Genomic DNA, 72,089 nt, shown 5'->3' on the forward strand with positions numbered 1-72,089 from the left:
GCAGTCCATCGGGTTGCTAAGAGTTGGACATGACTAAGCAACTTCACTTTCACTTTTCACTTTCATGCATTGGAGAAGGAAATGGCAACCCACTCCAGTGTTCTTGCCTGGAGAATCCCCGGGATAGGGGAGCCAGGTGGGCTCCCGTCTATGGGGTTGCACAGAGTCGGACACGACTGAAGCGACTTAGCAGCAGCAGCAGCAACATACTATAAGATATTAGGTTGGTGCCCACATTCTATTAGGTATTCGATAGGCCATGAAATACATTTACCTGGTCCACCAGTTGAACTTTTACATTTGTTACAAAAGCTAACAAATTTAAAAGAATAAAAAATATACACTGTCTACTCAGACTACAATGGAATAAAGTGAGAAATCTATAATAGATAACTGGGAAATCCCCAAATATGTGGAGATTAAACATACTTCTACATAGGACATGGGTCAAAGAAGAAATCTCAGGATAACTAGATAAAAATAAAACACAACTTATCAAAATTTGTGGAATGCAGCAAAAGCAGTGTTTAGAGGGAAATTTATAGCATTGAATGAAAATGAAACTTATAGCATATATTAGTAAAAAAAAGATCTAAAATCAATCATTAAATTTCCACTTTAGGAAACTAGGAAAAGAAGAGTAAATTCAATCCAAAGCAAGGTAAAGAAAACAAATAATATATAAAACTAGAGCAGATATCAATAAAATTAAGAACAGGAACTCAATAGAGAAAATCTATGAAACCAAAAGCTGGTTCTTTGAAAAGATTAATAAAATCAATGAAGCCTCTAGCCAGGCTAAGATGAAAAAGAGAGAGGATGCAAATAACTAGTAGCAGAAATTAAGGGGGGACATCACTACAAATCTCATGGACATTAAAAGGGTAATAAAGGAATACTATAAATAACTCTATGCTCACAAATTTGATAACTTAAAATAATAAAACAGACCAGTTCCTCGAAAGACACAATCTGCCAAAACTCACACAAGAAAGAGACTTACACAAGAAAAAGCCAACAAACCACGGCAATGGTGGTAGGATGTCTCTCTCATAATTATGTTACCTGATATGGCAAAGGTGAAGGACATTTGCAGATGTCATTAAAGTCCCTAATCAGTTTGACTTTCAGTTAATCAAAAGGGAGAGTACTCTGGGTGGGCCTAGTCTAATCAAATTAGTTTTATTATAAGAGAGCTTAGGCTTTCCCCAAGATCAGAAACTTGAAGCAGCAGAACCTCCCTTTTTCTTTCTGGTCTTGAAGAAATAACTTATACAGTCACAAGGAAATGAATTCTTCCAACAACTATGTGAGCTGAGAAGAGAAGATGAGCCTAGATGAGAATACAAGGCCTGGCCAACAGACTTGTGAGACCCTAGGCAGAGGATGCTAAACCATGTCTAGACTCCTGACTGGCGAAATGGAGATAATATCCTTGGGTCAGGAAGATTCCCCTGCAGAAGGAAAATGGCAACCCACTCCAGCATTCCTGCCTGAAAAACCCCAGGGACAGAGGAGCCTGGTAGGCTACAGTCTGTGGGGTCGCAAAGAGTTGAAGATAACTGATGCGTGCTTAGAAGAGGAGCAAAAATTCCCACCCACTCTGACCTCAGAACATGTGCTTTAAATACTGGATCTCAGATTCTTGCTGACACCAACTGGGAGACTTTTTTCCCCCCAAAGAAACAAATTCTCTGTTTCTCCAACACCACCTAAGTGTTCTACAGTTGAAATACCAAGTATTTTAGGAATTCTTTGGACAAAGACCAAATATATTTCCTATCATACCACATTGGTCTTTAAGACCTTTCAGAGCAGGACTATGATCCAACAGGAGTGTCTAAGTGACCAACCAAAGACCACATGCCCACTGGTGGAGGGACCAATGCCCCAGTCTTCATGCTTGAGCGCTTTTGACTTCTCATTGTATCCCTAGCCTGTGCTACCACCTGTAAAATGCATAAAGGTAAGAAAAAGTAAAACTTTTAAAGGAGAATTTTTAATATATAAGAGGCAAGAAAACATTGATAAAAGGTTAAGAATTTTCACATAAGTCATATTCATTATGATTCTTTGAGTCAAAGGAGACTAAGAAAGTGAAGCTCATAGAAATGAAGTAACTTCTCCAAGGTTAAGGTCACAAGGGAGGCTCTAGCATTTGACCTTGGGCCTGACACTCTCTTTCTCTTCCTTACCACACCACCAAGGAACAAAAGGGGGAATATATCAGCTATCTTCTAGTTTCCAGGCCTTAAGGAAGGACTTAATCAAAAAATTTCTATCTCCACAGAAAGAAGAACTAAAGAAAATGAAAGATTAAACCGCAAAGGATTTAACTTAATCCTAAGGAAGAGCTTTCCATGGGTAAGGTTAATTGAAACACTTAACAAGATTTTATTTAAGAAAAAACACCAAAAGGCAGTCAAATTCTCCTTCCAGATTTCTATATATAAAGCCTCCTATGAAAACAGCAAGAAGAAAAGTTGGGGATCATTTTGCAAGCTGGTCAAAACACTTGCAAGCACCAAGTTTTTCAGATTTGACCGTAAGGATGAACTGGGTAACACTATAAAGATCAATCATAGTTTGCTTAGAAACTACAGCAAATAGTAATAACATTAAGTGTTCACATGTTAATTTCCAAGTTTGGAATAAAAGCTAGTTTTTCTCATGAAATCATTGGAATTATCATTCAAAATTATCAACAAAGAAAGCAAATGGATTCAGGCACAAGTTTCTGTACTTACATAGTGTATTTCCTTTATGGGCAAACGATTTCAGGCCCTCCACCATCCTCCCTAACCCCCTGACTCACTGCAGTGTTGCAAAACTTCCCTCCTCTCCCACAACCCTGCTTTGTACTCAACTTTTGCTGCTCTGCATCCACTGCTGTGTGAGACCTTGTATTCAGGCAGGATGCTTTGATACACCACAGGCAGTCTAGGGAGATTTAGGTGACTTCACATGGCATGTGGCGGGAACAAAGGTATTAAAAAGTGAGGGGGACAACCCTAAATTCTACATATTTCTACACCCCTCTCCCACCTTATCTCTCCAGATCTGGCTCAGTTCAGTTCAGTTCAGTTCAGTCACTCAGTCATGTCCGACTCTTTGCGACCCCATGAATCGCAGCACACCAGGCCTCCCTGTCTATCACCAGCTCCCGGAGTTCACTCAGACTCAAGTCCATCGAGTCAGTGATGCCATCCAGCCATCTCATCCTCTGTCGTCCCCTTCTTCTCCTGCCCCCAATCCCTCCTAGCATCAAAGTCTTTTCCAATGAGTCAACTCTTCGCATGAGGTGGCCAAAGTACTGGAGTTTCAGCTTTAGCATCATTCCTTCCAAAGAAATCCCAGGGTTGATCTCCTTCAGAATGGACTGGTTGGATCTCAAGATCCCCCAATTCCATCTTTTCTTTTCACCCTAATTCTTATACCCAAGCTCCTGTTCTAAGTTCTTTGACAAAATGCCCGAGAGACTGCCTTCCTCTGAATATAGCTAAATCACATTCTTAACTCCTGATGTCATCTACAGACCAGTCTTTTCCATTCTAGAACATTTATCAACATCTAACTGCAAAGAAAGATAAAAGAATTAAAGACAGCACTTTCTTGATTGAAAAGAATGGGACCACAAATTCCAATTTAGGAATACAAGGAACAAGAGGGACTGGGCAAGGGATGCTCACAAACAATGGTAAAACTTGGCATTATGTAGCAAAAGTCTTTAAATAACCATATCATTTGGTTCAGGCACTCTACTTTTTAGGATTAAACAAGATAAATAAGACCTGTGTAAGTAAGTGATATCGGAGAAGGCAATGGCACCCCACTCCAGTACTCTTGCCTGGAAAATCCCATGGATGGAGGAGCCTGGTAGGCTGTAGTCCATGGGGTCGCTAAGAGTCGGACACGACTGAGCGACTTCACTTTCACTTTTCACTTTCATGCATTGGAGAAGGAAATGGTAACCCACTCCAGTGTTCTTGCCTGGAGAATCCCAGGGACAGGGGATCCTGGTGGGCTACTTTCTATGGGGTTGCACAGAGTTGGACACGACTGAAGCGACTTAGCAGCAGCAGCAGCAGCAAGTAAGTGATATACCATTTTCATAGATATGCAACTATTCCCATTTTACAGATGAATAAACTGGCTGCAGAAAGACTAAATAACTAGTCCAAGGCCATACAGCTAGCAAGAGGTGAAAACATGATTCAAAACAATGGGGGCCCAGAGGCCATGCTCTTTACCACTCTGCTCTCCTACCTGTCCCCTGCATTCTCATAGTTCCAAGCCACCATTAAAACTATAAAGGAGGAAATGAAAAAGAATTTCTTTATGCCTCTTACGTTTACAACAAAAATACTGAACCCAAAGGAAGTTTATGAGACGTCTGAATATTAAATGGTTAAAACAATCACTAAAAGTTAGTTTAAGAAAACTGAAGGTAGAGCATCCTCAAGCAAAAGTGGTTGATGTGGTATCTTGCTGCATTTCCATAAACAATCAGTCCCCTCAGCTCTGACCCTCACTCTAGTCATAATAAATCCACATAGCCTCTTTGCTTTGACCTCTTAGTCTTCCCAAGATTTTACAAACCTTATAATCAGAAATGTCATAGAGAAAGTGACCTCCTGCTTAAGAGGTTCAATTTCAAACAGAAAAGATAGGAATCTTTTTCTGATAACCAGTATTTGTTTTTGATTGGGAAAAAAAAAAAAACCCACTGTATTTCTCAGCATTCTCCAGAAAAACAGAACCAACAGGATATAAGAATCTCTCTCTTTCAATTTGTATACACATATATATTGGTCAGGGCTTCCCTGTTGGCTCAGACGGTAAAGAATCTGCCTACAATGTGGGAGACCCAGGTTCTATCCTTGGGTCAGGAAGATCCCCTGGAAAGGGAATAGCAACCCAGTCCAGTATTCTTACCTGGAGAATTCCATGAACAGAAGAGCCTGGCAGGCTACAGTCCATAGGGTTGCAAAGAGTTGGACATAACTGAGTGACTAACACTTTCATGTATATTGGCTGCACGAATGTGGGGACTGACAAGTCTAAAATATGCTGGGCAGGCTGGCATACTGGGGGTCCAGGAAGAGGCTGACACTGCAAGTTCAAGTCTGAAGGCTGTTTACAGGCTGACTTCCCTTCTATTGTTGGGGATCTTGGTCTTTTCTCTTAATGTCTTCAACTGATAGGAAAAGGCCCACACACATTATGAAAGATAATCTCCTTCACTCAAAATCTACTATTTAAATGTTCAGTTCAGTAGCCCGGTGATGACCAACTCTTTGCGACTCCATGGACTGCAGCATGGCAGGCCTCCCTGTCCATCACCAACTCCCAGAGCTTACTCAAAATCATGTCCATTGAGTTGGTGATGGCATCCAACCATCTCATCCTCTGTTGTCCCCTTTTCCTCCTGTCTTCAATCTTTCCCAGCATCAGGGTCTTTTCAAAGGAGTCAGTTTTTCGCATCAGGTGGCCAAAATATTGGAGTTTCAGCTTCAGCATCAGTCCTTCCAATGAATATTCAGGACTGATTTCCTTTAGGATGGACTGGTTGGATCTCCTTGCAGTCCAAGGGACTCTCAAGGGTCTTTCCAACATCACAGTTCAAAAGCATCCGTTCTTTGGTGCTCAGCTTTCTTTATAGTCCAACTCTCACATCCATACATGACCACTGGAAAAACCATAACTTTGACTAGATGACAAAGCATGGTTTTGTCTGCAAGGTAATGTCTCTGCTTTTTAATATGCTGTCTAGGTTGGTCATAACTTTTCTTCCAAAGAGCAAGAGTCTTTTAATTTCATGCCTGCAGTCACCTTCTGCAGTAATTTTGGAGCCCAAGAAAATAAATTCTCTCACTGTTTCCATTGTTTCTCCATCTATTTGCCATGAAGTGATGGGATCAGATGCCATGATCTTAGTTTTTTGAATGTTGAGTTTTAAGCTACCTTTTTCACTCTCCTCTTTCATTTTCATCAAGAGGCTCTTCAGTTCCTTTTTGCTTTCTGCCATAAGGGTGGTGTCATCTGCATATCTGAGGTTACTGATATTTCTCCCAATAATCTTGATTCCAGTTTGTGCTTCATCCAGCCTGGCATTTTGCGTGATGTACATTGCATATAAGTTAAATAAACAACATACAGCCTTGACATACTCCTTTCCCAATTTGGAAACAGTACACTGTTCCAATCTGGTTCTAACTATCGCTCCTTGACCTGCATACAGCTTTCTCAGGAAGCAGGTAAGGTGGTCTGGTATTCCCATCTCTTGAAGAATTTTCCACAGTTTGTTGTGATCCACACAGTCAAAGGCTTTGGTGTAGTCAATAATAAAGCTAGGTACCATAGCCTAACAAGTTAGGTGCATTAAATTAACCATCACAACCAACAACATTCTTCATTATGCCAGTTATTAAAGCTACAATTCATTCAGCTAATAGGAAGAGACATACTTTAAAACTTATCCCAGAAAGAAATCAAACCAGTCCTTCTTCAAATTGTATAAGGTTTCTGTGTGCTAAAATCCATATCAAGTTGGCCTTGATATGGCCAGTTTCTTCCTCAGCCTACACTTTACCCAATAGTAGTTGATACTGTTTTTCAATATCATCATGATGGCTTTTAGTCTCTTTGACTACACAGTTCCAAGGAGGCAACACAGCATAAGGTGCTATCACATTCCACTAACATGATATCTCTCATCAATTAAATTATCCCAGTTGCTTTGATACAGATAAGTAATTGCAGTCCTTTTGTTTATAAATCTGTGTCTTGGATTAAACATTCATGGTATCCATACAGTGAAGAAAAACAGAGAAGTATTCCACCCCTAATGAAAGTTTAATCATGATCTGATAGCAAGGTCTTACAAAAAGCCCAGAGCTGCAACTGTGTGGCGTGATCTCCTCATTGGTCGAAAGGTAGGGACTGCACACACATCACCTGGGCATCTTTGCCAGCCAACTCTTTTCACTGCCAGTCCGCTCTCTCTCCCATTTGAACAACTTCCTTCTTCCAATTCTTTACATTATCTAACAGTTATGGAGCCCTCAGATGAGCCACAAAACTCCCAAGGGCTGGATTTAGAGGAGATAACTAGAAAGATTTTATTTCTTGACAAATGGAGGGAAATCTTTAGTTATCACCGGTAAGATGTTTTCATTTTCTCAATCCTCTAGAACCAGAGGGATTTCTTTTTTTTTAATTTCATATATTTATTTTTGGTCTTTTGGGGGTCTTCCTTGGTACACTGGCTACTCTCTTATTGTGGTGCGCAGGCTTCTGATTGCAGTGACTTCACTTGTTGCAGAGCATGGGCTGTATGGCTCCTGGGCTTCAGAGCAGAGGCTCAACAGTTTGGGCGCACAGCTCCAAGGCATGTGGGATCTTCCTGGCTCAGGGATGGAACCCCCGTCTCCTGCATTGGCAGGTGGATTCTTTACCACTGAGCCACCAGGGAAGCCCCCCTAGAACCAGGGGGATTTTATGTGGCTAAACAACCAGCTTTTACGCTCTCTATGTGAGAAGTCTCCATTACAGATTTACATTTAAAATGCTTCAGGTATAACTGTTTGCAGAAAAAGCATCCCAAGCAAAGTGGAGGTTTGAGGGAATAAGGGTTGAATAGACTGAGTAATTTTCTTGATGTTTTCTCTTTCATTTATAGGTTGGGAACCAATAATACAACTTCTCAGGTAATTACTTTTCTCAAAGCCAGAGTGTTTTCCTCTAGTTGCTTCTTCAAACAATCACATTAACAGCATAATCTCCATTTCTTCTGTGCATGTAATGTCACTCGGGCACTTGGCATTTACTGTGTGAAAACACAAAACTGGAAACCCTGTTGGAGATCTTTTCTTGTGCTTTCTTTTTTCATAAAAATCTCTTCTTACTTTTACTAGCTACTTTGCCCATATGGTTATTATTTTCAAAAATAAAAATCATATGAGAATCTAGAGTTCCTACACTTGTGAAATAGCACTAGATTCTGACTTCCAAGAGCTTCAGTGATCCTGAAGAAAAGTAGTTCTGAAAATAGTTATCATATAGATTCAGCTCCTGAAAAATTGTTTTCCTTCACCATCTTCAAATACGGAAAAGATGACTGAATTCAGATGTTAAAAGGTATTTTAAAATCTGTTATACAATATAAGATGAAAGACGTTTTCCTCTCCTGTCACCTGAAAAGGTTAGAAGGTAACAGGCTTTGTATTTCAGATATTAATTCAATCACTGAACAAACTCTGCACAAAATATTAAGGTGATTTTCCTGGCACTAATGTATAATACAGTCAAACAACTGAATTATTAATATTTTAACTATAGCACTAAAGCGCCTTGCTCCAAGTAACATATGATCAAAAACCTTATTATTTCTGCTGAAACTCTCTTAGCCAGTCTACATTACAGTGAGAGAGAGAATACTTCTATTTCAGTCCTAGAAGTATTAAATGGAGCTAGCTATCATTTGGGGGAAGAGAATAGTCAAAAGATAAAACAATCTTTGCAAGGAAAAAAATAAATAAATGTTGAGTTAAGCTTTCCACAAGGTGGGGGAGACCCCCTGCTACAAATGTAAAGATTTTCCATGTGATTTACAAAATGCATCTTATCCCATTAGTAGTCTATGACTGGGATGCTGTGTTTCTGAGATAAAGAATCTTAGCCTCTAGGAATCCAGCAAACAAGGAAGGCAGTTTCCTTCATGTTTCAGCTACCAATTGGTCAGACATGTTTCATGACATTAGGATAGAAGTCTAAACCAAGTGGAAGAAGAACTGATGCTATCTTATATTTAAATGCTGTAAGAATCAGTTAAGAAAAGTAAAAATGGATTTTTTTTTCCTTTAAGATAGGGAGTGGTTTTTTTAAGGAAGAAAATCATTGCACTCACTTGCTAGGGATCAGGAATCTGAGAGACGAATTAAAAGAAGGTAACCTGACTTTGTTTACTGGCCAGTTAACAATATAATGAGAAATACTTTGTATAGACTAGAAAGATTCATTCTTGTTTATAAAATGTTGTCTCCTCAAAACAAGAGACAGTAACATTTACAACTGTCTATAAACATAACTTCAAGTCAAGGTCTTGAAAGCATTAATTATGTTTCCATAGTTACACTTAACCTCATCGAGTCACATAAAACTTGGGAGAACCCCTTTGACACAGACACTGGGATTTTTCTGCCTCTTTTATATCTATTTATGATCATTTTCAGACATCTCTAAAAGGGAGACAACATTTTATGAACACTGATATTTCAGGGAGAAAGAGAAAAGAAGGAAAGCAAAGTAAAAGGTCATCACCAGCTGTTTGCTTTGTTTTTTGGTGGTGGTGGCATTTTACACAGAATCATGAAGGTGACCGTGTATCTGCTGGTGAAACTGAAGACGGAACAGGAAGGCCTCAGCCAAAAGGACAAGGACATTTGCCATCAAGTAGCCTTTGTTCTGTTCCCAAACCCTCTATCATCTCTTCAAAATCGGGCGGCTTTCCTGTCTCCCTAGCAATGGCCACAGTAAGTACAGCTTGTCAATTAAACATGAGACGAAACGTAATCTTCCCCAAACAACAAGGCTGGGGGAATCTAATCGGCTGTCATGTGAGAGTATTATGGAAGATAAGACGACGGACAGTTGTTATTGCTAAAGGAGAATATAATGAACATGACTTATGCATGGTATTTTTCAAGGACACTGGTGATGTTACAGTCTTTCCTTCCCAAACACTGAGAGTCTCTCTTTATTGACTGCCTCAATTTGACAGCTAAATGTGAAGGCATGAAGGTGTTAAACTCAAATAATTGACCATATGAGGTAGGATGGGGTAGATGATAAAGACGACAAAGGTGGAAAAACGAGGTAGATGTGGGAGACAGGACCCCTGTGCTGTGTGGACAGGAGGAAGATGGGGACCCTTCCCTGGCTCAGTCCTGCAGCAAGCACGCGATCCCAAGGAGGAAACACTTTCTGGGGTGCCAACTAATAGTCAGATTTGAAGCGAACCCAAAAGTTTGAGAATCCAAGTGGATCTGGAAGCTGCTGTTGCCAGGGACCATTTGCTCCATTCAAACCTTGACCAAGGTGGGGGTGAGGGCCTGAGGGCAGAGACCCAGCCACATCTCCTTGTGTGGGCTGGGGGCAATGTCTTGGCAAGTGGCCAAAGAACCAGCTGTTATGGTCAATGAGGCATGGTTGGGACCTGGGGAAGCAAAGCTAGGGATCGAGGAAAGGAAAAAAAGCACCAGTGAGGCTGAGCGATCCTTCCGACAGGAGTGTCCTCCAATATCACCCTTTCAATCACAGTGAACATCAGGGATCATTTCTCCACATTCAGCCCATCCCCTCAGACTATATTCTAGAGACATAGGCAGAGGCCTCTCCTTGAGGCCCTAAGAACAAAAGTAGGAAGAGGTGCTTTCTTCCTGAGGACACGCTGCCCTGCACACCTGGATGTACTCTGAGAACACACCCAGGACCAGCCTGACCATCCAGGCAAAGACCAGCAAGGCTGCAGTCAGGCCACCATGGACAGAAAGTTCCGCAGTCTGTGCCCACAGGCAGGATCCCTGCTGGGAGGATGGGGTGGGGGCCGGATCCCTTTCTGGGGGAACCTCACAGTCTCCACCTGCCTTGTGAGCCCCCAGAGGCCAAGCTGGCCCTTACTGCAGTATTTCCAACCTCAACATAACCCATAACTGTTCCTCAGACTCCCAGATGGGACATCATCACACACAGACTATAGCCCCCATGTTTTTCATCTTCACGCACATCCTCACAGGCTTCACGGAGCAACTCTCTCCACTGCCGGAATTGTGGTACAAACCTGCTGGGAGGCACGCATGCTCTTTCCCATCATCATAGACCTTTCTGCCTCAACCCACCTTCCCCCTTATGCTTGAATGCCGGATGCCCCAGGCAGACAGGCTGGCAGGGCCCTCAGAGATGCGGTACTCGGCTCATTGGTGGCCCAGCCCCTGGATGGTGCTTTAATTTGTATCTCAGGCATCTAGCTCATCACTCTCCTTTTGAAAAATTAAGACAGGTAGTGTCATCCTGTTAGAGTCTCCAGCCTCCACGGTTATTCTGCCTACGATGTGCTATAGGAACAGTAGTTAGGGCAACTGAAGTCATCCCTCAGTATCCTGGGGGATGGGTTTCAGGCACCCCCAGAGGAAACCAACCTCCACCACACTCAAGTCCCCTATATAAAATTGCCTAGTACCATTGGTCCCCCAGTATCCTCAGAGACAGAGGGCTGAGTGTATCTGTATTTTACTGTACAAGGTCTTTAATGAACAGTCTTTGTTGTTGTTCAATCACTCAGTCATGTCCAACTCTGTGACCCCATGAACTGCAGCATGCCAGGCTTCCCTGCCCTTCACCATCACCTTGCTCAAACTCATGTCCATTGAGTTGGTGATGCCATCCAATCATCTTGTTGTCTGTTGTCCCTTTCTCCTCCTGCCTTCAATCTTTCCCAGCATCAGGGTCTTTTCCAATGAGGCAGTTCTTCACATTAGGTGGCCAAAGTATTGGAGCTTCAGCTTCTGCATTAGTCCTTCCAATGAATATTCAGGGTTGATTTCCTTCAGGACTGACTGATTTGATCTTGCTGTTCAAGGGACTCTCAAGAGTCTTCTCCAACATCACAGTTCAAAAGCATCAATTCTTTGGCACTCAGCCTCCTTCTGTATGGATGGTCCAACTCTCACAAGCATACATGACTACTGGAAAAACCATAGCTTTGACTAGATGGACTTTTGTTAGCAAAGTAACATCTCTGCTTTTTTTTTTTTCTGCCTAGGTTTGTCATAGCTTTTCTTCCAAGGAGCAAGCATCTTTTAATTTCAGTCTTTAATAAACAAGTATTACTAGCCACCAACGAATTTCTGTGGAGAAGGTCATTTTAAAATTTACACATATCAGGAAACAGGAAATAGACTACTTTTTATATGCAAAACAGAGAAAACTATGATTCTATACTAGTACTGTATTTGCCTGCAAATGCACACAGAATTTTCCAGAAGATTTCCTAAAATGTGACAGTAGTGGCAGGGGGGAGGTGGGGGTGGAGGGACAAAAGAGAAGTCTCAGCATAGCTTTTTGTGCTCTCTGGATTTTGAATCATGTGTATGGACAATCTGTTTTTTAAAACGCCATTATAGGACTTATCTGGAGGTCCAGTGGTAAGGACTCTGCGCTTCCAAGGTGGGGCATGTGTGTTCCACCCCTGGTCAGGGAACTGAGATCCCACACGCTGTGTGGCACAGTGCACTGTCCCTCCCACCCCGAAAAACAAAAACTACATTTTAAAAAATGCCTTTATGCATTTTAAAAACAGGAAAAGGAAAAAAAAAAAAAGAGGCAGTCACCAATGTTTCCAAAGTCTTCTAGTTTCTCTCTATACTGTGGAGGCCAGTAAGCCTGGGTCTGAATTCTCCCACTCGTCTATAAACACAGACGTGATGCAATTGGAGACCTCCTCAGTGACTTTTCCAAGATAATTCTCTCCCTTTGGAAGAGGCTTGGAGACAAAAGAATCAGACTTGATGGAGTGTTAAGGAAGTCCCAGAAGAGAGAATTGATTTTTCTTCAAAAAAGCTGAATTTGGACGAATTCCAATTATCAGGACCAAATGATAGTGTGTCCTTTAAACAGCAGCAGCATTAATTAAACACACCCTGGGATTTCAAGATGATGAGCCTTGGGACTCTGAATATGCATGTCCAGGAGTCAGTGTAGAAGCTTGATCAGACCAGTTGTAAAGGACATTTCGGCATTGTAGCCGCCTGGCAAATTTTCAGAGTGATTGGATCCTCATTCTCACATGAGAGCACCTTTTGTCAGCATCCTGCTACTCTCGCTGTCCCCCTCCACTTGGAATTGGGATGCATGGGACTTCCTGACTGGAACATGCTTTTTGCTGGGAATCTGTTGAAAAAGTAAGGAGTAGGCAATGCACAGAAGGCCCCTTCACTGTCACTGATTCTTCTGTTTCTTGCTTTTTGCTGCCCTATATCCAGTTCCACAGCCTTCTCCCTTCCCCAGCCTCACATCTTACAGTGTGTGTGGTGTAATGAATGGCCGGCCAGGCTGGCGACCCAGGAGAGATCCTCGGAGAAGGTGAGAGTCCTCTTCAGGGCTTATCCCCTCCCCCCATCTCATCCCCTCCCCGCCCCCTCCCCACTACTGCTGCTGATCTTCCCACCAGCAGCAGCTTCCATCCTCCTCCAGAGACAACCCTTCTGCAGAACCCAGCCTGGAACACATTCTTCTTGCCTCTTTTATCAGCAGCCAATAAACAAAACTAGGGGTTTGCCTAGCAGTTATTTGGAATGCCACCCAGCAGGATCATCTAAAATATGTAATATGGGAGATCAAAATATTCTGGGGGGAGACCCAGAAGAGTGAAGCTCTAACAGAGGATAACAGGCAATGAGTTGGCTTTGAGTTACCAGAGCCTGGTGACTCCAGCATGTTGTTATTGTTCAGTCGCCCAGTCATGTCAGACTCTTTGCGACCTCATGGATCGCAGTACACCAGGCCGCCCTGTTTCTCACCATCTCCCAAAGTTTGCCCAAGGTCACGTCCATTGCATTGGTGATGCCATCCAGCCATCTTATCCTCTGACACCCTCTTCTTCTACCCTCAATCCTTTCCAGCATCAGGGACTTTTCCAATGTGTCTGTTCACATCAGATGACCAAAATACTGGAGCTTCAGCTTCAGCATCAATCCTTCCAATGAGTATTCAGGGCCGATTTCCCTTAAGATTGACTGGTTTGATCTCTTTTCTGTCCAGGTGACTTTCAAGGGTCTTCTCCAGCACCACAGTTCGAGGGCATCAATTCTTCATTGCTCTGCCTTCATGGTCCAGCTCTCACAACTGTATGTGGCCACTGGAAAGACCATAGCCTTGACTATACGGACCTTTATCAACAGAGGTCTGGCTGACCTTTGTCAACACGGGTCTAATAGATGGCCTAGAGTAGATGTTTATTTAATTAATTAATTCACTGCCTCTGGACAATCTCCAAGAGAAGCATCTCAGTACAGGAGAGTGGATATCATCTGTGTGCCCCTTCAGACACTTGTTCTAACCCCTTGCCACTCTGTTTACTTCCCTGGAGACTGAGCTGTACTCACTTCATCAATAGGGCTCCCTCCTCTGACTTCCTGTCGAGTTTGAACAATGCGAGCCGTGGAGGGAGGGATGGGAATGAAGTCAGGTTGAGCAAGCTGGCAGAATCCCTCTCCTTTGGAGGCAGTGCTCCCTCGGAACTCTTCCTTCCCCACCTCCAAGTCTAGGAGACATAACAACTTCTCATTCTTGGTAGCTCTGGAACTCTACATTAGCCCTTGTGGTTTCCCCACATGCAGCCATCATCTTTGTAAATAGTCCCTGAATTAAACTTTCCTCAAGTCAGTTATCCTGACTTGAGTGCCATCTGTTTCCTGCTGGGACCCTGAGTGGTGCCAGCTGAAAGGTTTACATTTGAGACCTGGCAGTACCATTTACTAGCTATGTGACCTTGGGCATGCCACCTCACTGTTTTGGGCCCCAAGTTCTTTAACTGTAAAATGAAAGGACCAAATCAGATTTTTATTCAACAAATACTTCTTGCAAGCCTACTGTGTACCAGGTAGTGCACCAGATGTTGAGAAACGGACAGTGAACATGACCAGGTCTAGAGATTACCACTCTACTTGGGGGGCTGATTTAGAAATGTCTTAGGACTCACTAGTCCTACATTCCCTGATTCTACAATGGTCCAGCAATTTCTAAAGCAGGCAAGGATTCAGGGAAGGAGCTTCAGAGAGAATTATTCTACTTCAAGTTGTGAAGGATGGTGATGTGGCTGAGCAATGGATAGAGACAGGTGGTCACAGGGAAACTCTAAGCCCAGGGAGAAGGGACAAGGCAGTCAGGGTAAGGAAATGAATCTGTTGGGAAGAATGATCTGTGGGTACGTGCATGTGTGTGTGTGTGTGTGTGTGTGTGTGAGAGAGAGAGAGAGAGAGAAAGAGAAATAATGATCATTATCCTTATTATCATCACAGCAATCAGGAAGGAGAGGTAAGTATTCCTGGAAAACTAACAAAGTAAAGAGAGAAAAACTACAAACTCCGCTTGACTGTGTTAAACAATAACACTCATTACAGTCATTTATTAGGACAATTTACCATTTGTGTCTAGTTACGAGGCAGCATAAAATATATGTATTGTTTGCTGTGTGTCAGGTTAATCTTGTTATAAATTATATTGATATGAAAGTCAGTGTTGGGGGGGATAAACTGGGAGAATGACATATACATACTACTATATATAAAATATATATAATATAAAGATACTCTGGGTCAGGAAGATCCCCTGGAGAAGGAAATGGTCTTTCATTCTCCAGTATTTTTGGAGAAATATTTCCAGTATTTTTGCCTGGCGAATTCCACAGATAGAGGATCCTGGCAGTCCCCAGTCCATGGGGTTGAAAAGACTCGGACACAACTGAGCGACTATCACTCATATATAAAATAGATGTCTAAAAAGGGTCTATTGTGGGTTGCCCTGGTAGCTCAAATGGTAAAAGAATTTGTCTGCAATGCAGGAGACCCGGGTTCGATCCCTGGGTTGGGAGGATCCCCTGGAGAAGGGAATGGCAACCCCTTCCAGTATTCTTGCCTGGGAACTCCCAAGGACAGAGAAGCCTGGTGGGCTACAGTCCACAGTGTCGCAGAGAGTCAGACATGACTGAATGACTAACACACACACATAGACACACACACGGGGCCTATTGTATAGCACAGGGAACTCTTCTCAATACTCTGTAATGACATATGGAAAAAGAATCTAAAAAAAGAGTAGATACATGCATATGGATAACTGATTCACTTTCTCGTACACCCGAAACACAACATTGTAAATCAACTATGCCCCAATACAAAAATTTTTAAAGTCAGTGTTACATAAGTAAGGTGGGTCATCTTCATCACCATGCTGGCCAGTGGGGGCTGCCCCGAGGGGCCTGTAGCCCCTCTGCTCTAGGCCTCCCCAAGATGCATCTGGATGGCAATGCTCCCTAAGCTGGAAGGGGCAGCTGGCAACATAAACAAGAGTTGGATTTGGCTTACTGAATTTTTCAGTTGAATTTGAATTCTAAGCTTTCCTAGTTCTGACGGTCTCAGTCTGTCACATTACCCACGGTTTCTCCTCCCTTACTCCTGCCAGTCTCTGGTCTTTTTCCATCTGGGCTGAAACTTTCTTCCATGAAGCATAAGACGTTCCAGCATAGACAGACTGTGTTTTCACAGAGGTAATAACAGCACTTATGGTTCCCAGAGTCCTTTCCATACATCTTCTCTTGTAGTGGGATAGCTTTCCATTTTAGGGATAGAGGCTGAGCCAGGGGTTATCCCCATTTCAGAAGAAGCAAAGAAAGTCTTAGGTTTGGCAATCGGTCAGCAAGGAGCAGAGCAGAGGCTTCTCAATCCTGGAGTCAGGAGTGAGCCATTTTCCTTCTGTGCTATGCAGTCTTGATGTCAGAGAAACACGTTCCATCCATATGCAGTCCTCTGCCCAGGAGTTGGTGGCCCTTTTTGGTTAGAGTGCACACCAATTCTGTCTTCCAAGAGCAGCCTTTGTGTCTTCTGCTCCCTCCCCTTGACAGACACGGGAAACATCATTTTCCCTCAAGGGCAGTTTTGGGCTCTTACTCACTCTGAAACGTATCTGCCTCTTTTTCTCTGTTGTTGTTCAGTCGCTAAGTCGTGTCTGATCCTTTGCAACACCATAGACTGCAGCATGCCAGGCTTCCTTATCTGTCACTATCTCCTGGAGTTTGCCCAAGTTCATGCCCATTTATTGGTGATGCCATCCAACCATCTCATTCTCTGTGGTCCCCTTCTTCTCCTGCTTTCAATCTTTCCCAGCATCAGGGTCTTTTCCAATGAGTTAGCTCTTCATATCAGGTGGCCATATTGGAGCTTCAGCTTCAGCATCAGTCCTTTAAATGAATATTCAGGGTTGATTTCCTTTAGGATTGACTAGTTTGATCTCCTTTCTGTTCAAGGGACTCTCTTGGTACATACAGCCTTTGATGGCCTTGCTGTACTCCTTTTTCTCTGTTGAGACTATCTTTTCTTGCAAAGGTAGGAGTGGGGTGGCCAGGAAATAAACTCCAGCCACAGGTGGCACTAGTGGTAAAGAATCTGCCTGCCAATGCAGGAGATGCAAGAGACATGGGTTCGACCCTTGCATCTGGAAGATCCCCTGGAGAAGGAAATGGCAATCCACTCCAGTATTCCTGCCTGGAGAATCCCTTGGACAGAGGAATCTGGTGGGCTGCAGTCCATGGGATCACAAAGAGTCGGACACAGATGAAGCGACTTAACATGCGCAGATGCGTGGAAGCAGACCCTGGTCGGACGTTGAGAAGACTGTTCCAGATGCACGCTTCTCCTGCAGGTGTCCTTGGAAACCATCAGGGTTTGCTCTGCGCACTGCTGAGAAGAGGTACTCTGGCTCTGGATCAGTTGTACTCCATGTTCCATTTGTCCACACTCTTCAGCTAGCTCCAAATGCCTGAGCGTGCTGCTCAAAACACTCCAGAATCAGATTCAAGGTACTTTCCAGTCTGAGCTTCCACTGACTTTCTGCCCCATGACCCTGGAACACACACACACACAATGTTCTAGTCTCACTGAACTGCTCACTGTCCCCAGATACCTTGGTACCAGGTATGTGCATTTGTAGGTCTTCCTCTCTGCCCCGCCTCCCCTCCTTTACAAGTGACAGGCCATTGTGTGGTCTGTTGCAGAGTGTGCGATGTGTCCCTGAGCTGGAGTATGGGGTGTTTGGGGCTGCGGCAGTAAGTGACTTTGAATAACATGTGGTTGCGTCATGGAGATTCAGGCCCCTCTTCACTCTGGCAGGCCAGGGAGAAGACCAGTTAAGGGGCAGGACATGTTCACGTCTTCCTTTGTAGCTCAACTGGTAAAGAATCTACCTGCAGTGGAGGAGGCTGGGTTTGATTCCTGGATCAGGAAGTGGCAACACACTCCAGTATTCTTGCCTGGTAAATTCCACGGACAGAAGAGCCTGCTGGGCTATAGTCCATGAGGTCACAAGAGTCGGACATGACTTAGCTCCTAAACCACCACCACTATCTCCCTTTTTAATTAAAAAGACTGCAGGGTTCAGTCAGAGACTTCATAGAGAATGGTTTCTAGCATGATTCAATAAGATCATTTTATTTCTATTATATATTTATGTATTTACTTTTGGTCACTATTTTGTACAGTTTTTTTAAATTTTTAATTGGATTATAATTGCTTTATAATGTTGTATTAGTTTCTGCTGTACAACAACATAAGTCAGCTATATGTGTATATATATCCCTCTTCCTTGAGCCTTCCTCCCAGCCTCCCCCCATCCCACTCCTCTAGGTCGTCGTGGAACACTGGGCTGAGTTCCCTGTGCTATATAGCAGCTTCCCTTTAGCTATTTTACACATGGTAGTATATATATATGGAGAAGGAAATGGCAACCCACTCCAGTGTTCTTGCCTGGAGAATCCCAGGGACGGGGGAGCCTGGTAGGCTATTGTCTCTGGGGTCGCACAGAGTCGGACACGACTGAAGCGACTTAGCAGCAGCAGCAGCATATATATGTCAGTGCCAGTCTCTCAATTCGTCCCTCCCTCTCCTTCCGTTACTGTGTTCCCAAGCCCATTCTCTCTGTCTGCGCTTCTACCCTGCCCTGCAAATAGGTTCATCAGCACCATTTTTCTGGGTTTTGTATATATATGCATTAACACATGGTGTTTGCTTTTCTCTATTTTTTATTATGGCAAGTGACTTTGATTCCCCATTAAGGACATGGTGTAAAGGGTCCTTCTAAATATTTAAATAAACATTTTAAATGTTTTCTAAATTACCAAAGAGTGGCCCAAGCTAATGAGTGACATTAATTCAACAATGATCAGTACATAACAATCACAGCAGTCATAAGGAAGGCACATACAGGATTGAAGCTGGGAGGCGGCTCCGTGCTGTTAGACTGGGTGTGCATCCCAGCTCGGCTTCTTCTGGCTGGGTGATCTTCTGCAAATACCTTCCTGTAAAAGGAGGATAATTATAAAATGGTCATTTTATAATGGTCAATTTAAATGGTTAATTATAAAATGGGACCTTTCTCAAAGAATTAAATTAACATAATGAACGCAAAGCCCTTAGCCCAGTCCTGGCGCACAGAAAGTGCTCAATAAACACAGGATGCCATTTGCCAGCCTTGTTCAAATGCCACCTCTTCCACGAAGCTTTCACTGACTGCTTCAGTCAGAAGTCTTCTTCACTCCTGGCACTTTGTCTACTGGAACACCACACATTCTTTATTGGACGTGGTTGCAAAGTTAGACTCTTTACGCATCTATACCCCACATAGGACCTAACACATACTAACAGATTCTTGCATCTCTGGTTATAAAGGCATTCCCTTTTTGTCATGTGTTTGGTTTACAAAGGCTTGTATCAAGATTTCTGGGATTTTCTAAAAGGCCCTCTCTAATCTCAACATGCTGCAGAGTACCCAGAAAAGAACATAAAGATTCTAGGGCAAGAACAAAGGCTGCTTGGTGAATACCATTTACACCACTATCACACTCAGGTTACAATCATAGAGGCCTGCCTATTCCCTTTTTCCGGAGCAAGAGAGAAAGACCCAAAGGCAGGAGAGGTAGAGGTTCCAGAGTCATGGCTGGAGGGACAAGAGGCATGAAAACAGAACAGCAGTCTTATCATGGATGGTAAGAGCGAACAGGGAAGATGGCTGGCAATGGAAGGTGAGACAGACACAGGGACAAAACTCAGATGGGGACAACAGGTGCAGAGTTGACACTCTGGGCCTTCAGGATAAAGTGTCCTAAGCGAACCTGATGCAAACCTTCTGCAAAGGGCTGGACAATCACGCTCAGAGGCACAGAGTAATATGCTAACCTGACTTTAGGAAAGGGACAGGCCCACCTCCGTGATTTCACCACCTGGCTTAGGGCTGTTTGCTAAAGGCTGTGTCTAGGAAGAATACCCTTTGAACCATTTGTTCCCCTTTTTTCAGAAACTGCGCCAGACTCTCTTTGGAAATACCATCCAGGTCTTCAGCTCTGACTGGACAAAGGCTTATTTCCAGTTTCATGAGCCTTTTTCTGACCTGGCTTTCACATTGCAAGTGGGAAAGGTAAGCGCAGGTGATCTCTTTTTTAATCCTATGCTCCCTGTGTTTCCTTCCACCCTCCTCCATATAAATGCATGTTTTCATTATAGTCAAATGTAGAAACATGTTTATAATTTAAAATGTAAATGTAAATGATAACAGACTTGGTGTGTTGAAAATTCTAAGACGCTATCAAGGATGTACTAAAGTCTCAAACTCCTCCCTACCCTCTTGCAAATTCTGCTTTTCCTAGCTCTTCTTTCAAAGCTCTAAACATCACTAAGAATTTAGAGGTAGAGAGAGATCTAGGAATTTCTGACTTGTTTTAAAACCTCAATAATTCATATCATTGATCGTTAGCCACACAGAATTTCAAGAGCTAGCCGACTAGTTCCTTACTTCCTACAAATCTCAAAGCTGAATGTGAGACAGGAGCACAGTGAAGGTGGGACAGAGGAAGACAGACAGCCTGGGGTGCTGGCTATAATGCTCCACAGTGAAGCAAGTCACTGCAGGTTCTAGTCTGGCTACGGCACCCAGCCATACTCCATGGAGAGGTGTGGCATTGTAGAGTGCAGTGTCCTTTTGCTAAGCCTAGGGATGCTGTGCATCAAGAGGGAAAAGGCTGCCAAGAAGAATAAATGATGACATCCATTTCCAAGAGTTCATTTTTATAATGTGGTCCCTAAGTGCTCCAATACCACTGTAAAGCCCTGCTCCTCACTATTCATCCACTGCCATTTCAGGGAGGTGTCCGAAGCATTCAGATGGCTGTACAAGGATCCATCATTAAATACCTGCTGTTTACAAGGAAGGGAAAAGACTGTAACTTCCTCAGGTAAGAGGCCTATAATAAGGACTCGAAAAGAATTAACCATTTTATGAAAAACTTTATGGGCTAAACAATCACCAGGGAAAATCCCCTAGGTTGCCTCAGGAAGGAGACTTGACTCAGAATGCAAAAAGTGGGGACTTACCTGGAAGTCCAGTGGTTAAGACTTTGCCTTCCAATGCAGGGGATACGGGTTTGATCCCTGGAGAGAGAGCTAAGATCCCACATGCCTCACAGTCAGAAAACCAGAACATAAAACAGAGGCAATATTGTAACAAATTCAATAAAGTCTTTTTAAAAACAGTCCATATTAAAAAGAATCTTAAAAAATAAAAAAAGACAGAAATGGCCCTGGTTCTCCCAGAGGGGCTGGATTTCACAATTGGGGAGGGCTCTCCCAGAGTCCCCCTCAATGTTCAGCTGCAGGAATAATGCTGACAGTTTTTATGCTCCACCGCAGACCACCCTGACAGGTAAAATGAAGCACCAGGTCTCCAGGTGGGCTCAACTGACATTTGATGGGAAGCCCCAACCTAACAATTCCAGAGAGAGAACAAAAGGGGCGATGAAAAGCCTCATAAATAGAGAATTCACCCTCCCATTTAATCAGGCTGACAATGCACAGTGTTTGGTGGCTGCCTATTTTTTTTTAAGTCAGTTCAAATTATTTTGTTCTTAGATGCTAACAAGCCCCTATCATGTGCAAGGCTATATGATTGCTATTAGGAGAAACAGAAATAATTAAAGGGCACCTACCTACCCTCGAGCAGGGATAAGTTATCACCCAAAACAGGAACTGAATATCTCATCTATCCTAAGAACATGAATTGCCAGGTTCCTTAGAAGCAGAGCCAAAGATGGAAATTTTTTATGCAGATGATTTATTAAGGGAATGAATATCCTCAGAAGAAACCCGTAAGAGAGCAGAGTAAAACAGGCTCAGGAAGAAAGAGAAGTGCAGGAAGCAGGTGGTTGCCAGTGATGGCTAGGCTCCGCCTGAGCCATCGGAGCTCTCAGCGGTGGGGGTCGGAGGGGGGAACTGCTCCATCTTCAGATAAGGAAGCGGGGCCTTTTCACCTCTCACCCCTGCTTAGGCATCTACTATGTACCCTCCTATGGGAAGGTGGCACAACTCCTAGTCACTACCAGGAAAGATGGCTCCAGGTCTTCAGAAAGTTCAGAACTATAAGTCACTAGCAGGAATACCCAAAGCAATGGCAGGATGTATCCACCAACTGAGTAAAAGAGATCCCAAGCAGTCTAGATGAAACACATACATTTGCTATACGAATAGAAAGCATTTAGCACAGTACCTGGTATTAAGTCAATGGTAATGAATAACTGCTAGTATCCACCATCTCCACGAAGCCTTCTTGAATGTTCCCAGGCACAAGTTCTCTCTCCTTCCTCTGTAGTTTCCCAGCACTTTGTTTTATTCTCATTCTACCTTGCACTGGGGTTTTGGAGTATGAGGCTCTTATTACTCATTTCGGTATCATCATAGAGCTAGGTGGATTTTATAAATCATGGCTGAGTTCATTCACTAACCTCTATCATGTGTTTCTTCATTAGGACCACAGCTGTCAATGTTAAATATTTAGAAAATGAGCATAGCACAGGTCTCTGATGTAAAGATTGGCTCTCATTTCCAGGGAAGTCGGACCCATTGGGATTATTTGACAGGGCCAATGGTTGAGGATAATCTAGTGGTTAAGTCAGGAGGCACACCGCCTGCATTCAAGTCACTGCCCTACTGCTGTAAAGGCAGAAGACTAGGGGCAGACTCCTCGACCTCCCTGTTTTCCCTTCCTCACCTCTAAAATAGGAGAAATAATAGTGTCTACCTCACAGCTTGTTGAAAGGATTGAATGAGGTGATATGTGTTAGGTGCTTAGGACAATGCTGGACCCAGTGAGCGCCAGATGAGAGTAAATTACAAGTCACTAAGGGCAACCTGAAGGCAGCCTCAAATGACATGTAGGATGTGATCAGGCAGAAAGCACAGACAGGACATGCATATTAAAGGCAGTGCATGAGAAAAAGCATAGAGGTGGAACACAGAAACAACATCCAGGGGACCGGTCCATCTGGGGCAGAGGGTTTGCAGAATGGAAGTCTGGGAGATAAACCTGGGAGGACTGTTCAGGGTTGTACTTTGGAAGGGCCTGTGTTATGGGGTTAGAGAGTTTGGATGCAGCCTGACTAGAGTTCAGGAGAGAGGACAGTGTGGGGATTCGGTGCGGACCGTAATGCACAGGCTGGAGAACCAAGAGGAACAGTGTGCTGGGATGAGGATGCCCGCTCCGTGGGGGCGGAGAAGACGAGACCCTCCTCGACATTCTCAGAGCGCAGGCTGATGAAGGAATCAGACAGAGCCATCCTGTACTCAGAAGCGTTCCTGAAAGTGGAGGCCCAGGCCCTCGGCTAGGTGGTGCTCTTTGCCACGTGTTCCTCCCCTCCTTCTGTGTTGAAGCTTGTGCAGGATGAGCAAGCTCGATCAGGACCACACACTGGCGGCGGTGCTCGCAGGCACCCTGTGGGCTGCAGGAGCAGCTCAGAAGGCCACCATCTGCCTCATTGCTGAGGACACTTATGTCGCCCCAACTCCCGGCTACTCTGGGGACGGTTTCTCTGAACGGGTGAGTGTGCTCCTGCCCGTCCTGCCAGGTAAAGGTGATGGAGCCTAGGTGAGTACTAGACTTACCGTGGCAGTGGAGTTGGAAGCCCACTGCTGCTCTGGGGTGGACCTCTACAGTGTAAGCATCTGATGTGACCAAAGAGGCAAGGATCAAGGCCGTGAGGAACCCAAGCAGCCAAGACAGCGATGCTTGCTGTGAATTTCTCCTTCCAAAATTTACCATGATCAAGAATATTCCAGGGCCCTCTCTGGTGGTCCGGTGGTTAAGACTTCACCTTCCAATGCAGGAGGTGTGGGTTCAATCCCTACTCCGGGAGCTAACATTCCCACATGCCTCAAAGAACCAAAACATAATAGTATCACAACAAATTCAATAAAGACTTTAAAAACAGTCCACATCAAAAGAAACAAAAAAGTATATTCCATACCTAACAGAAAAGAAGCAGATTCACAGAACACAAAGAACAAAGCAGTGATTATCAGTGGAAAGGGAAGGAGGGAGAGGCAACATAGGGTTTGGGAGTTAAGAGGTGAAGACTATTATGTATAAAATAAGCTAATATATTATACAATATGAGGAATATATTCAATATTTTATAATAACTATAAATGAAATATTGCCATTAAAAATTGTGAATTGCTAGACAGTACATTTGTAATTTATATAATACCATGTATTAACTATAACAAAAACATTTTTAAAAAGAAAATCTCATGCCTGAAATTATCATAAACTGCATTTTCATAACTAATCTTTTAAACTTGGCTAAATTCTACCTATTAGGGAAAAGATGTGTTTATGATTTTCCTTCTCAAGATACCATATTGGTTTAAAACTGAGGAATGCAAACTTGAGACCGGCAGCCACCCAATTTTACCATGTATGTTTTACATGACCTTGGATAAGATAACATGTCAGTTTTTAGCACTGTGATTTTGCAATGAAACAAAGAACTCCCTTGAGGTAATAACAGTGAGCTGACATCTTCTAGATGTGACTTTCATCTTCCTTTTCATTTTTATCTTCTATTTCTGACTTATAGCTCCAGCTGTTTGAACTTTCAGACAAAGAAGCCACTGAGAAATTCATCTATGATCATTTACAATGTGTAAGTGTTTAAGTATTGAGGTAATTCCTTTATGTTGAACTGATCTTCCAGGAATTTTCTTCCTTTTATAAAGTATATTTCTAATGATGCTTGTTAAGAAAACCAGGTCATTTTGAGGACTAAGAGAGGGCGGAATGAGAGAAAGAGAAGCCTGTCTCTCCCTCCCCACAATCTAGAGAGAGGCCAGATCACACACAGGCCTGCTCACAAATGCCTCTTTCTCCTTGGCTAATCAAACCCAAAGAATAATACTACAGAGGGCATATACAGCAAGATGGCTTTTATGGGAAGAGAAAATTTTACAGGAGTCTTGCCTCCTCTGAGGGATAAAACATAAAAATGGTAGTCTAAATTGCCAAAATGACCATTCACATTGGCTCAGAAAAATGACTTTCCATCTGAAAAAAGTGCCCCCCCTCCCCTCTTCTAGCAGCCCCTTCTACACAGTGCTCTCCCCTGCAATGAGTCTTCTCCACCCCCTGGGTAGGCATGACACAAAGTAGGAGACAGCGATGGCTGAAAATGGAAGGTGCTTTTGTAAGATTCCTCTGCAGAGAAAGAAAGGATAGTTGGTTTTCCAAAGAATCAGAACCTTACAATGTAGCAGGGTAACTATAAATCCATGTGTATGTGGCTTGTATGGAAAGGGGAAATGTGATTCATGAAACTCAGAGCTCCATGCCTTTCAAAGGTCACAGTGATGGAAAACTTGAGCATGAGTTCTCAAACACACACTAGCAATAGATTCTTGGGTAAACCAGTTACCCCAGACCTACCTCCTCCATCAGCTCTTGGGTCCATGCGGTAGGCAGAAGAACAGTCTCCTGAAAGATGTCTATACTCGACCACCTGGAACCCATGACTGCTTCATTACATGGTAAAAGGGAATTAAGGTTGCTAATCAGCTAACTTTAAAATAGGGAGATTATCCTGGATTTCATGGGTGGGTCCAGTGTAATTACAAGGGCCCTTATATGTGGATGAGGAAGGCAGAAGAGAGGGGAAGAGTGGTATGATATGAAAAGAGTATCACCCCTGTTGCTGCTTTGAAACTGGAGGCCATGAACCGAGGAATGTGGACAGGCTGCTGCAAGCTGGAAGGGGCAGGAAACAGACTCTCATCTAGAACCTCCAGAAGGAATGCAGGGCTGATGACAATTTTTTTTTTCCTTCACTTGGGTATGGTTGTTTGGGGCTTCCCACGTGGTGCAGTAGTAAAGTACCCTCCTGCCAATGCAGGAGATATGGGTGCTATCCTTGGGTCAGAAGATTCACTGGAGGAGGAAATGGCAACCCACTCCAGTATTCTTCTCTGGAAAATCCCATGGGCATGGGATCCTGCAGGCTACATGTCCATGGGGTCGCAAAGAGTCGGACATGACTGAGCACACACACGCACACACATAGTTGCTTTACAATTTTGTGTTAGTTTCTACTAGAGCTGCTGCTATCTCAGCTTTAGACCAGTAAATCCCCTTCCAGACTTCTGACCTCCAGAACTATAAGATAATAAAATAAATCTGTGTTATTTAAGCTACAAATTTATGGTAATTTGTTCCAATAGCAATATGAAAGCCGTCAAAGCTGTGTGATAGATTTTAAATTATCTGACGTGAAATGTTAGGCTAGAAGCCTGCTTAGGGACTCTCTGTTGCAGAGGGAGATGTCTAAGGGGCTACACAGAGAGGAACCATGTAAGAAATTACTTTCCTAGCCAAGAGAGGGAAACCCTTCCCTCTCTACCTTCCACCTCCTCAACTCAGCCCTGGGAGAGTCTGATTCAATAAGAAGGACTTTCACATCTGCAACGGTTTCTTAAGTGTAGCCAGAGCTGACAATTGGAAAATCAGAGCTAGAGCTATATATAGGATTTCCCCTCAAAGACTAAGGGTTGAGCTGGAATAAGTAATAAACAGAAGTGGAATCAGACTGCCCAGCGCAGGTGGGTTCTGCACAAGAGCTACCCGTGTCAAGCAGACTCAAGCTGACCATTACCATAGCTATGCTGGGGAAGGGCCAGCGCCATTTCTTGAGTGAGGAGGGATCTTGCTGCATAGATAACCCTCTCAAGGGCACTCCCAGACCAGGGGCTGCCTGTGTGATCAGCCTCCATCCAGACCTTCATCCAATGTCATTACTATCAAAAAACAACAGTTGTGGAGGTGGGCCGAGGTGTGGGAGATTGGGACTGATGCATATATACCACTGATACTATGTACAAAATGGATAATGAATGAGGACATACTGTATAGCCCAGGGAATTCTACTCAATGCTCTTTGGTGACCTGAATGGCAAGGAAATCCAAAAGGGAGGGGATATATGTATATATATGGCTGATTCCTTTTGCTGTACACTAGAAACTTAATACAACCTTGTAAAGCAACTATACATCAAATAAAAATTAATTTAAAAAAACATTAAAAAAAAACATCTCTGTGCCTATCTTGAGGCAGGGATCACAACTGAAGAACTGAGGGCTACATGTGCGAGCAGGCCAACTATTATTCTGGGTTGAGTTGCATCACCCCTCCTAAAACAATGTGTGTGCCCCAGCAGCTGCGAATGTATTCTTACTTGGCTAGAGGGTCTTTGGAGATGTCATCAAGTTAACATCAGGTCATGCTGGATGAGGGTGGGCCTCAATCCAATGACTTCTGTCTTTATAAGAAAAGAGAAATTTGGTCATAAACACTGACACATGCAGGGAAAACACTATGCAATAAATGGAGACTAGAGTGATATATCTCCCAAACCAAGGATGCTGAGGACTGCCAGCAGCCACAAGAAGCTAGGAAGATACCAGGAAGGTTCCTTCTCTCGGGCCTTCAGAGAGAGCATGGCCCTCCTCTGACACCTTGATTTCAGACTTGTAGCTTCCAGAAGTGTGAAAGAATAAACTTTGGTTGTTTCAAGCCTTTCAAAGAATAAACTTCTGCTGAATTTCTGGCCACTTGTAGGGCAGCTGTAGGAAACTCATACATCTACCGCATAGGATGGGCAGTGTCAGTTCACCTGGAGTTGTATTTTTAAAAACTTGAGTCAGTGAACTTCAAAAACAATCAGAAAATTCCGTGTCAAAACCTAAAGGTTTAGCTCCTTCTGGCCAAATCAGAAAATCTGGCTGCACTAGACCTATATTCTATCTAGCATGCCCTCCATTAGTTGATATGGGGAGCAGTGACTCCCATTAAACAAGTCGTGATAGACTGAATGATGTTACCTAACTGGTCAAAAGGAACTGCAGATGAGATAAAGTTCATGGTCTCAGATGGAAGATTAGTCTGAATTTCTCTGGTGGGTCTGATTAATCATAATGGTTTTAAAACAGAAAGAGGATGGCAGGAGAGTCAGAGAAAAAGGATGTAATGAGAGAAGCAGAAGAGAAGCCATGCAATGTGGGGTCACGAGCCAAGGAATTAAGACCACTACTAGAAGCTGGACAACACTAGGAGGCACCATTTCCCATAAAGACTCCAGAAGGAACAGGGACTGACCAGCAGTTAGGAGCAAGTCCAGAGATACCAAGGCTGGACAGCTAGCCTCTAGAACCCTGAGATGATGGATTCCCATTATTTTAAGCCAACGAGTCTGTGGTCCTCTGCTAAGACAGCAACAGGAAACTAACCCAACAGTGCTCGCCTCTGCCTCAGGCTCCACCTCTCCCCTTTTCTCTCACGCCCTGCAGTACAGCCATTTGGGTTCCCATCTGGCTCTGGTGGCACTGAAATTTGTTCTCCTGCATGAGATTCCAGCCCTTGTTAGCACACGGATAGTGAAGCACAGATTAACTCACAAAAGGGAAAGCATATGCATTTTCACAGAAACCTTCCTGAAACTATGCCTTTAAAGAAAAGGCTTTAACCCTGGGCACTTTGAAAGCCAGCCAAGGAGCTTCTTCTCCTCAGCAGGTAGAGTACTGACACAAAGCCAAGATAAGGCCAACCAGTGGGAGGCCCTGAATGTGGGTGGATTATATCCTGGAGCTCACAGGGCACCTTCAGAAAGTTCAGAGCAGAAAAGTAACCTGGCCAAGAAAAGAGACAGGGAGAAGTCCCTTAGAGAGGGACAGAGAGTAATTTTTCTGTGGTTCTATTAATAGCATGTTCTAAGAACCAAGGTGAGCAATGCCAAAAAAAAAAAAAAAAAAGAGGGAAACAACAGAATGGGAAAGACTAGAGATCTCTTCAAGAAAATTAGAGACACCAAGGGAATATTTCATGCAAGGATGGGCACAACAAAGGACAGAAACGGTATGGAACTAACAGAAGCAGAAGATATTAAGAAGAGGTGGCAAGAATACACAGAACTGTACAACAAAGATCTTAATGACCCAGATAATCACGATGGTGTGACCACTCACTTAGAGTCAGATATCCTTGAGTGCAAAGTCAACTGGGCCTTAGGAAGCATCACTACAAACAAAGCTAGTGGTGATTGAATTCCAGCTGAGCTATTTCAAATCCTAAAAGATGATGCTGTGAAAGTGCTGCACTCAATATGCCAGCAAATTTGGCAAACTTGGCAGTGACCAAAGAACTGGGAAAGGTCAGTTTTCATTCTAATTCCAAAGAAGGACAATGACAAAGAATGTCCAAACTACTGCACAATTGCACTCATCTCACACGCTAGCAAGGTAATGCTCAACATCCTCCAAGCTAGCCTTCAACAGTACATGAACTGGGAACTTCCAGATGTTCAAGCTGGACTTAGAAAAGGCAGAGGAATCAGAGATCAAACTGCCAACATCTGTTGGATGATAGAAAAACCATGAGGACTCTAGAAAAACATCTACTTCTGCTTCATTGACTATGCTAAAGCCTTTGACTGTGTAGATTGCAACAAGCTGTGGAAAATTCTTAGGGAGATGGGAATACCAGGCCACTTTACCTGCCTCCTGAGAAATCTGTATGCAGGTCAAGAAAACAGTTAGAACTGGACATGGAACAGTGGACTTTCAAAATTGAGAAAGGAGTATGTCAAGGCTGTATATTGTCACCCTGCTAATTTAACTTATACACAGAGTACATCATGTGAAAAGCCAGGCTGGATGAAGCACAAGCTGGAATCAAGATTATTGGGAGAAATATCAATAACCTCAGATATGCAGATGACACTACCCTTATGGCAGAAAGCAACGAAGAACTAAAGAGACTCTTGGTGAAGGTGAAAGAGGAGAGTTAAAAATCTGGCTTTAAGCTCAAAATTCAAAACACAAATATCATGGCATCCAGTCCTATAACTTCATGGCAAATAGATGGGGAAATAATGGAAACAGTGAGAGGCTTTATTTTCCTGGGCTCCAAAATCACTGCAGTTGGTGACTGCAGCCATGAAATCAAAAGACACTTGCTCCGGGGAAGAAAAGCTATGATCTACCTAGACAGCATATTAAAAAGCAGAGACATTACTTTGTCAACAAAGGTCTGTCTAGTCAAGGCTACGGTTTTTCCTATGGTCATGTATGAATGTGAGAGTTGGATAATTAAGAAGGCTGAGCACTGAAGAATTGATGCTTTTGAACTGTGGTGTTGGAGAAGACTCTTGAGAGTTCCTTGGACTGCAAGGAGATCCAACTAGTCAATTATAAAGGAAATCAGTCCTGAATATTCACTGGGAGGACTGATGCTGAAGGTGAAGCTCCAAAGTTTGGCTACCTGATGCGAAGAACTGATTCATTGGAAAAGACTCTAATGCTGGGCAAAATTGAAGGCAGGAGAAGGGGATGACAGAGGATGAGATGGTTAGATAGTATCACTGAGTCACTGGACATGAGTTTGAGCAAACTCTGGGAAATAGAGAAGGATAGGGAATCCTGGCGTGCTGCAGTCCATGGGGTCACAAAGAGTAGGACATGACTGACTAAACAATGACAAAAAAAAAAAAAAACACACACACACACACACAACAAAACCAAGGTAGACACTGTACATTATTTCCTTCAACTTTTGCAATAATCCTAGGGAAAAGGTATTTTTATCTGCAATTACAGATGAGACTGAAACTCAGAGAAGCGAGTTGGCGTTAGTATAATAGAACTGGTTCTGAATTCAGGTTTCTGTAACTCCAAAACTATTTCTAGAAAACTTCTCTGCTCCCCCTGAGTTTAACAGTGTAATGAGGAGGAATGCAGTGACTGAGGGAGGCTAGATAAAGGCCATCCAGAGCAACTCCGAAGGGCTGCGCTAGGATGGATGCTGGAAAAACGGAGAGGGAAAATACACTAGGTCTTAGTCATGAGTCAGAGAGTCACGTGGTTTAAGTGGAGGAAAGAAAGACGGGTTGAAAACCAAGAGCATGATGGTGCCACTGGCAGGCCTGAAGCAAGGCAAGAGGATGCATTTGAGGGTGGAGATGACCTAGGGAGGCAGAGAGAGCTTCCACTGTCCTTTCATCGGCTAGAAAAGATCCCTCAGGCTGTAAATCCTTGAATTCCTGCCCACAGGTACACAGAGATGCACTGCATTTAGACAAATGTGTTTTTCCTTTGTTTTCCAAATAGTTCAAAGGAGAAGGATGCCATGGTGTCATCTTATTTCTTTACAGCCTGATCTTCTCCAGAACATTTGAAAGGTAAATGCTACAAATATTTGCACAGATATTTCCTATAGCTCTGGGGTCACATGAACTATGTTCTCCCGTGTTGAAAAGTACTTTCAGGCCTTACTGGAAACATGAGAGCTATATTTTTTTTTTCTAATAGACACTCTTCTGTTGATGCATCCTTTTCCGTAGTCCGTTTGGCCATATTCATGGGAGAGCGGATGTCATCAGAAAAGTGTGAATCTACTTTTCTTGCACTGTGGGAGGTTCCTTCTTGTGGTTTTAAATATTGGCAGATATCATTCAGGCTTATTTGTACAACTTTCATAAATGAAAACAATTTATGATTTCTATATACAATAAAATATATACCCACAAATATATATTTTGTCCCCATGAAATGCAAAGCACTGTTCTTAGCGCTGTGGGATATACAAATAAAACAGGATATGGCCCTGATCGCCTCTCAGGTTCTAGTTTGGCAAAACCCAGGTATACACATCCAGAGACTGGGAAAGTCCCAGATGGTACTTGGTATGTCAGATGGTGTGCAAAGACAATGACTCTTAAGGGATGCCAGAGGAGGAAGGGCCCACTAGATAGGGTAGTCAAGGAAGGCTTCTTGGAAGAAGGAGACCTTCTTCTGGACCCTAAAAAAGGATAAGCTTCTGCAAGTCACAGAGAGAGAAATACAAGACTTCCAGAAAGGAAAAATTTCAAACCTTGAAGCAGTGTTCCTGAAACTTATCATTTGCATATCATACTTTTATGATACATTATTATTTGCTTAACAATTTCCTTAAATCAAGACACATTTGGGATTTCCCTGGCAGTCCAGTGGTTAAGACTGTGATTCCACTGCAGGGAGCAAGTTTTCTATCTCTGATGAGAGAACTAAGATCCCACATGCTCCATGGTGCAGCCAAAAAAGAAAAGAAGAAAAATTCAAAATCAGTACACATTTAAATATCCTCGTCTTAAATTTAATATCCTTCAAATATTAATATGTTAATATATATGATCTAAATCATTTATTTGCTGTGCTAAAGAAAAAAATGTATTAACACATAAATGTGTAACTTTTTAAATGCTCATATCTATATCAACTAACATCAAGCCATACTTTAGGAAACACTGCCCTGAATTATATCTGATGCTTCACCCATGTCTTTAGGTTTGATTCACAGAAGCATCTGACCTTCCAACCCTGTGACTAGGTTCATCCAAGAACACATACAACTCACACACTCAGCATCTCCCTCTGGGTTACAGCTGAAGCCACTTTCCACCTTGATATTACATTGCCCTGGGTAGAACCCTGATCCCTGGTGCCCGATGAAACAGTGGAAACTGCAACCAAGAAATGGGCTTAATGCCAAGCTGGTGTTTTCCCCTTAAACAGTCTGTTCAGCTCTGCCTTGGGCCAGCACTCTCTGGAGTGGTCACAAGTCACCACCCTAAGCCAAGCATCCCCTGGGATTCAGAGCAAACAGTTTCTCTGCTGAGTCCAGCATCCCCACAGAGCCCATGCCGAAGGATTGTCACATGTGAGGTCTGTCACTTCTTCCTTCTCCCTCATCACTTCTCACTGGCTTCCCTCAATGGCATCAGAATTTCCCCAGTCATCTCTACGGCCCCAGTCCTAGAAGCTTTCCAGGGGACAGATGGAAACACACCAGGCACGTGGGAAGGACAGGGACCAGACGAGCTCATGTTAGTGCTGCTCTGTGTTGGGGGGTGAAGGCAGGAAAGGCTGTGGGTCCCTGAAGCAGTCATGGTCTCTGAGTGCTGATGGTTCCTCCCATTCCGCAGGCTTCAGAAGGAGCTGGACGTCTCCACCACTCACCTACTACAACCAAATGCTGGAGGTTTCCTGTGCAGGCAGGTAGGTTGTAAGACTACCTTTTTATTGTAGAATCTGTTATTTATTTTATTTTAAAATAAGGCTTTTATTTTTTTCAGTTAAGTATATTCTCTCCTTAAGTGAAGGGTGATCAAATTATCTTTGAAATACTAAGATGCCCCCCCCCCCTTTTTTTCACTTTTCCACTTTCCATTACTGTCCTTTCTAGCTTACCTCTGAGAGTCTGCCATCCCTGAGAGTCTAGAAATGTTAGAAAATATCTTGACAAGACCCTCCTCCCCGCCAGGAATCCCTCATAACTGAAAGGAAAGCACTATAAAAATATCTTAGTTTCATGCATCTTAAATCACAATTATAGAAACCAAAGTTTAAGAAAATATTAAGGGCCCATGGGAGTTATGGGGCATGGCTCAAGAAAAAAATTAATAAACTCCTATTTTGACTCTACCAAACATTTATAACATATGTTTTTCCAGAATTATATACTGTGGGATTTCATTCCTTTCACTAAAAATCGTAATCTTTGTGATTATGAAAATAAAAAAATTAAGTCCTTGTGTCAAGGTTATCTTTACACATATTTGTAAAATATGTCATCTAGGCAGTTTTGAACCTGATTTTAACTGGAAGAGCAAGTCCACACATCTTTAACGGCTGTCAGAAAGGAAAGTCTCAAGAAATATTACATGGGGTCCTGACCCGCAGCGACATCGGCTATTTGCAGTGGGGTAAGGACTCTTCAGAGGATGACAGGCTTTCACAGGTAAGTGTGTTCCAATTCTCAACCACACCACCAGTGTCTCTATTTGGGCATTTTGTTAAGTCTCTAGATTGCATGTGTCCGTACTCAGCTGTGTCCAATTCTTTGAAACCCCGTGGGCTGTTACCTGTCAACCTCCTCTGTCCATCCCCGTGGGATTCTCCAGGCAAGAATACTGGAGTGGGTTGCCATTTTCTCCTCCAGGGGATCTTCCTGACCCAAGGATCGAACCCACGTCTCCTGCACCAGCAGGTGGACTCTTTACCACCAGCTCCATCTGGGAAGCCCTCATTCAAATCTGAGCTTACTTTTTCCTTTACTGCTTTACTGCATGCCTCTCACAAGCACATACAGACACACACAGAGATTTTTCTGGGTCTAAATGGAAATACACGAGCCCCTTGCTTTATATTTTGCTTTATCAATTTTTATGTACATAGTGTACAGGTGATACAAGTAATATGCAAATCATTTTTTAAAACAATACTTGAAGTATACAAATAAAGTCCCCTAACATCCCCTCATCCCTCATCAGAAATCGATACTGTCAGCTGACAATGAGTATCTTCCCAACCCTTTATTTAGGCAAATACAAATGCATATATTGTATCTATTACTCAGAGCTTTAAAAATCCCTGAATAAAAAAAGGGAACCTCACTTATGAATGCCTCTCAAAACACTTTCCAGCTCTGAGGGTTTATAACCTTTGACAACCAGAACGTAGACTGTGCTGTTGAAAAGCACAACCAGAGAATTGAGTAAGATGTGATTCTCCAAAAGCAACCAGTAAAGACAGTGAGGAAGCAAGTACACCCACCCGAACCACAAATCAAAGGTGCTTCTGTGATATTTTCACAAAAAGTTCATCCTAAAACCTAGGGAAGGCAAGGAGGTTCTGTGAGAAGCAACGCGTCTCTGGAGCAACCCTGAAACTAGCTGGGATGGAATTCAATACGATGGTGACAAATGCTCCCAGGTTCACGGTCTATCAGCACCAAACAGCCCCACTGCTCAGAGCCTGTCCTGTCCTTCACTCTGCTGGTTTAGGCTCAAAGTCTCTTTCACATGTACGGGACTTTACACTTAAAAGGCCTTTTTATATCTATCGCTTCATCTGGCTTTCCTCCTACTGTGGGGTCCAGCTACAACGTGTTATTCGTGAAATCAGCACATCACAACACACACAAATCATGTCTGATGGTGTTGGGAACGTGGCATCTGACTGTCACAGAATGACTGCATCTTTCGTACAAGTATGTCTTCAAAGTTTACTAAGTATTCCTTGAGTTTGAAATCTAGTCCATCATAGAAAAATGACAACAGAAACTAACATAACATTGTAAATCAACCACACTTCAGTTTGAAAAAAGAAAAAATGAGAAGTGACAGATGAACTAAAAGTAAAACAAATGAACCCAATCCATCACCCAGGGTCAGTTCTCTCAGAAATGCTTCCTTCTCTTTCTCATATAAATACATCCTATTTTACTTCTTCTGAACCCTGTCTTTCTCATGTAATACAAATGTTCTTATATGTCAGTGAATATGTGTCCTTCATCATATTTAATGGATGCAAACATTTCCACTATATGAAACTGAAAAACTGTACTTTGAATATGTCCTTAACAAAGAATGGATCCGTTATTACTATAAAATTCCTAATTGCTTGTCCCTGATAATTTGGGAATTCATCTTAGAATTTGATGTATATAATAACAAGGAAAACCAAGCCAAAAATAGGGAACTTATAGATTTCATCATACATAGTTTTCTTTCAACCGCACAAGGTCACTTAATGTCCTTGGTTAAGCACTCTGTATCTGTTAGAACCCAGGAGTAGGACAAGACTCAGTCTGGCAGGCTACACTGGGAGCAAGTTTCAAGGAGTGAGGTACAAATTATTATAAAGTTCTTTCACAATACTACTTCACCATATCCTCACTACAAACGACAAAGATTTAAAAGTGTTTCTCATAGTTCTGTCATCTGAGTAGGTAATTCACAAGCTTTGTCATATCTTCACACCACCTCTGTTGTTATTTGCTTAATATTTTCCTTTAAATGAACTCACTTTCGAAATTTGAATCTAACCTTTGCTATAGTGGGCTTCCCTGGTAGCTCAGCTGGTAAAGAATCTTCCTGCAATGAGGGAGACCTGGGTTCAATTCCTGGGGTGGAAAGATCCCTTGGAGAAGGGAAAGGCTACCCACTCCAGTATTCTGGCCTGGAATCCATGGGGCTGCAAAGAGTGGGACACAACTGAGCAACTTTCACATACATATATACATTTTCTATAGCAGTAACATAAGCAATGGACTTGATACACTATTTCTTTCTAACACCTATTAAATAAATAGGTAACCAGTTTTAGGTCAGTTAAAGCAGTTGTTGGAGAAGACTCTTGAGAGTCCCTTAAACTGCAAGGAGATCCAACCAGTCCATCCTAAAGTAAATCAGTCCTGAATATTCATTGGAAGGACTGATGGTGAAGCTGAAGCTCCAATACTTTGGCCACCTGATGACTCATTTGAAAAGACCCTGATGCTGAGAAAGACTGAGGTGGGAGGAGACGCCTGATTGAAGGGGACGACAGAGGATGAGATGGCTGGATGGCATCACCGATTCAATGGACATGAGTTTGCGTAAACTCCAGGAGTTGGTGATGGACAGGGAGGCCTGGTGTGCTGCAGTCCACGGGGTCCAAAGAGTTGGACACGACTGAGCGACTGAACTGAGATGAAAGCAGTTTTAGGTTTATAGCAAAATTGTGTGGAAAGCACAAAGGTTTTCACATATTCCCTGTCCTTACACACGCATGGCTTCCACATTTTCCTCCACCCGAGTGGTATATTTGTTACAGTTGATGAACCCACACTGACATGAACTAAGTTCATAGTTTATGCTATGGTTCACTCTTGGTGTTTACACTCTGTGGGTTTGGACAAATGTATGACAACATATATTCACCATTATAGCATCATACAGAGTAGTTTCACTGCCCTAAAAACCCTCTGTGCTCTGCCAAGTCAACCCTCCATCTCCCTCAATGATGGGTCTTTTTACCATCTCCATAGTTCTGCCTTTTCCAGAGTGTTATTAATACATAGTTGGAATCATAGTATGTAGCCTTTTTGGATTGGCTTCTTTCACTTAATATTAATAATATGCCTTTATATTTTTCCATATATTTTCATAGCTTGATACCTCATCTCTTTATAGCACTGGATAATATTCCATTGGAATATTGTGAATAATATTTCTGTGAACAAATATTATTCCACAGATATATCATGGTTGATTTAGCCATTAACTTATAAAAGTACCTTGGTTGCTTCCCATTTTGGCAATCGTGAATAATGTTGCTATAAACATCCATGAGCAGGTTTCTGTGTGGACATAAGTTTTCAGCTCCTTTGGGTAAATATCAAGGCGGGGGGCAATTGCTGGATCACATGGTAAGAGTATGTTTAGTTTTATAAGAAGCTGCCAAACTGCCTTCCAAGGTGGCTGTACCATTTGACATTCCCACCAGCAGTAGATGAGGGTTCCTGTTGCTCTGCATGCTTGCCAGCATTTAGTGTTGTCAGTGTTGTGGATTTCAGCCACTCTAATAGGTATCACATTGTTTGCTTATTTGCATTGCCCTGATAATAAGCATATTCTTATTTGCCATCTGTCTATTGTCTTTGGTGAGATGTCTGTTACTCTTAGGGAGCATCTAAAATTATTGGTGCTCAGGTCATCCTCCAGAACAGCGTCAGCTATATGTGTGTAGGACCTGTGTGAACACACAGCCCCACACTTAAGGCTCTGCTGTCACTGCCTTAAAATTCTTAACATTTTTTGAACACAGGCCTCCAGTTTTTCATTTTGTACTAGACCCCACAAATTGTACAGCTGGTCCTATCCAATGACTCTGGTTTATCTGGCCTGGAGACCATCTGGTAATCAAGGTTTTTTAACCCCTCAGGTGCATCCAGAGTTAGAAATCTCTGTTCTAGAGAAAGACTGCTTAACCTCAGCACTACTAATACTTTGGAATGGATAATTCTTTGTGGTGGGGGCTGGCTTGTGCATTATGGGATATTCAACAGCATCCTGGCTTTTACCCACTAAATCCCAGTAGTACTGCCCCACCCCATGTACAACCAAAAATGTCTCCAGATATTGCCAAATGTCCCCCATTGGACAAAACTGTCCCAACTGAACCGCTGCTCTAAAAAAGGTGTGTGTGGGGAGAATCTCATTAGATTTAACTGATTAAATCCATGGTATACAGAATTAGAAAACTATCATTTCAAGTGAAATTACAACAAAGAGTATCTTCTTTCAATACTGATATTTCCTTCAAGTATGAGAAATGTTGACAGCTTTCCATTCCTTTTTACCAAGGTGTCAGGGGCAAGTTTCAAACCTTAAAATTAAACAGGCATTTGCTAAACAGTGACTAAGCTGCTCTGAGAAAAGGGACTATATCAAAGGCTATGCACCACAGCCCCAAAGAAAGTGAGATTGAGAGAAAAAGAGAGCTTCAGAGAATCAAGAATTCATAGCAGTCCAGTGCCACCATTTTCCCTGGATCGCATATCTTTCAATACAAGTCAGCTCTGACCAACAGTGCTGCTAAGCCATGCTCTAAAGAAAATTACCTGCAGAGCCTAAAATATCTTCCAGTAATAAAATGGATGTTTGTTGGGACCTTAAATTCTGTCAAGAAGCCAAGGTCTAAGGTTTTTTTTAAAAAAAAAAAAAAGCAAAAGCTTTCTTGCTGGGAAGAGGGCAAAATGTAGCCAACCTCAGGACCACCATCCAAATGCCTGCTCACAAACTGGAAGTAGGGCAAAGGATGGTGAGACGCTGGGTTAGCTTTAAAATCTACATAAAAATCACATCTACAAAGCTTCCATCTTTTCAAAAAGTGACTAATGCGGCTTTTCATCTTTCCTTCTCAGAGTCTGTTCTCTCCCCAGGGAGATGCCTATGAATCCTGCCCTCAGTGAAAATTGCCTGAAATTGTACACTAATGGCTTGAAACCCAGAGGATGTTTATTATGTCGTCTCTGACGTGCACTTGAAGTTTGGTTTCAGAACAAATGTATTAAAGAGCAAATATGGGCTCTTATGGCAGGTAGTTTTACTTGAACTGCTGAGATATATGACTCTGTTAGGCATCTACATATGTACATATAAAGTTTATTTAACCTGAAGGTGCTTTTTTATTCTAAGGCAGCTCATTATATTCTGGGAAAAAAGCAATCTATAACTCACCAAATATTATCAAAATAATTTTGTATATAATGATTTTATATCTATAAGAATTTTATATTTTCCCATCACTCCCAAAGCTGGCAATTAAAGTATTTTTTAAAGCTCAATCACTCCTGAAGACGGTATCTTTTAAAGCTCATTTAGTCATTATACTCTAACAGCCACTTGTGCAGAGCACATACTGTGTGCTCGGCTCTCTCCAAGTCATTGGTAATGATATCTTCTTTCATTTAACCCTCATTTCCACTCAGAGTTACAATCGGTGTTAGTTCAAGTACAGGGGCTGTTGCGTGATCATTCATTTTTTTCCTTTTTATTGGGAGTATAGCTGCTTTACAGAGTTGTACAATGAAGTGAAACTGCCATATGTGTACATATATCCCCTCCCCCTTGACCTTTCCTCCCCTCCCCACATCCAACCCCTCTAGGTCATCACAGAGCACCAAGCAGCTGTTTGTTTCAGAGATGAGAAATCCCAGACTGAGAAAGGTGTAAGAAGGCCACCAACTAAGGAGGTGTCAGGGCCAGGATTCTGAGCCCAGCTCTATATATGTTCCAAGGCACTTTCGGCCCACTGCCTGTCATGATCATCTCTACTTGTTTCTGATAAATACAAAACGTTTGTTCTGGGTAGGATATCTTTCAGAGGTGCTCTGTAATCAATGTGCTGACATAAACATGTATATTTGTATATAAGATCTATTACAGATCCTGCCCTCAGTCTCCTCAGCATCAGGGTCTTTTCCAATGAGTCAGCTCTCTGCATCAGGTGGCCAAAGTAAAGACCAGGGACAGGAGAAGAAGGGGGCGACAGAGGATGAGATGGTTGGATGGCATCATTGACTTAATGGACATGAGTCTGAGAAAACTCTGGGAGATAGTGAAGGACAGGGAAGTCTGGCATGCTGCAGTCACGACTAAGTGACTGAACAATAAATTACAGATCCTCTGATGCTGGACTACAAATGGTTAGATAGTGGCAAAATCATGGCTCAGTCTTAGAATGCATGATGGTTGTACTCAATATCTAAAACTTTATCCACTGACTACTAGGTTAAAGCAGTGGTGAGTTTGAGTTGATTGTGAACTGCAGGTACTGGTGGCACACACCCTTTCAAGTATCTGTCACCCTTCACCTGTGGTTTGGCAGACTGTGTCTGTCACTATATGCTAGGAGGAAAAGCTCAGTGGTGCTCAGAGATGCGCTAACCAGAAGACTCATCTGATGGTAGTGCATACAGATATCTAATATTTCATAAACTTCTATCATAAAACTTCTTGCAGCACAGCTGTTTGCTCAAAAAAGAACCAGATGTGGTTCGAGGGCAGTGCTTTAAGCATCATTGGATTGAGGACCTCACAATTACTCCCTGCCCTTTCTGCTCTGAGGCATGGTGACTCTGAACAAGGATACGCCAAATGCATATAGGTACTGGAGCTAAGTGGAAAGAACCTGCCTGCTAATACAGGAGACATAAGAGATGCAGGTTCAACCCCTGGGTCAGGAAGATCCTCTGAAGAAAGGCATGGCAACCCACTCCAGTATTCTTGTCTGGAGAATCCCATGGACACAGGAGCATGGTGGGCTGAAGTCCACATGGTCAGAAAGAGTCGGATATGACTGAAGCAACTTAGCTCGCACATAAGCATTTTTGGGGTATTTAGGGACTCCTGCCTTGGGTAGGCCGGAGAAGGCAATGACACCCCACTCCAGCACTCTTGCCTGGAAAATCCCATGGATGGAGGAGCCTGGCAAGCTGCAGTCCATGGGGTCGCTAAGAGTCGGACACGATTGAGCGACTTCACTTTCACTTTTCACTTTCATGCATTGGAGAAGGAAATGGCAACCCACTCCAGTGTTCTTGCCTGGAGAATCCCAGGGATGGGGGAGCCTGGTGGGCTGCCGTCTATGGGGTCGCACAGAGTCGGACACGACTGAAGTGACTTAGCAGAAGCATCAGCAGCCTCGGGTGGGCATTCTAAATCGGAAGATTATATGTAAGCACTGGTAAGAGAAACCTAGTATAAGAAGTTTTCTGAGTTCAAAAGAAAATCAATGTGCTGCTTGGCAGAACCTGCTGTCGCCATGAAACCCCCTCATCCGCCACTGCATCTGTCTTCCCTAAGTGAATCTCTTCTAACTCGGTGATAAAATTGCAGAGATTGCAAAAACGCACGTCTTTCGGTCCCAATGTCACAGCCCAGTAGGTGAGATTGAAAAAAAAAAAAAGGAGCTTTCATCAGATGACATGCAAGCCCCCCAGAACCTACCAGACTGACAGTTTGTGCAGCACACAGCCAGCTCCCCGCAAGAAGCAGCACTATTTTGAAGCCTCCCATCACTTTTATATTTGAAGATACAGGTTTGAGTGTGCAGTTCCAATACCTAAGTGAGAACATAAAGTAGTTTGAGTCTAACACCATCTGGAAAACCTTAGGAGGTTCACATTATCTTTGCACCTGCCACCGAGAAGAAAAATCAACTCTGATTTTTAGAAGGAACGGAAGCCATTTAGGTCTTGCTGGAATTGTTCCCCCGACAGCCCTGGCAGAGCGCATCACCTCCGAGTCCTACCTTCTTCCCTCTTTACATTTTTCCCTTTAAAGAGACTGACGGGAAGAAATCCAGCACTGAAAGTACCAGATGAAGCTCCACCCACTGCTCTCTACCCCTGAGTCGCTGGGGTAGCGCCTGGAAAACACGACAACAGCCCTGCAAACTGGCTAAGAGAAGCTACATCAACTCGTGTTCCGGGTGGCAGAGATGAGAGCCAGACTGTGAAGAGCCACGCGTGTGAATCGTCACCAGGAATTGGCGAAGAAAGCACAACATTTCCACACCTTTCTCCCAATCAGATCACCGGATGGGGGCCCTGGGACTTCACCACCAAGCTCCTTACGCAGAGGCGCATTCCCAGAGCCATTGTTCTGGAGCCGGCCTGCGCCTGCGCTCAGTCACTGTCCTGTCCGACTCGTTTGCGACCCCATGGATTGTAGCTCACCAGGTTCCTGTGTGTATGGGATTTTCCAGGCAAGATACTGGAGTAGTCTGCCGTTTCCTCCTCTAGGGGAATCTTCCCTGACTCAAGGATCGAATCAGGTCTCCTGCATTGGCAGGCGGATTCTTTACCACTTAAGCCACCACATGGACAGATGGATCCTCACTCTCTGGTGCTTAAAATTTGTCCCTTCTTCCTATCTTTGTAACTTTACCTTCAATGACACCTGCTATGAAAGGTTTGATTGCAGCATGGAAGGCTGAACTGACTGGGCTTATTACACAATAAGTGAATTTAAGGAGAAAGGTGTTTTATTTATAGCACCACTCTATCACAATTTAATTTCCTTTTTACCATGGCAACTTGAGGCAACATGCACAAATTCTGCATTGATGACATCTCACCAGTAAAACATACTTAGAATTCTCTTTCGTGGGGAGGTTAGCTGATAAATTGTGTCTATCCCAAAGCAATACAAATTCTTAACTGAAGATGCCAGTCAAACAGATTCCATGGTGCACTGAGGAAAGGGCTTTGATATTTGATTGGGTTCAGTTGGGCGGTGCTCAGTTTTGGTTCTGCAGGACTCCCTTTAAACCAAGCATGTTCTACGCTGTAACCTGAGGCTCACTTCTTGGAGTTAAAACCCAAAGTGCTGTGACAGACATATTTCTCTTGACCAGAATCTCTCAGGGCAAGTGGGACTCTGCCTGCTCAGTGTAGGGTCTCCAAATGGTCACTTTGAGTGCTGGAGATTGTTATATTTATGACTCCTTCGTTTTCCTCCTACTTTAGTAAGATCATGAGTAGCTTTGAGTTCAGGAGAGAAAACTGTTGCACTGTTGCACAAAATCACAACAGTGCAGTGGCCACACCTTACAGAGTATGAATCTGAGCTCCAGCTGAATTTTGCCAACGTCACAAAGATTTTGTGAAACAATATCATGTATGTCTACAGTCAATTATATCCACCCACACATCACTTACAGGAACTTTCGCTGATTTAAAATCAGCCAGAATATGCATCTGCAGTTAAAATGGAGTGGCATTTTATTACAAACAGCCCTCAGTTTCCTAATTAGCTTATCCATATTTTCAAACTTAATAATTCCAAGTCCTGCGGATCATATTTTGATTATACATAACCTTAGTACTATCGCAAGAAGGCCTAAGAAAGAGCTTATTTTATAACTAATGAATGGTGATGACGTTCTTTGGAACTTGGGGGGTGGATTCTGGGATGTAAATACATGGGGTTGCTTCAATGGCACATCCTCTGTGTTTTATTTCCAATGTAGCCAGTGGGAGACTTGCCCCAAGTTTGGTGTATTATACTCATGTTATACTCAGTCCAGGGAGGGCTGGTGTTGATGTGAGCAGATGAGCATGCCCACTATGAGCATGTCCAGACTGGGGTGCTGGGCTTACACCCCTTTTTTCAACTATAAACTAAAACTCAGGTCATTTCTTTTAAACACAGTAGTATAATTTTTCTCCAGTAGCTAAAGAGTAAAGTTTAAAGACAAAAGCACCTCTGATTCACCCACTCACCCACAACTGAAGAATTTCAACTCTAGAAGAAGGAAGGGATTTGAATAGAATGATTGAGAAATCAAAATGTCAAGTTACTAGCCTTTATTACTTGGGTTGACAAAACTCACAGTCATTTTTTCAAAGCTGGATTTTCCACACAACAGACTTTGTTCCTGAACACACAGTACAACTCTGAGGACCGAGAAGAAAAGAAACAGAATAGAATTCTTTTGTTATGGGAAGATATGCCACAGCTGAGGGTCCAGAGCTCTCCCTGGCATCGTGGGAAATGATGGGGGTTTCCATGTAGCTCACGTTAATCTCTTTATGTGTGTGTGTGTTTTTTTAAGTGTTTTCTAAAAAACATTAATGAGTTTCAATGGCATTAAAAAAAAAATATGTGCTTCCCTGCCTCTTTAAACAAAATGGGAGATATCATCAAGCAAAACACTATAACCCTGATTCCCTCATGTGTTTGGACTGCAAAGAAATCAAACCAGTCAATCCCAAAGGAAACCAACCCTGAATATTCATTGGAAGAACTGATCCTGAAGCTTCAATACTTTGGCCATGCAAAGAGCTGACTCATTGGAAAAGACCCTGATGCTGGGAAAGATTGAGGGCAAGAGGAGAAGCTGGCGACAGAGCATGATATGTTTAGGTAGTATCACTGATTCAATGGACATGAGTTTGAGCAAACTGGGAGATAGTGAAGGACAGGGAAGTCTGGCATGCTGCAGTCCATGGGGTCACAAAGAATTGGACATAACTTAGTGACTGAATAGCAACAAGGAACCTCAGGGGTTACTGGAGTATGCAGGATCCTTTACAAGTGAGCCTCCCAGAGTGGTGCTTTGGTGAATCTAATTCACTCGCCTGAGAATTCAAGGCTGAATTGACAGTTGCCTGGAAAAACCAGAAAACAAGCTGATTAAAACACTGAACTTAGGCTTCCCGGGTGACTCAGTGGAAAGAATCCACCTGCCTATGCAGGAGATACAGGTTTGATCCTTGATCTAGAAAGATCCCACATGCCACAGAACAACTAAGTCCGTGCACCACCACTATTGAGCCTGTGCTCTAGAGTCCAGGGGCTGCAACTACTGAAGCTCATGTCCCTGAGAACCTGTGCTCCATGAGAAGCCACCGCAAAGAGAAGCACATATACCACAACTAGAGAGAAGCCCCCACTTGCCACAACTGGAGAAAAGCCCATGTAGCAACAAAAATCCAGCACAACCAAAAACAAATAATTTTTTAAAATAAGGAACTTAATATTATAAGTAATATTGAACTAGTACACTCAGCTCTAAGTACATCTTCACAATTGATCTACATGTTAACATGCAGATATGTGTATATCTGTGAGTGTTTGTGCGTGTTCCACTCATCTCCCAGAAGCTTTTTTCTGTATTCAAAATATCCTCTCTTTCCATATTGTAGGCTCTTTTTCCTATCTATGATCTGAATGCTTAGTGCTGCCAGAATGACCACCTGCTGAATGAAATACTGTCCTATCTTGGGAACAGAAATAAGTACACTAGTCAACAAAAAGACCAGTTCAAGTGCTCATATTCCATTCCCACACTTCTATTTCCGTCTATTTATTCTTCATCTCACTAACAAACCAAACTGAGATGGTTCCACAGCTCCATAAACCCACCCTCAAAATGTTTTAAAATAAAATCCATGAAGAGAAAAACTGGAGCATCACCACCACACCATTCATAAATGCAAATTCATTCACGAGAAAGCCTTTGTTTGAAATCTGCCTGCATGCACAGTACCCTGCCCAGCTACAAGCACAATGCCAAGTCTCTGAGCTGCTTTAAAAAAAAATTTTTTTTTAAGGCTTTATTGAATTTGTCACAATACTACTTCTGGTTTTTGTGTTTTTGTGTTTTGGCTATGAGGCATGTGGGATCTTAGCTCCCCCTTACCAGGGATCAAACCCACACTCCCTGCGTTGGAAGGCAAAGTCTTAACCACTGGACACCAGAGAAGTCCCCAAGCTGCTTTTTGACCCTGGTGACATGTGTTCTCTCGTAGGCAGCCAAATCTAATGTTCATCTGTGTTCCTCTCTCCTCTTGCAGGTGGGCAGCATGCTGAAGACTCCCAAGTTACCTGTCTGGCTGTGCAACATCAACGGAAATTACAGTGTCCTGTTTAGCACAAACAGGCAGCTTTTATCAGACTGGAAAGTGGAGCGCCTCTTTGATCTGTATTTCTACAGTGGCCAGCCCGCACAGAAAAAGCCTGCGCACCTTACCATAGGTGAGCGCTCCAGACCCTAGTGCTCTCAGCTTAATGTGCTCAGAGAGCCGAGGATGTGCTGGTTTACAGCTCTGTGGATACTTGGGCTAGCTCTGCAGGAGGATGTGGAGGCTTGATCTCTAAAATGAAACCCTAGGCTTCAACGTCATGGGTCTAACCTAAGCATTGTAACCTTGGGGTTCCAACTGATGAATTCTAATCCCAAGATAGAGTATCAGATGACTGATCATCCCAGAACACAGTAACTAAACTGAGAGTACATTTGTATTCAGATCAGTTCAAAAAGCATTTTTGAGGCCTACTAAGCACCAGGCATGTGCCAGACACTAGGAAGGCAAGAAGGTACAGTCTTGGCAGAGGTTCTAGTGTGATCATACAAGCCATTTTATTCCAATTCCCACCATGTTTAAAAACAAAAAACAAAAACCATGAGAAAAAAGATTAACCTTAAGATGTCTTTAAACACTAGCCTTTTGGACAAGGGAATAAACATGATGAAACCAGGAGCCCGTATATGCTACCAAGGCACCATGCATGGAGCCTTGCTGATTTGGTGTCTGACTCTTTGCATTTAGTATCACAGGTCTGCCTTTAGCCAACTTTTCATTATTACAACTGCATTTAGAAGAGTATTGTAGTGACTGTTTTGTCTGCGTAGCTCCTAACTCTTTTTCTTTAATTATGAGAACTTTATATTTGTGTGTATTTGTATACACATACATGTGCTTAGTCACTCAGTCACGCCCAATTCTTTGCGACCTCATAGACTGTAGTCTGCCAGGCTCCTCTGTCCATGGGATTTTCCAGGCAAGAATACTGGAGTGAGTTGCCATGCCCTCCTTCAGGGGATCTTCCCAACCCAGGGATCGAACCAAGGTCTCCCTCATTGCAGGTGGATTCTTTACCATCTGAGCCACCAGACAAACCCAATACATACATACATACATACATATATATATATATATGCACAGGCACGTGCGTGTGTGTGTATATATATATGTATATATGACCCCAGAAAAATGTATATTATATATATACACACCCATTTCATTTAGTGGAACATTGCCAATACATTCCTTAAGATACATTATTGTTTCTACTTTTCTACTATTATTGCTTCTACTTTACTCTCTTCTTTGAGGAAAGCACTGGGATTTTTTTGTTTTGTTTTTGTTTTTTATTAGCTCACACGCACAGCAAGCAGTGTGTTCCAGGCACTGTGTTGAAAGCCTTACATACATTATTCCATTAAATCCTCCTAACAGTCATCTAAAGTAGACACTATGATACTTATTTTACACAGAGGAAACTGAAGTGGCCAAAAAATGATTTCTAATGGATGAGATTGAGAGATACTAAGTACCTTTCCAAAGGTCATTTGCGACAAACTTGGGCCTTGAACTCAGTTCTAGATCTCCTCACGAGAATACTTGCACTTCATCCCAAAATGCAAATGTACTCTTAGCATTGAGAAGCTCTCTCTTTTCTTATTTTTCCCTGACAACATTCGGTGATTTATTGATACACCTAACTCTATGTGTTCCATCACGGGGCGGGACCACACCATTACATGACATCAATACTGAGTTTTCAAAATCTACAACAACCCAGACTATCATGGACATGTCTTGTATGGGGCATATCTACACACCATCTACTGGAATCCCCATCAGCTCACTCACTTCTAGGAACACAGCTTGCTGAGCCCAACTCCTGCCCACTCATCCTATTTTCCTTCCTTCCTGGCTGCTTCTGAAATGGTATACATAGGCTGGGGTCTAAATGTTGACTATTGCTTCTCAGACACTCACTCCCATCACTGGGAAAGTGTCCAACACGAAGATGAACACAGACCAGGAAGACGGTTTTCCCCACTGGAGATGGTGATCAGAACCAAGTGGAGAGATGCCACCATCAACTGGAATGGATCTGTTCCCTTTTTCTAAAGAGGAAGCGAAGATGTACAATGAAGTCTGAAGCATCAGCACTATGGGGACACAAAAGCCTAACTTGGGGAAGACCATTTTAAGTTTATGTTCCTTATTCAGAAGCCCCACCCAAAACACCCCCATAAGCAGTATGTTCTTTCTTTTGTCTCTATAAACTCTCTGCAGTTGCTATTGGTATTGTTGGAGACACACAGAACCCTTACTTCAGGGTCTGGAAGGTGTATCCTTTATGCTCATATAGACTGGTTCCTCATTTTTATTCAAAAGAAAAACTGAAGTCTCTTTCCTCCAAGTTATTTCCAAATTCCTCTCTCCTCAGTGTGATTCTCCCTGGGGATTACGGAAGGAGGGGGCTAGCTTTCATCTGGGGATGAAGTCATCAGTAATAAATCATTGGATTTTTAGTTATGGCAAGAACTCAAGCCTTCTCAAAGATTTCCTGGTATGAAGAGCATTCCTTTCCAAGGTTACATTTCAAAGTGCCCACATTAGCAAGTTCTTGTCATTAAAATAGTAAATGGGCTTGAAGCAGGGGCTATTCCTGGTAGGCTGGCTATTGTAGTTGGCTGTGGGTGCAAACCATCCTGTGAGCACACAGGAGACTTTCTTTCCATCAGTGCTATGTTTGCTTAATTTCTTTATAAGTTGAATGTAAATAATGGGTGTGTGCTCAGTCAGGTCCAACTCTTTGCGACCCCATGGACTGTAGGCGGCCAGGCTCCTCTATCCATGGATTTTCCAGGCAAGAATACTGGACTGGGTTGCCATTTCCTTCTCCAGAGAATCTTCCTGACCCAAGGATCAAACCCACGTCTCCTGCATTGGCAGGTGGAGTCTTTACACTGAATCATCTGGGAAGCCCCTGGATATAAATATACAGATGGACAAATATACACTGAGAAGCCTGATTCCTAACCAAAATAAATTTATATACAAAAGTAAAATCTCTTCTTCTGTCAGTATTCAAAGGGAAACCAATTCTTTTTAGAACTCAATCTTTCCCTGTTCTGTTGAATGCCTATACTTTTTCTGAAGAAATACACAGAGCAAGATATATATTCTTTCTAAAAGAAGCCCATGTGAACCATTTAGACCTTTCTCCTACCCACCCCACTGGTCTACTGACTCACAGATGTAGGGTTTCTTATCCACAAGCCAAACTTTAGTTTGCAAAGAACAACTTTTCTGCACTCATTTCCAAATTAATTTGCTAAATGCATTTTCTTTTGGCCCCAAGAACAATGTTTTAACTTAGGAAGCATGTAGAAAATGAAACTTCAAGGTGAATCATAAATTATGTCAAAAGAGAAAGCCAATTTGGCTTCGATTGCTGATTTCAGTATCCTTATCACTGATGCTTCTATTTGGGATTTTAAATACATCAGACAAATGAGTGGATCCTAATAGATTCTCAGCATATTTCTTAGTCTTAGCAATATTGTGCTTTTCCTGAGGTGCAGGCCTGTTACGGTTTTATGAACACTGACTTATTTCTAATTAAATCTCCCTTTCGGTGTGGACTACTGGAAAACTTAGAGCCTAATGAGAACCATGGCGAGTATATCAGTCAGAAAGCTCCCAGCCACAAGTAAGAGAGCCCACTAAAAGTGTCTCACACAGTGAGGACATTCCTCTCTAACAGGAATGAGCCAGTTAGGGATCCATGTGGCTCTCCCAGGTCAACCGTGGTTCTCCTCCAGGCCTGAGCACAGAAGTCTCAGTGCCAGGACATAATCAGAGCTCTACAGAAGGAAAAGGAGCAGGATGCCTGTGGTGTAGACTGTGGTGTGGCAGTGTTGCCTGGCAGTGTATTAGTCCTTACAAAAGGTGCTTTGTCGATTGGCCTCATATCTGAATGTACTTTCTATTTCTACTCTATTTTTCTTTGGATTTCTTAATTGATTTACGTGTGCATGCTCAGTTTTATCCAACTCTTTAGGACTCCATGGGCTGTAGCCTGCCAGGCTCCTCTGTCCATGGGATTTTCAAGCAAGAATAGTCGAGTGGGTTGCCATTTCCTCCTCCAGGGTATTCTTCTGACCTAAGGATCGAACTCATGTCTCCTGTGTCTCCTGTATTGGCAGGCAGATTCTTTACCACTGAGTCATTGGGAAATTGATTTATAATTTATGTATTTTGCCATATTTTATATGCTGTTCTAATGTCTTATTATTCCTGGAACAAACGTATTAATAAGCAAACTAATAAAGATTAAGAACATGTTTTATATATAGTTGTATAATCATTTGGACACAGAAAGGTATTAATCACTTTGTATGTCAATGTTCTGTGAATGAGTATTTATTTCATCTTATAAACAATATTTTTACTTTTTTGGTAAGGTGGAAACATGTTGTTTTTTTAAGTAGCTAGAAATTTCCTAGGACCATCAGTTCACCTTTGAACTCTCTGTGTTTTGAGATAAATGACTTTAATTGTCTTGTCAGCTTCTAAAACATGAAGCAGGAAAACGCTATTCGCTTGAAGACAGAGATGATAATTTTTCTGAATAGTTACTAAACTGAGTGTCTCCTTAGTGAGACCATGTCCCTGAGGAGATGGCAAATCCTCTTGGTTTGTCCCTCAAAATTATTGTTTCTTCTTGGCAAAGACGTATGTATCATCTTGTCACGTGTAACTTCACCAATGTCACAAGACCAGGTGGGACCAAGCCAGGTCGCAGGCAGGCCTGAAATTCCCTGGTCATCTCCAGGTTATGTGCAACCTTTAGCTACACCTGAGCCTAATTTTATCTACGAGTGAGTGACACAAACTATCCACTTCATTGATCACAGCTTTGATATGGCGAAGAGACTGTGTAACTCAGTGAAGCTAGGAGCCATGCTTTGCAGGGCCACCCAGGCTGTACGGGTCATAGTGAAGAGTTCTGACAAACTGTGGTCCACTGGAGGGGGGAATGGCAACCCATCCAGTACTCTTACCTGGAGAACCTCACAGACAGTATGAAAAGGCAGAAAGATATGACGCTGGAAGACGAGTTCCCACAGGTCGGAAGTTGTCCAGTATGCTACTGGGAAAGAGTGGAGGGCAATGACTAACAGCTCCAGAAAGGATGAAGTGAGTGGGCCAAAGCAGGAATGATGCTCAGCTGTGGATGTGTCTGGTGGTGAAAGTAAAGTCTGATGCTGTAAAGAACAATATTGCATAGGAACTTGGAATGTCAGGTCCATGAATCAAGGTAAATTGGACATAGTCAAGCAGGAGATGGCAAGATTGAAACTCAAGGTGGAAAAGATTGAAGGCAAATGGAAAAAGGGGTGGCAGAGGACAAAACGTTTAGATGGCATCACTGACTCAGTGGACATGATTCTGAGCAAACTCCAGGAGATAGTGGAGGACAGAGGAGCCTGATATGCTCATGAGGTCTCAAAGAGTCAGACAAGACTTAGTGACTGAAAAATAACACAGACTATGGGTATACGCTGTGGACTGTTGTGATCGTCTTGTCAGGGCCTTAGACATACAACTGTTCACTCATTCAGGGAACTTTTTAAACATCTCCCATGTACCAGACACTCACCTGGGTGCTACAGAGATACAGTGAGCAACACCAGCCACAGGCCCTCTTCTCTCTGGAGCTCTTCTGAGGTGAAGGCACTCATCAAGAAACCACTGTGATGAATAAAACTTGAACACTGAGATAAGTGTTCAGAGGGAGGGGATTCATGGCATGCAAACAGCTTGTAACAAAGGCCTGGAAGTTCAGGGAAAGACATCTCTGAGAAACAGATAGTTAAACTGAGGTAGGCAATGGCAACCCACTCCAGTACTCTTGCCTGGAAAATCCCATGGATGGAGGAGCCTGGTAGGCTGCAGTCCATGAGGCTGCTAAGAGTCGGACATGACTGAACGACTTCACTTTCACTTTTCACTTTCATGCACTGGAGAAGGAAATGGCAACCCACTCCAGTGTTCTTGCCTGGAGAATCCCAGGGACGGGGGAGCCTGGTGGGCTGCCGTCTATGGGGTCGTGTAGAGTTGGACACGACTGAAGCGACTTAGCAGCAGGGAGGCTAAGTGGTGAGAAGCAGGAGAGGGGCAGAGGGACGAGCAGGTGCCAATCCCTGCCTCAAACGAGTTCAAGAATCAGAGAACCAGTGGGACTGCCATTTGCAGAACGCGAGGTGCAGCGTGGCTGAGAAGCAGCTGCAGGGGCAGGAAGGACACTCCCTAGGCATTGTAGATGAGGAGGCATGGGCAGCCTTGGAAGGTTAAGTGGCCTGGGAAGATGTGCGTTCTGAGATGTCTCTGTGGAGAGTGGAGAGTGGAGAGAGCCCACAGTGGACAGAGACTAGTAGCAGGGATTTAGACAAGAGGTGACCAGAACAGAGTGGTGGCAGTTAAGGCAGACCAGAGTGGGCCACTCAAGAGAAACGACTTGTGGGTAAAGCAGAGAAGGCCGAGGCTGACGCTGGGGCTGGGTGGGGCAGGACATGAGGGAGAAGGAGGCATCAGGAATAGTTTCTTAGTTCCAGGCTTGAAAGTTGGATGGATGTTTGTGCCTTCATTGAATTTTAAGACACACTAAAAGAATAGCAGGTTAGGAGGGAAGAAATCCCAAGCTCAGTCTTGGATGAGAAACCATGATTCACGTGGAAAGGTAGAATAGCCGGTTAGAAATAAGGTTATGGATCTCACAGGAGAGGTTTGGACCACAAAAATACATTCGGGAGGCACTGAGGGTGAGGAACATGGTGGTAGGGAGGGAATCTGCCTGAGGAGAGTATTTAGAAAGATGGCCTGAATCTGAGCCCGGAGGAACCCCATTGTTAGTGGTCAAGTAAGTTCCAATGAGCCTGGAAAAGAAGCAGAGAGGCAATAGCTAGAGACACAGGAGGTAACCCTCAACTGATATCTAAATAAAAGGTCTTTTCAGTGACTCTTTATGTCAAAACTCAACCAGAAAGAAGGGGGTCAGGAAGATCCCTGGAGAAGGAAATGGCTGCTGCTGCTGCTAAGTTGCTTCAGTCGTGTCCGACTCTGTGCGACCCCATAGGCAACAGCCATGGCTACCACTCCAGTATTCTTACTTGGAGAATCCCATGGACAGAGGAGCCTGGCGGGCTATAGTCCATGGGGCCGCAGAGAGTCAGACATGACTGAACTCTTATGTGAGGTTCAAGGCTGAAATTAATTCTGTTGAATGCATTCATATCCCATCCCTTTCCAAGAAGGACATGGGGTGGCTGATAACTAGGAAACTTTCAGGAGAATTTGGTATGTCCTGTTTTTTTTTTTTTCAGTTATTAAACCCAATTTTAAAAACGTCTTGCCACTGTCCACAAGGTGGTGCTATGAGAGTGACTTTTTCAACCTCCTCATCAAAAATAATTATCAAAGTAAATGTGGTCAGTTCAGGTACCATGTTAAAGAAAAAGCAAACAATTATAAACGGTGTAATGGGTATTAATCTTTGTGATACTTTGAAGTGCTGTCACTAAGCATGGTGGGTAGTACTGCTCTTGTCTTCCTTTCTCTTCCACTCCAACGGGGGCTGAAAGCGGGTGGGTAAGGCACAGCAAGAACTGTAAACGTTAGCTCTAAAATACCCCCATTTGCATCACCACCTTCTTGGTGCAGACACCACTAGACTATTAAATAGCTGCCCAGGTGTTACCCTCACCTTCTTTTTTGTCCCCTTCTATTAATAATTGTTTTTCAACACAATAGTCAGTTATCTTTCAAAATTTTGACTTTGATCATATGATAGAGCCATTTTTATTGACCTTGGACAAAAATGCCAAAAATCTTAACATGATCTCCAAGAGCCTGTGGGATTTAGCTTCTGATTCATCTCATGCCCGACTCCTGATCATCACCATGTTTTCACCCAAGCCAAGCTCACCCCCAGTTGAAGGGCTCTGCACATGCTTTTCCCTGTGCCAGCAATGATCCTCACCCTGATCTCACTCTGCAGATGTCTACTTAAAATCCACTTTCTCAAATGGGCCTTCTCTGACAGTATTCCCATCTAATATCCCCCAATTTGCCTCTCTTAGCCCCTTGTTCTACTTTTTATCACTCACTGTGGGGGGTTATAATTACACACTTATTTGTGTGATTATGTGTTAAAATGCCTGACTACAACCTAGTGCAGTGGTTCTCAAATTTTTTCAGGACCCTTTTATGTTCTTAAAAATTATCAACAACCCTGTTTATCAGGGTTATTCTATTAATATTTATCCTATTAGAAATTAAAGCTGAATATTTGTTTAAAAAGCTATTCATTCATTTTAAATAACAATAATAAAGCTATTATATGTTAACCTAAAATAATATCTTATGAAAGTGAAGTGAAAGTCACTCAATAGTGTCCCACTCTTTGCAACCCCATGGACTATACAGTCCGTGGAGTTCTCCAGGCCAGAATACTGGAGTGGGTAGCCTTTCCCTTCTTCAGGGGATCTTCCCAACCCAGGGATCAAACCTAGGTCTTCCTCATTGCAGGCAGATTCTTTACCAGCTGAGCCACAAGGGAAGCCATCTTATGAAAAACAACTATATTTTCCAAAGGAAACAGTAGCATTACTTTACATTTCCATAAATCTAGTCAATGGCTAGCTTAATGTGAGATGGCTATATATTCTCATATCTACCTCTTACTTCAATCTGCTGTGATTTGCTTCTAGGCTGAAACACATGAACAAAATCTGGTCTTATGTATTTAGCTGGAAAACAACGGAAAATGTAATAGCCTTGTGGTTATTCTTCTTTGATACTACACCAAAACTCTACAAGTAGTTATTTCTTTAAAAGTTAGTTGCAATGTGGAAAAGGAAACTGTATTAATGAGCTTTTCAAACTCTGTTATATTAGAATCTATTGGTGTATCTTACACTCCCAATCCATCTTTCCCACGCATTAGTCATTTGGAAAATACTGGCTTGTTGAATTATGAAGATCATGAAATGTGGTCATATTTTATAATGCCATATCAAAAACTCATATTAGTTACTAATGAACTATTGCTACATGAAATAACATGGATGGAGCTCATAAACATAATGTTGAAGGAAAGAAGCCAGACAGGAAATACGCTATATGGTTACACTTATATATAGTTCAAAAATGGACAAAAAAAATTAGTCTGTGGTAATAAAGGTCAGGAGGGTGGTTACCTTTGGGAGCAGCAATCAGGAGGGGTACAGAGAGTTGTGGGGTGCTAGCAATATCGTGAAGATTCAGACACGACTGAGTGACTTCACTTTCACTTTTTGCTTTCTTGCATTGGAGAAGGAAATGGCAACCCACTCCAGTGTTCTTGCCTGGAGAATCCCAGGGACGGCGGAGCCTGGTGGGCTGCCGTCTATGGGGTCGCACAGAGTCAGACACGACTGAAGCAACTTAGCAGCAGCAGCAGCAATATTAAATTACCAGGTCTGGGTATTGGTTACACAACTGTGTTCACTTGCAAAAATTAATCAAAACTATACATTTAAACTTATGCTCTTTTCTATATATATATTGTAATTAATAAAAAATATTTTTTCTGGACTAGGATATTTGAGGATAGACAAATATATCAATGGAAAGGAATTATGAGTTCAGAAATAAACCCTGAATTTCATTGTCAATTGATTTTTGACAAAGAGGACAAAACCATTAAATGGAAGAAAGAATAGTCTTTTCAATAAATGATGGTGGGACAACTAGATATTCACATGGAATAGATGAAGTTGAACACCTGTTTCATATCTCACACAAAATTTAACTCCAAGCAGGTCACTGATTTAAACGCAAAAGCTAAAACTATAATTCTCTTAGAGGAAAACATAGGAATAAATCTGTGATTTCATACTAGGCAATGGTTCAGTTCAGTTCAGTCGCTCAGTCGTGTTCGACTCTTTGCGACCCCATGAATCGCAGCACACCAGGCCTCCCTGTCCATCACCAACTCCCGGAGTTCACTCAGACTCATGTCCATCGAGTCAGTGATGCCATCCAGCCATCTCATCCTCTGTCGTCCCCTTCTCCTCCTGCCCCCAAACCCTCCCAGCATCAGAGTCTTTTCCAATGAGTCAACTCTTCGCATGAGGTGGCCAAAGTCAATGGTATCTCAGAAAAAAACTGGCTTAAATCTCAACATTCAAAAAACAAGGATCATGGCATCTGGTCCCATCACTTCATGGGAAATAGATGGCGAAACAATGCAAACAGTGACAGACTTTATTTTCTTGGGCTCAAAATCACTGCAGATGGCAACTGCAGCCGTGAAATTAAAAGATACTTGCTCCTTGGAAGAAAAATTATGACCGACCTAGACAACATGTTAAAAAGCAGAGACGTGACTTTGCCAACAAAGGTCCATCTCATCAAAGCTATGGTTTTTCCAGTAGTTGTGTATGGATATGAGAGTTGAACCATAAAGAAGGCTGAGCACCGAAGAACTAATGCTTTTGAACTGTGGTGTTGGAGAAGACTCTTGAGAGTCCCTTGGACTGCAAGATCCAACCAGTTCATCCTAAAGGAAATCAGTCTTGAATATTCATTGAGAAAAGATTGATAAATTGGGCCTCTCAAAATTAAAAACATTTGTTCTTCAAAGAACACCATCAAGAAAAGTCAATCACAGACTGGGAGAAAATATTTGCAAATCATGCATCTAATAAGAGAATTGTACCCAGAATATATAAAGAACTTGTACTGTATAACTCAATAATAAGAAGACAATTCAATTTTAAATGTGAAGTGATTTGAATAGAGATTTATCCAAAAAAGATGTACAAATGGATAAATAAGCACACAAAAAAAGATCTTTAACATCATTATCCTTTAGGGAAATTCAAATCAACACCACAAGAGACACTACTTCACACCCACTAGAATGGATGTAATTAAGTGTTGGTGAGCATGTTGATTGCTCTATGCTGGTGGAAATGTAGAATGGTGCAGCCACTTTGGAAAGTAGTTTGCTAGTTCCTCAAAATGTTAAGCATGCAGTTACCGTGTGTTTATGTGTATGTGTGTGTCTATGCTCAGTTGTGTCCAACTCTTTGAGACCCCATGGACTGCAGCCCACCAGGCACCTCTGTTCATGGAGTTTTCCAGGCAAGAATACTAGTGTAGGTTGCCATTTCCTACTCCAGGGGATCTTCTCGACCCAGGGATTGAACTCACATCTGTTACATCTCCTACATTGCCAGGTGGATTCTTTACCACTGAGCCACTGGGAAGATCCCACTTTACAGTATTAGTTAGCAATTTCAAATTTCACCCCTAGCTATGTACCCCAGAAAAACAAAATCCTATGTCCACACAAAATCTTGCACACAAATGTTTATATCAGCATTATTTATTCTAGTCAAAAAGGAGAAACAACTCAAAGGTCCATCAACTGACAAACACATAAATGATACCTTGTGTTGATAGATCATACCGTGGAGTCTTATTCAGCCATAAAAAGGAATGGCATACATAGATAACCACATCACAGTTGACTATCACATAGATGAACGTCAAACAGTTATGCAAAGTGAAAGACGTTAGTCAAGGAAGACCACATACCGTATGATTCCATTCATATAAAATGGCCAGAATAGGCAAATCTATAGGGGTGGGAAGTTGCTTAGTGGTTTCCCAGGACTGGGAGGGGCTTCCTGGTGGCGCAGATGGTAAAGAATCAGCCTGCAATGAAGGAGACCCGGGTTTGATCCCTGGGTTGGGAAGATCCCCTGGAGAAGGGAATGGCAACCCACTCCAGTATTCTTGCCTGGAGAATTCCATGGACAGAGGAGCCTGGCAGGCTACCGTCCACAGGGTCGCAAAGAGTTGGACACAACTGAGCGACTAACACTACCACACACTAGGGCTGGGAGAAGGAGAAGGTAGGCTAGGATGGGGGGAGGGTGACTGCTAAAGGGTACAGGTTTCATTTCAGGATGATGAAAATGTTCTAAACTTAGGTCACAGTGTTGAATACATACTCTGAATATACACTGAAGAACAGCTAAACAGGTACACTTTAAGGAATGTACATTATATCTCAATAAAGCTGTTTGTAAAAAAAAAAAAAGAGCTATTTATAAAGGGTACTATTAATAACACCATTCATTTGAAAGGGACCATGGTAAAAGAATAAGCATCTGACAGGTCTGCAAAGACAAAAAGCCTTTACCTCTGACCAACACGTTTTGAGAGGCATGACTATGTCTAGGGAGGAAGAGGGTGAAAATTTCAACATCGCTCCCTCCCCCATATAACCACACAGTTCCCTAAAAACAAACTGGCATTTGGTCTGTTTCACACCTGAAATCAGACCCTCCCCTACTTGATGAAGCTGCTTCACCTCTAATTAGCTTTTATTTTGCATAAAATTATAAACCCACGAGGAGGGGGGCAACCATGCAAATGGTCCCTTCCTCTCCCAGAGGACCCCAGCTTCACTGCACTCCTTTCCCTTCCTGCCCTGGGTGTTTGAATGGCTGACCACCATCCAAGAGAGAAGTGCTGCAGGGAACACACAGGTTACCCCTCAGCCCAAGAAGCCACAGGGTGCAAGAACTAATCAGACTTGACCAGACAGAAAGACAGGGCCGCCTTGACGGGCAAAACGAAAAGTAGCAGGTGAGCAACCTGCTTGACTGCTGCTTAGAGGTAAGAGAGAGTCGCTAACTAAGCAACTTTAAATCACCAGGGAGGACAGAGATACGCAAACGAGCTGGCTTAAGTGAACTCAACTGTCACCATAGAAAGTATAATAGCCTCTGGCTATGGGCCGCCTCCCAGGACAGTCTCGGGGTGCACCCAGCACCAGGTCACTGGGGAGGTAGGGTGTGAGCAAGTGCACTATGAGTCACTTCTGAATGCTGAATGCAGCCAAGAGGAACATCAGAGATACTTCAGAGCCTGAATTCCCAGGGTAATAAAAAGGCAGAAAGTTGTTACGTGCCCATAGCTGTAATTACCACTTAAAGTCGTTAGCAGCTGCCCCGGCTATTGGTGTGTAAAATGAAACGCCAATTTGGAGTCTTTTCCATAGAATGAGATTTCCTATTTCAAAAAGGGAACAGTGCATCACAGAAAATACATTGCTCCCTGTAATGATCTAGGTCACCTTGCCCTGTGTGCTCAGGTTGCGGCTGCCAGCATAATGGAGGAATGAAATCAGTATCCAAGAATTTAAGAGATTCAGGGATATAAGGTGTGATGGGCCTCCTTGCTCTGTCCCTCAGTGTGCTACCCCTTCCCAGGAACAATCAAAGAAATTTTTGCAAACAACTGCCAATCCGATGTACAGGCCATACCTACTCTGTTTTTTTTTTTTTTCCACTTTGTATTAAAATATATATTATTTTTCTGATTTTTTTCTACTGTAGGTTATTACAAGACATTGAATATAGTTCCCTGTGCTATCCAGTATATCCTTGTTGCTTATCTCTTTTATATTTAGTGTGTATATGTTAATCCTGAACTCCTAATTTACCTTCCCCATTTCCCCTGCTATCCCCTCGGGTAACTGTAAGTTTGTTTTCTATTACTGTGAGTCAAGAACCCTTAAAGCCATCTATCCCCTCCCATTCTTCTCTTTTCACACACTGCCTTATGAGTCATCTTTGCCCTAACAGACAGATACATTCAATCAGTCATTTGATGTTGATAGAAAGGCATCTTTCAGTGGTCTAATCAAGACAGTTCACTTTTTGGATGAAAAGAATAGGGAATAAACCAGGGGTGCTGCTGATGGAGGTGTGTGTGTGAGAGACAGATAAACAGACAGAAAGAACCTCCGGGAGATCTCAAGACAGACTGGTAAGAGACAAGCTGCCCAGAGAGCTAAACTGAGAAGAAAGAAAACAGCAGAGCCAGTGTCTTTTAGAAAAGACACAGCAGATACCTGTTTAGTCAGAAAAGCTGACTTCTTGTAATTAGTCTGCCTTGATATTTTATACCAGAAGAAAACAGTATTCCCTCCTTGAGCTCCAGTTTTCTCATTTTAAAATAACTACAACCCACCTTCTATATCCAAAACCAATAGGATGACAGCAATTACAATAACTACTTTACGCTCCTTCAGACAATAGTGAAACAACCACCAAAATGAAAGTCGCTCAGTCATGTCCGACTCTTCGTGACCCCATGGACTATATAGTCTGTGGAATTCTCCAGGCCAGAATACTGGAGTGGGTAGCCTTTCCCTTCTCCAGGGGATCTTTCCAACCCAGGGATCAAACCCAGGTCTGCTGCACTGCAGGCGGATTTTTTACCAGCTGAGCCACAAGGGAGGCCCCCAAGGAAAGAAAAAAAAAAAAAAGATTCACGCTTTAGTGGAAGTTTAATAGTTAAGAACTTGGCATACATTTTAAAACACAATGTGTCTGTACTTTAAACACAAGGTGTTAAAGAGCATAGTGCTTCCCTGGTGGTTCAGTGGTAAAGAACCCATCTGCCAATGCAGGATGGTGCTGGAGAAGACTATTGAGAGTCCCTTGGAAAGCAAGGAGATCAAACCAGTCATTCAGGAAATCAAAACCTAACATTCATTGGAAGGACTGCTGCTGAAGCTGAAGCTCCAATACTTTTTGGCCACCTGATTCGAAAAGACAACTCATTGGAAAATACCCTGATGCTAGGAGAGATTGAGGGCAGGAGGAGAAGGGAGCAACAGAGCATGAGACAGTTGGATGGATTCACCGACTCAATGGACATGAATTTGCGTAAACTCCAGGAGATAATGAAGGACATGGAAGCCTAGCATGCAGCAGTCCATGGGGTTGCAAAGAGTTTGACACAACTCACTGACTGAACAGCAAACAAATGCAGGAGATGCAGGTTCAACCTCGGAGTCAGGAAGATTCCCTGGAGAAGGAAATGGCAACCCATTCCAGTGTTCTTGCCTGGAGAATTCCATGGACAGAGGAGCCTGGCGGACTACAGTCCACAGGGTCACAAAACAGTCGGTCATGACTCAGTGACTGAACAACAAATTATTAAAGACTATACATAATGTTTCCTAACACTGATTCAAGTCCACACTCTGCCAGTTGCTCTCTCTCTCCTCCCCACTCCTGCCTTGCCAGGTATAAAAAGTGTTTAACAAATTTAAAAGTAACCATTTTATTCATGCAAATGCCTTGACATAATTTGGATGTTTTTAGAGCATCAGTAAACACTCCGCACTGCCCATGAAATGATACTAGCATTGTGGTAATGGGAACATGATGATCCAAAATTAAGTTTGTTATGAAGTTACAACAAGGGGCACCTTGTGTGTGCAATTTACAACCGGAGGAAAGGGCTTTTCCCTTAAACTCCACAGAATGGAATTTGATGCAAGAGAGCAGAAAGGTTGAGACTTATAAAAAGGCCACTGTCCACATGGACTGGATATTTCCTCCAACACTCCTGCACTTGAATCTTCTGCAAACACACCCCACCTCCACCAGAGTCCCACACCCTGGGAACACCTCCCTTCCTTCTAGCATCCAGGAACAAGGAAGTACCCGCTGCAGCCTTCCTACTAGGTCAAATTCCAAGAGTCCGCTGCTAGAACTGGAGGTTCACACTCAATCAGAAGTCTCACACTCCCAATGGCTACCATATACATTTCTTTAATCTCTGCTTTAAATCCCCACTTGAAAAGAACTTCAGAATTTAGTGTTGTATTGGAAATGCTGTTTACAGGGGAAGGGAATCACAAAGAAAGCACATGGTGAATTTCCAGACTAATCTCGGCATTATATTTTTTAGTTCATAATCAAAATGATATCAAATGGATGACATTTAAATTGTGTTAGGTTTTCAAAATGCTTTCCCATGTATCAGCTATTGTAAGCTTCACAGTGATCTTGAAGTTAGATTTAATAATCTGTTTTCCAGTTGAGGAAGTAGATTTTGAGAAAGTAAGCAAGCTAACTGAAGCTTTAACATCTAAGGAATTGCAAGGCCAGGACTTAAGAGTTTCCTGTTCCCTCCAGGACTCCCTCCTTTATCCCTCCCTCTGCCCTCTAATCTATGTGCTCCATTAGTTCAAGGTACATGATTCACAGGGTAACGCATGGGGACGAGGGGCTAGCCCATCTTCTCTAAGGACCTTTAGACGAGGGTACCTGGCACTGCTCTCGAATCACTAAGTCTGAGTCTTGATGGCTGAGGGAAAAAGGGGGACTTCAAAGCTGAGGGCTGTTCTGCCAGCTCCCTGACCTCAGACAGTGCCCTCCAAGAGGGCAGGATAGACAGCAGGATTTGGAACTCTTCTGAAAGATGCCAGGACTCCTCTGATTCCTCCAGCGAAAAGTGAATGCTGTCCCAGCAGGCTACCGGTCCTTGTTTGCACAGACCTTGCTCACTCACTCACTGTCTGCCTCTCCTCACTAGGATGTTGATGCCACGAGACAGGAATCTTATCTGTTTTGTTCAGAGACAAATCTCAGCACTTACAATAGTGCCTGGAACTTCATAAACTCTTAATAAAAATATGTTGAATCAATACACAGATTATATAGTTATTTTGACTAAGTTACATCTTACCACCCTGTCTTTTCAAGGCCACAAGCAAAATCTCCAGAAGGAAAACGTGGTGGAGGGCGCTTCCCCAGAAGGGGGGCTCTCTGTATAGGAACCCCACTAAGGGGGCGGGGGCGGGGAGGAGAGGAGAGGAAAGGAGGTGCTTCAAATGATGGGCAGACTTTTAATTAATTTCTTTTAATTGGAGAATAATTACAATATTGTGATGGCCTCTGCCATACATCAACATGAATCTGCCATAGGCTTACATCTAATAGATGAACACAAAATAATCAACCTCCTCTGAGATATTTGATAAGTACAAAAAAAAAAAAAAAAAAAAAAAAAAAAACCCTGGATACCAAAAGCCTTATTTCAATAACATTTAGAGAATATATTTTTGCTATGATCTCAGTTTTAAAGTATATAATGTACTATACTTTAGATAGAGAAGGACAGGGAAGCCTGGTGTGCTGCAGTTCATGGGGTCGCAAAGAGTCCTACATGACTTATAACAACAACATACTTTAGTCACTTATCTACTTACTGACTTAGAAAATGCTTCCAGCAGCTCTCTGTAGGCAAAGATGAAAGGTGGCCTGAGCATCTTTCCTGGAGGATGTGGCGTCCCATAGCTGGCTAGACTCCCAGGGCAGAGTGTGCCAACTGTGTGTGTCAGCTCCCAATGCCAAGTCCAGTGGCGTCACCTGGATAGGTTGAAAATGGTAAGAATCCCATGGACAGAGCAGCCTGGTGGGCTGCTCCATGGGGTCGTAGAGAGTTGTATGTGACGGAAGCAACTGAGCATACACACACAAGCACACATAGAAGAAAATATACTCAGGTAGTAAGAATGAGTCTCAGGAGATGACGGTATCGCGGATGACTTTCTTTACACTTTATTTTTTACAATTCTATAGGAAAAGTAAATCACAAATGCACATGTGTTGCTGTTGTATCATAAACATTCAAGTTCCTCCTAATAGCAAGAAAATGCTCCCACACCAGAGGGTTGCCCTTTTAGGGCTAATAAGGGAACCACCTGGATTGGACCCTCCAGTTCAGACCTTACCAGGATCTGCTCCACTGCAGGCAGAGGGGAGAACAGCAGTGTGTGGGTGGGTTGGGGGGCTCTGCTGTGGGCAGACTGTGGGCCTTGGGAAGGGATGAGCTGTCACCGGGCCTCAACAGGATAGAGAAGAGAAGCAAAATCACAGCCAAGATCCACAGGCTCCTACATGCAGGCGACACCATGAACGTCACCCACCCTATATGCCCCCTGACACTGCATTCAGAGGGTGGGACTATGGCTGATCTTTGACCGTCTACTTCAATATCTTTAATGTCAAGTTCTCACAATTAAATGAATAAAAGGCAAAATCAAGATTGGTCAACAAGTTAACCTTAATAACATTTCCTCTAGGTATTAGGAGGAAATAGAGGCCAGGACAGAGGAAAGGACTCTAAGGAAAAGAATCTGAAAAAGAATAAATATATACATATACATATATAACCAAATCACTTTGCTGTACACCTGAAATTCTAATAACACTGTAAGTCGACAATGCTTCAATTAAAAAAAAAAAACAAAAATTAAAAAACTGTTTTAAAAAGTAGGGAGATTTCTATGGCAGTTCATTGGTTAAGACACTATGCTTCCATTGCAGGAGGAGCATGCGTTCAAGCTCTGGTGCAGGAACTAAGATCCCACAAGCCCTGGGGTGTGGCAAAAAAAAAAAAAAAAAAAAAAGGAACTCCACAGTCTAGATGAGACTCTTGCGCTTTTCTGAGTCTCTATGCAAGATTTTTTTGTGGGTATGGGGTCAGGAGGAGGGACTTTCATCCTCACATTAACTTGACTCTAGAGAAGTGTCTCCTATTGCTGAAAGCCATGATGCTCCACCTCCCTGCCTGCTGGCTCCCCGCCCCATTGCTATGCTGCCAACAGCTCTTCCGTGAGAGACAGAGGCCAGGGCAGGAACCACTCAACCGCAGACTTTAATAACTTTCTCTCTCTCCATGCTAACATGGGATCAATGAGATCTAAATTGAAATGTGTGGTTGAATGGCGTTCTGAAAATGTCCCATGCCTCTAAGTCTTTGCAGAAGTTACAATCTCCTTCGGGGAAAGGAGGAAGGTGGCAGCGGGGGGTGGGGAGGGGGGTACTCATGTGAATGGCTATTGTGCGCCTTTCACAGAGATAGCACAGAGGAGAGTGGATTTATGCTGTGGATGGAATGGCAAATGGGATTAGAGGAAACAAGGTATTCTCCAGAAAGCAGAGTCTGGCAGGCAAAGGCTTCTGAATTTCCCCTTTATCTAGGAGTGGCAACTCCATGGAACAGGAGTGAGGGACACGGGCTGGGGGTGGGGGGAAGGAGGAGGGACACACGAGGATGTGACACATGGGGGGACACCAGATGCTTGCCCTCCTGCCACTCCTCTGAGAAGCTATTTACAGTGCACCTCAGGACAGTTCACCTGGGCGAGAAAGGGACAAAAATGTGTCCAGCAGCCCTCACCTCAGGTTAAAGGTCCACTCTGGTGGGAAGCATTATCTGCCCTTCTGGTTGTGTATGTGTGGGGGCTTCATAACTTCCCATACCTCCTTGTCAGCAGGGAGGCAAGAAGTCTGAGGAGCAAGCATGAAGCTGTGGGTGGGAGGGGAAGGGTGGCATAGCTGGTCACCATGGCAGCTGCTGGACCTGCAGACATGGTTTGCTCATCACCTGGCTAACTCCTACAAATGTCTCAAATATCAGGTCAGATGCTCCTCCTCCAGGAAACCTTCCCCGACAGGCCACTCCTCCGTGGTTCCACTAAATTGATTCGCTTAATAATATATACACTGACCAACGATTCCAACCAGAGAATCACTGAAGGTCTTAGAGTCCATATAGTCAAAGTTATGGTTTTTCTAGTAGTCATGTAGTGATGTGAGTTGGACAATAAAGAAGGCTGAGCACCGAAGAACTGATGCTTTTGAACTGTGGTGTTGGAGAAGATTCTGAGAATCCTTTGGACTGCAAGGAGATCAAACCAGTCAATCCTAAAGGAAATCAGTCCTGAATATTCGTTGGAAGGACTGATGCTTAAGTTGAAGCGCCAATACTTTAGCCACCTGATGCAAAAAATTTGACTCATTGGAAAAGACCCTGATGCTGGGAAAGACTGAGGGCAAAAGGAGAAGGGGTAACAAAGGATGAGACAGTTGGATGGCATCACTAATTAACTCTGGGAGATAGTGATGAACAGGGAAGTCTGGCATGCTGCAGTCCACAGGGTCACAAAGAGTTGGACATGACTTAGTGATTGTATAGCAAACAAGAGTCTGTATATTCAGTAAACTAAAAATTTGGTACTCCAAGTGTTGTTTTAACTTAACATGTTCATGATAGACTCTCCAGTGATTTTAAAATTGTTGTTCACTGTGACAGAAATGATAATTATCTCCAAATATTCATTTCCTACTCTGTATAGTAGTACAGTTTCACTAACAGTTTTGTTTTGTTTTCAAATATTTACTTATTTGGCTCTGCCAGGTCTCAAGTGTGGCATGTGGGACTTTTAGCTGCAGGATATGGGACAAAACTGGGCCCCTGCATTGGGAACATGGGGTCTCAGCCACTGGACCACCAGGTAAGGCCCACGCTAATAGTTTTCATCCAGGCAGATGACCTCCCAGAATATATTTCCCAGGTTCCCCTGCAGCAAGGTACAGCCACATCATTCAGTTCTGGCCAATGGTATGTGAGCCCAGGTCAGTAGCGCAAATACCAATTTGGGCCCTTGAAAGGAAAGAGTGAGGGCTCCCTTTATCCCCTTCTCCCTCCCCACTGGTTTGAACGCAGGTGAACATGGTGGAGACGGCCCATGTAGGCCACATGGATGAGAGCAGGAGGGTGGATCAAAAAGATACACAGAGACTGGGCCCTTCACTCTGGTGCTGCTGCCCAGCCCTGGATCCTTATATCCAGACTGTTAGGTGAGGAAAAGGCATACATCACGGATTCATTGCCTAAAACAAAAAGCAAAACTGTCTTACTATATACTTAGGACTTCCTAAGTTCTGGGAATGCTGAGTAGGGCTATGGAGATAAAAGACGTTGTTCTTACCTAAAATAAGCTGTTAGCCTAGTGACAAGGGAGACTATAAAAAATATCACACACAGGCACACTCACACACACGTGTGACAAGTACATGACAATTGAGCACAGGTGCCAGGAGAGTGTGTGTGAGAGGGCTTCCTGAAGGAGGTGATGTCCATATGATTCCTAAATAAGGAGAGGCAGCTATGAGGCATGAACAATAAATGGAACAGCATCAACAAAGAGGGTGACACAACAAGAGCGTGGTGCCTTCAGGTGAGAAGGTGCTGGAGCCCAGCAGTGATGGATGTGGGCTCAGTGGTCAATTTGTTTGAGTTCCAACCCTGGTTTAGTACTAATGAGCTATGGGACCCTCAGTTCAGTTCAGTTTAGTCGCTCAGTCGTGTCTGACTCTTTGCGACTGCAGGGGGGCGCTCCGCAGAAAGAGAGAGGCAGTGGAACTTCCATCAGCAAAGCGAGGGGTCCCGAGGAGAAGTGAGCCTGCTGTCTGCCAACCCAGCCCCTCAGCGAGTGAGAGACAGTCAGACGCAAATCACATTAAAGGTCAAGTCATCATGCGCTTCATGGTAACAGGAGTCTATAGTGATCACGCACTGTCCACGTACAGGGAAATCAAGAGAGCCATTCAAAAGTTTTGACAAACAACTTACGCCACGCCCTCATCTCTTCCACCAGGCACCATCTTAGCTCTAAACCGCAAAGCTGGCCCTTCTTTTTTAAGGTTTCCCATTTAGGGCCCCACAGCGACCCCATGAATCGCAGCATGCCAGGCCTCCCTGTCCATCACCAACTCCCGGAGTTCACTCAGACTCATGGCCATGGAGTCAGTGATGCCATCCAGCCATCTCATCCTCTGTCGTCCCCTTCTCCTCCTGCCCCCAATCCCTCCCAGCATCAGAGTCTTTTCCAATGAGTCTAATCTTCGCATGAGGTGGCCAAAGTATTGGGGTTTCAGCTTTAGCATCATTCCTTTCAAAGTACACCCTGGGCTGATCTCCCTCAGAATGGACTGGTTGGATCTCCTTGCAGTCCAAGGGACTCTCAAGAGTCTTCTCTAACACCACAGTTCAAAAGCATCAATTATTTGGCATTCAGCTTTCTTCACAATCCAACTCTCACATCCATACATGACCACTGAAAAAAACAATAGCCTTGACTAGACGGACCTTTGTTGACAAAGTAATATCTCTGCTTTTCAATATGCTGTCTAGGTTGGTCATAACTTTTCTTCCAAGGAGTAAGCGTCTTTTAATTTCATGGCTGCAGTCATCATCTGCAGTGATTTTGGAGCCCCCCCAAATAAAGTCTGACACTGTTTCCACTGCTTCCCCTCTATTTCCCATGAAGTGATGGGACCAGATGCCATGATCTTAGTTTTCTGAATGTTGAGCTTTAAGTCAACTTTTTCACTCTTCTCTTTCACTTTCATCAAGAAGCTTTTTAGCTCCTCTTCACTTTCTGCCATAAGGGTGGTGTCATCTGCATATCTGAGGTTATTGATATTTCTCCCAGCAATCTTGATTCCACCGTGTGCTTCTTCCAGCCCAGTGTTTCTCATGATGTACTCTGCATATAAGTTAAATAAGCAGGGTGATAATATACAGCCTTGACAGACTCCTTTTCCTATTTGGAACCAGTCTGTTGTTCCATGTCCAGTTCTAACTGTTGCTTCCTGACCTGCATAAAGGTTTCTCAAGAGGCAGGTCAGGTGGTCTGGTGTTCCCATCTCTTTCAGAATTTTCCACAGTTTATTGTGATCCACACAGTCAAAGGCTTTGGCATAGTCAATAAAGCAGAAATAGATGTTTTTCTGAAATTCTCTTGCTTTTTCCATGATCCAGCGGATGTTGGCAATTTGATCTCTGGTTCCTCTGCCTTTTCTAAAACAAGCTTGAACATCTCAAAGTTCACGGTTCATGTATTGCTGAAGTCAGGCTTGGAGAATTTTGAGCATTACTTTAGTAGCATGTGAGATGAGTGCAATTGTGTGGTAGTTTGAGCATTCTTTGGCTTTGCCTCTCTTTGGGATTGGAATAAAAACTGACCTTTTCCAGTCCTGTGGCCACTGCTGAGTTTTCCAAATTTGCTGGCATATTGAATGCAGCACTTTCACAGCATCATCTTTCAGGATTTGAAATAGCTCAACTGGAATGCCATCACCTCCACTAGCTTTGTTCATAGTGATGCTTTCTAAGGCCCACTTGACTTCACATTCCAGGATGTCTGGCTCTAGGTGAGTGATCACACCATCGTGATTATCTTGGTCGTGAAGATCTTTTTTGTACCGTTCTTCTGTGTATTCTTGCCACCTCTTCTTAATATCTTCTGCTTCTGTTAGGTCCATATCATTTCTGTCCTTTATCAAGACCATCTTTGCATGAAACGTTCCCTTGGTATCTCTAATTTTCTTGAAGAGATCGCTAGTCTTTCCCATTCTACTGTTTTCCTCTATTTCTTTGCATTGATTGCTGAGGAAGGCTTTCTTATCTCTTCTTGCTATTCTTTGGAACTCTGCATTCAGATGGGTATATCTTTCCTTTTCTCCTTTGATTTTTGCTTCTCTTCTTTTCACAGCTATTTGTAAGGCCTCCCCAGACAGCCATTTTGCTTTTTAGCATTTCTTTTCCATGGGGATGGTCTTGATCCCTGTCTCCTGTACAATGTCACGAACCTCAGTCCATAGTTCATTAGGCACTCTATCTATCAGATCTAGTCCCTTAAGTCTATTTCTCACTTCCACTGTATACTCATAAGGTATTTGATTTAGGTCATACCTGAATGGTCTAGTGGTTTTCCCTACTTTCTTCAATTTATGGCTGAATTTGGCAATAAGGAGTTCATGATCTGAGCCACAGTCAGCTCCTGGTCTTGCTTTTGCTGACTGTATAGAGCTTCTCCATCTTTGGCTGCAAAGAATATAATCAATCTGATTTCGGTGTTGACTGTCTGGTGATGTCCATGTGTAGAGTCTTCTCTCGTGTTGTTGGAAGAGGGTGTTTGCTATGACCAGTGCGTTCTCTTGGCAAAACTCTATTAGCCTTTGCCCTGCTTCATTCCGTATTCCAAGGCCAAGTTTGCCTGTTACTCCAGGTGTTTCTTGACTTCCTACTTTTGCATTCCAGTCCCCCATGATGAAAAGGACATCTTTTTTGGGTGTTAGTTCTAAAATGTCTTGTAGGTCTTCATAGAACCATTCAACTTCAGCTTCTTCAGCATTACTGGTTGGGGCATAGACTTGGATTACTGTGATATTGAATGGTTTGCCTTGAAAACAAACAGAGATCATTCTGTCGCTTTTGAGATTGCATCCAAGTACTGCATTTCGGACTCTTTTGTTGACCATGATGGCTACTCCATTTCTTCTAAGGGATTCCTGCCTGCAGTAGTAGATATAATGGCCATCTGAATTAAATTCACCCATTCCAGTCCATTGTAGCTCGCTGATTCCTGGAATGTCGACATTCACTCTTGCCACCTCTTGTTTGACCATTTCCAATTTGCCTTGATTCATGGGCCTGACATTCTAGGTTCCTATGCAATATTGCTCTTTACAGCATTGGACCTTGCTTCTATCACCAGTCACATCCACAACTGGATATTGTTTTTGCTTTGGCTCCATCCTTTCATTCTTTCTGGAGTTATTTCTCTACTGATCTCCGGTAGCATATTGGGCACGTACTGACCTGGGGAGTTCCTCTTTCAGTATCCTATCATTTTGCCTTTTCATACTGTTCATGGGGTTGTCAAGGCAAGAATACTGAAGTGGTTTGCCATTCCCTTCTCCAGTGGACCACCTTCTGTCAGACCTCTCCACCATGACCCGCCCGTCTTGGGTTGCCCCGTAGGCAAGGCTTGGTTTCATTGAGTTAGACAAGGGACATTAGGTCACTGTGATATCTGTGTGTCTGCCTCCTAGAGTTGTCATCAGGACTAAATGAGAAAACCCATGTAAAAATCCTTAGCACCACATTAGACTGTGTAGTACAGAACAAGCTCAGTGAATGTTACCTTAAAAATAGAAAAAAGTAGTTAGGTATGACTGGCACCCAAACCATGGAGTGAGGAGTCATCAGAGTAGAGGCTAGAGGGATAGTCTGTGACCAGATCATCAAAGAGGTTGGGTATCTTCCGGAAGCCTAAGGGATTTTAAGCAGGAAGTTAACAGGGTCAGAAAGATTTCTACCTTCCAAGAGCTCAATCTGAGCAGAGTGACACAGGGAATACAAGGGGCCAGGCCTCCTTTCTCAATGAATCTCTGCTTTGCACAAAGAAAAGCATCACTCCACACATTGCATCCTTGGGCAAATGTGTGTGTGTGTGAATTGCAGATGGTGAAAATGCGTGGACCAGGCAGTACAGACAGAGGACCAGTCTGGCAACAGCAATTCACCGCACCTTCAGGCAGCCTCACTGCCTTGCCTCTGTCTGAAAGAAGTTTCAGTGCTTTAGTAACAGCCTGAGTCCACTTCCCGTCTTGCTAAGAAAAATCTCCAGGGTCAGATGACCAAGAATATAATTTTCCACCTGAACAGGTTTAAGTCATTATAGGGGGCTCCCTAATAGGTGGGGGTAAATCACTAAAGCTCTTCTCAAGATAGAATCTGACTTGCTTTCTTAGTCTGATTTTTCCATGCAAGCATATCCAAAAAATACTCAGGGTTTGGCCCAGTTGTTTATATCCTTTAGACAACCCAAGCGTATCTGAGCTCTCAACAGGGCTCTGGTCGCAGGGTGCTTTCTCTGAAATTTCTCCACCTGATACTGGATGGCCCAGCCCCTGCCATGTGATGACTTTTCTCCCTGCAAAAATTGTGAATGCTGACTTCCCTGGCTGTCCAGTGCTTAAGACTGTGCTTCCAATGCAGTGGGTGTGAGTTCGATCCCTGGTCTGGGAACTAAGATCCCACATGCTGTGTGGTGCAGCCAAAAAAAATTAATATTGAGAAATGGTGAATACCAACAAAATTGTTCTTTTCCTGAAATGTGTGTGTTAGTCACTCAGTTGTGTCCGATTCTTTGCAACCCCATGGACTGTAGCCCATCAGGCTCCTCTGTTCATAGAATCCCCCAGGCAAGAATATTGGAATGGGTTGCCATTCCCTTCTCTGGGGTCTTTTCTCCTCGTTGGCAGGGGCAGTCTCCCGCTGCGTCACATGCAAGGCTAGCATCCCATCATGGCTTCTCCATTACTTACTCTTAATTATTCTAAATTAACGTTTTCCCATGGCACACCAAGGAGGGAGAATCAAAGTCTCTTCTCACTCTTTGAATGTCACCTCCACTCCTCACCCTCAGAACATTCCGGAGACAGGTGACGGAGCTGCCCAGGACTTTAACTGCCTCTGACAAACCAGAGCCTCGGCAGAATCACCTTTCAGAGGTGGGGAACGATGAAAAGGAGACGAACTCTGTTGATTTCAGCATCCCTTTGTCATGTGTTCACCAAACTTTTCCATGATTTCTACATTTGAAAAGCAAAAACTGTTCATTCACAGGGGAGGAGAAGCTAGGATTATTGTTAGAGTTCCT

The 72,089-nt window shown here is 43.1% G+C and overlaps 1 protein-coding gene across 1 annotated transcript; it reads left to right on the forward strand.

Moving 5' to 3' along the window:
- Nucleotides 1-7,055: 7,055 nt before the first annotated feature.
- MINDY4B (MINDY family member 4B) lies at nucleotides 7,056-48,098 on the forward strand. The gene is made up of 12 exons (XM_069597036.1): nucleotides 7,056-7,162; nucleotides 7,682-7,709; nucleotides 9,366-9,533; nucleotides 20,122-20,241; nucleotides 20,964-21,055; nucleotides 23,523-23,688; nucleotides 24,731-24,796; nucleotides 31,297-31,367; nucleotides 33,150-33,222; nucleotides 33,803-33,964; nucleotides 45,857-46,037; nucleotides 47,841-48,098. The coding sequence occupies exons 1-12, from the start codon at nucleotides 7,056-7,058 to the stop codon at nucleotides 47,981-47,983; spliced, it is 1,377 nt and encodes a 458-aa protein (XP_069453137.1). The 3' UTR covers nucleotides 47,984-48,098.
- The last annotated feature ends 23,991 nt before the right edge of the window (nucleotides 48,099-72,089 follow it).

The sequence above is a fragment of the Ovis canadensis genome, chromosome 1 (genome assembly GCF_042477335.2).
Source record: "Ovis canadensis isolate MfBH-ARS-UI-01 breed Bighorn chromosome 1, ARS-UI_OviCan_v2, whole genome shotgun sequence".
NCBI lineage: Eukaryota > Metazoa > Chordata > Mammalia > Artiodactyla > Bovidae > Ovis > Ovis canadensis.

Excerpts from the sequence above, each read along its gene's own strand:
- MINDY4B (XM_069597036.1), top strand. The coding sequence starts at position 7,056 with ATGGAGCCCTCAGATGAGCCACAAAACTCCCAAGGGCTGGATTTAGAG. Across the intron at positions 9,534-20,121 it reads TCTCCCTAGCAATGGCCACA|AAACTGCGCCAGACTCTCTT; the intron begins GTAAGTACAGCT and ends CCCTTTTTTCAG. Across the intron at positions 33,965-45,856 it reads AGGATGACAGGCTTTCACAG|GTGGGCAGCATGCTGAAGAC; the intron begins GTAAGTGTGTTC and ends CTCCTCTTGCAG.